This window comes from Neoarius graeffei, chromosome 3 (genome assembly GCF_027579695.1).
Source record: "Neoarius graeffei isolate fNeoGra1 chromosome 3, fNeoGra1.pri, whole genome shotgun sequence".
In the NCBI taxonomy this organism is placed as follows: Eukaryota; Metazoa; Chordata; class Actinopteri; order Siluriformes; family Ariidae; genus Neoarius; species Neoarius graeffei.
Window position 1 is genome coordinate 74,924,938 of NC_083571.1, and position 72,089 is coordinate 74,997,026.

Below are 72,089 nucleotides of genomic sequence, written 5' to 3' on the forward strand. Positions count from 1 at the left end.
TGTATTTGGTTTCACACTTTTGCGGTCTATAAATCTTTAAAATCTTGCCCATTCGCTAACAAACTTCTTGCATTCCAATGTAAAAACATCATAATCAGTAGGACCATCCTACACTATTCACCTCCTGGCTTGGTTGTACACTGAGATCATCCCATATTTCTTCCCATTTTAAACCTATACCATACCCATATGATGAATCGCTGCCTTTGTAATAATTTGGATTCTCTCAGTTTTAGAGTTAACCTCAGCTAGTGCATTTATTACCCCTGCGATAAAAGTGACCAAGTCCCTCTTTTCTTTCCATGCATTCCTTTCCTTTTCCTTGAGTATTTCCTGTGTCTGCTTCCATGTATTCACTGAGGCTACTTCCCTTCTGGAATTTCTTTCATTCACCTGCTTTATTGATCCCATCCATTTAACTGCTTCTGCGTATGACATGTTATTGTTCACTTTTATGTTATGGATCTCAGCCTCCCGTTTCATAACTTCACATCCCCAGTATGCAGCACTATGTCCTCCCCCACAATTACAGCATTTTGGTCTTACCCCCTCCCCACATTCCCCATAATCATGACCTTCACCACATTTGGCACACCTTTTATCCCCTTTGCACAATCTTGCCACAAGTCTAAACTTCTGACATTTAAAACATCTTATTGGCTTCTGTGTGAATTCTCTCACCTTATACCTAATAAGTCCAAAATACAACTCTTTAGGTAAGACTTTTGTTTCAAATTTAATCAGAATTAACTCAGTTTCTTTTTTCTCATATCCCTTAGTCATTCACTTTGCACTTTTAACTGCTTCACGGTTCACCTTTAAATTTGCAACAAGCTCCTTCATGTCAACTGTTAAAGGAACCCCATAGATCATTCCTTTACATCCCACCTTTTTCTCTCCCACTCTCACCATCTTGGTCACTCTAACTTTCCCAACAACTTGCAACTTTTGCACTCTTTCAATCTGCCCTTCAGAACTGCTTCCAATTAACAAATTTCCATCATTCAGAACTCTAGCAAACTTCACCTCCCCAACCTGATTTCTGATAATTTTCATCAATTTAACCGGGTCCATATTTCTTACTCCTCCTTCCCTTAAAACCTTACACCAACATTCAATGACTGCTCCTCTATCTCCCTTTCCTCACTCTCCGAGCCTTCTGTATTCCTTACCCACTTTGTCCCCTATTTTGCCTCCTTAACTCCTAGTTACTACTCCCATCCTCTTCTTCCAAATCCTCCAGACTGCTACTGCTTTCTTCCTCATCCCCTAAAATTCTTGCAAGAAGTAGCCACCAGTTCCGAGCGTGTTGAGAACAAAACAAAACATCCATTCAAATCTGTTGTTTTGATCCCAAACTCCAGGGAGCAGCTCTCACCAAGCCTTGTTCAGATCATGTGACTTTTGTTAGAATTATGTGAGCAGCAAAAGTTGTGGTCACGCAGCAGGCGGATTCTTGACTGTCATGCCTACGCACGCGCAAGTGATCGCACCCGCTCACAGGACCCAGCCGTTATGGGCAACACCTGATGCTGATTTGAGCACATATCAGGACAGAGGCTTTGCAAAGTATTATCAATATTACATTTGTTTCTAGCCATGTTTCTGGCTCTGCTTTCAGTTTCATTTGTGTTTTGTTTTTGTAAATATCATGCCTATTAATAAACACTCTTCATGCACTTAGATACATCTAACACTGCATATCTGACAGAATACTTCACAAAGTCGCTGTGAAAACAGTGTCCTTACATGCACGTGCTGATTGCGCTCAAATCAGCATCAGGTTTTTCCCATAATGACTGGGTCCCAAGTGCGTGCACAACACGCTCAGAAGGATCCCTGAATGTAAATGCACTTTTTTTTGGCTCAGCCTTTGGCTGAAGCTTATAGAGGCACCTGTCTGTATGTGTATGTTTAACCGAGTTTGAGCGTGTTTAAGAATGTAATTAGCATGTCAGCCTCAGGTAGTGATTCCATAGTTGTGGTGTGGCGCTGCTGCGTACTGACTTCATAAGTGTCATGTTACATAACTTCAGCTTATGTTGTAATCTTCTGTGGCTGAGTAGTCTAGATTACTGTCCAGAGAACAGATTTTGCAATGTCAGTCTGAATCCTGGCGTCGATGTATTTCTAAGCAGGCTATTTTTTTTCTATTTATGTGCCATAGCTTTTATCTCCCAATCAGACAAAGGCTGAGCTCAGATCTACACAGGTCTTTAGTTAAGTCTTGGGGAAGGTTAGGCTGTGCTGAGCCTCTGTGTTGACACTCGTGTTCATTTCACTATATAAGAATGAGCATCTTGCTGCACTTCTGAAATTACATTTTTTTTTTTTTATTTTACCTTCATGGAAATGAAGTGAGCATACCATAGGGTCTTTGACTTCTCCACTCGACACTGAGTTCTGCTGAATGTTTGTGAGCCATTTTCCCCTTCTATGTTTAGAAATCTCTCTAGTTTTTTTCCCCCTGATGATGAATTACTTTTGGCAAATTAAAAATTTGATGTCTTTGTTTCATTCAAAATGATTTGCACATACCAAAACGCAGCAAAATCTTCCCATACCAATCAATAACAACTCACTCATCTGAATGAAGAACTACAAGCGTGCTTCCTGTCACGGTGGCGTAGTTACCGTTGCTATGGGGGTCATGTGACAGTGCAAATCCTCTTTTGCTATAGCCTAAAGAAGCAGCTTTAGGACAAAGAGGTCACCAATTTGATTTCCTGGACCAGCAGGAATAGCTTAAGTGCTCTTAAGTGCCCAACTGCTCCCCGGGCACTGCAACACAGCTGCCCACTGCTCTGGGTATGTGTGCTCACATCCCCAGGTGGGTTAAATGCTGAGAAAGAATTTCACTATGCTATGTACATGTGACAATAAAGACTTAAATGAGATCTATGTCGTGCTTTACAAGATTATTATTCATTTGGTGGACAAACAGGTGTTTAATTTCTCTTATATCACTCCCTGCAAGGGGAAGTTTTGCATTTACTAGACTCTTCAGTCTTAACACCTGGCTTGGAAAAACTTGTTTTTCATTTGGTATGAACTTCATAGACAATTTTAACCTTTTCTGGAATCGCAGAGAATTCTTCAGGCCAAATAGCACTGAACTCAGCCGGATTGGGACCAAAGTTTTGGCTGATCACTACAGCCTCTCTCTCCAGCATGCATTATTTTCTCAGCCAACATTGAGCAGAACTGCTGATAAGTGCTCACAGACTGACCCAGTTACAGATATCAACAAAACCTCTCCAAAGCCAAAACAATTACCCATGCAAGCACAGCAGAGATGCTTCAACAAGGACACACAGCCATCTGGGGCAGACTGCCAAGGACATCAACAATCACATGGAGAATGTGAGCATGTTGTTAACAATGGGCAGCCACAGATATCTGCATCGCCCATCCAGATTGAGGACCTGACCAAAGACAATCATGCCAAGGCTGCATCATCCACATCTCGACCCCATGCAAGTATCACAGAGACTGTCAGGGAGACAGTCACCACAGAGACAGTCATGGAGACACTCACAAAGACCTCACCAAAGTCCCAATCTCAGTCTCGCTCTTCTGACTTTATTGTACCATCCCCATCTCCCTCCTGCATGGATTTCCCTAAAAGTATGCAGAGATTGCTGCCAATGGCTGCACTCTCTTTTTCTAGCCCAAATCATTCGCGACAAGCAGTGTACCCAGTTCATTGAAAATCAACCAACAGACTGAACTGTGTTCGTCCAGGACTTTCAGCTGGCTACCAATCTTCTTCACCATCTAAAAAATACATGACATCTCCAATCCTTCCCCCTCCCAACCTCATGGAATATACAGAGAGTCTTGTATGATGTGCTGTGGGTCCCTGCATTGGGTGTAGTTTTGAAAACAAGCTGGGACCCAGTATGCCTATGCCATTCTCTATTCCTGTGTTGATAAGAAATAGAAAACATAGAGCATATTTAACCCAGGGGGTAAACCAGTCTAGTCTCCTTCCTGTTTCAAAACAACATCAGAGTGCCCAAGCGGATATTACTTCTAGACTTTCTGTAAAGCTAGCTCTTCTGAACGTTAGATCACTTTCAAACAAGTCATTTTTAATTAATGATCTTATTTGCAAACACAATCTTGATTTTTTGCTTCTAACTGAAACATGGCTGGATCAAGCAAAGAGTGCTACCACCCTTATTGAAGCAGCTCCCCCAAATTTTAATTTCATGAGTGCTACCCGATATGGGAAAGGTGGAGGGATCGCAAATATATTCAAAGCCTCTTTTCAATGTAAACAGTCCTCACTTAGTGATTTTACATCCTTTGAACACTTATGTGCACTTGTTACATGCTCTCTTAACATATTGTTATTAACTACTATTTACAGGCCTCCGAGACATTCAGCCAAAGTTTTTCTGGAAGAGTTTGGTGAACTGTTGTCAGTCATTTGCTTAGAGTTTGACTGTCTTATTATATCTGGGGATTTTAACTTGCATGTAGATAATCCTGAAAACACTGATGCCAGAGAACTACTTGCACTTATTGACAACTTCAGCCTAGTACAACATGTACAGGGGCCGACCCACTCTCGTGGTCATACCCTTGACCTCGTTATCGCAAAGGGTCTTACTGTTTCTACTACTGTTGTTGACCTGGCCTTATCTGATCATTGTGTTTTCTCTGATGTTTCTATGTCCCCTCATATTCAGAACAGCTCAATGACTATGGGTAGGAGAGTCATAAACGACAACACGTGTTCTCTTTGAGCAAGCTCTCTCACGGATCTCAACTAAAATGTCAGACTCTGTAGACGACTTACTGGAAATTTTTGATTTAAATATGACCCAAATTATGGATGATATTGCTCCATTCAAAATCAAAAGAGTCAATGACAAGCAGAAAGCACCATGGAAGCAATACCCAGCTGTTAAACTGCTAAAGAGAGAATGTAGGAAGACTGAAAGAAAATGGCGCAAATCTAAACTTCACATCCATTATCAAATCCATAAAGAGATGCTTTGTAAATATAATTATGAAATTGGTAAAGCAAGACAGTCTTTATTCTCCAACATCATCAACAGGAATATGAACAATGCCCGTGTGCTATTTTCAACAGTAGAGAAGCTAACTAATCCCCCACCACAATTAGCACCTGAACTTCTCTCAGTTAATAAATGCAATGAGTTTGCATCCTTCTTCAAAGATAAAATTTATAAAATACAGCAGAATATTGCTCATAATATATTTCAGTTGCAAATAGCTGAAAAGCTGCAATCACCAGTGACACAGACAGACAACTTCAACACAATGTCAGAATTTTGTTTGATTGATTACGAGAGCTTTTTTGTTTTATTTTATTTCTTTTTCTATTTTTTTTCTGTGTTTGTGGAGTTTGATGTTTGTTTGAGTGTTTTGTCCACCGGTTGTGGTGTAGCTCTGGACCTAGTTTTGGGCATCGGTTCCCTCCAGGCTTTGGTTCGCCGTGGGCGATGCCTGTGCTCCCAGCTGTGGACTGCAGTGAGCTCGTTGCTCATTTTACATCATGGTTGTCCAGCGCTCTGTGCTTTAACGCTTGGCGTGATGTTCCGAGCGATGTTGCTTGGTGGTGTCGCGGCAGCTGTGCAGGCGGTTTGGGACACACCAGCGCTTTGCGTGGCAGAGCTTCTCTGCTCGCTTTGTGGATCCATGGCGTGGTGTTCTGAGCGATGTTGCTGGTGGCGTCACGGCGGCGGTCCTGGAGATGTGGGACTTGTTTTCGTGCGCCTTTTGGTGGGACTGTGGCCGCTACACCACGGGAATTACTTCCTGACCCCTACTTGGTGGACTTTTTACCTTTTATTTTTTATTTATTTATTTCTTCTTTTTTTTTTTTTTTTCTTTGTCTACTATTGTAAAGCGTCCTTGGGTTTCTTGAAAGGCGCTATATAAGTTTAACTTATTATTATTATTATTATTATTATTATTATTATTATTATTATTATTGAAAAAACTGTACAAAATCTCAGTTCCTCAACATCTGAATTGGACATTCTGCCCACCAACTTTTTTAAGTCTGTTCTTCACCTCATAATTACAGATGTGCTTCAGATCATAAATACATCCCTAGAGACTGGCATTTTTCCTGTGTCCCTAAAAAAAGCTGTTGTAAAGCCCCTACTTAAAAAGAATAATCTGGATGTTTCAGTGTTGAACAACAGGCCAATATCAAATCTACCATTCATCGGGAAAATCCTTGAAAAAATTGTCTTCAATCAATTAACTGCCTTCTTGATATCAAACAGCTGTTTTGATAACTTTCAGTCAGGATTTCGTGCCAATCACAGCACTGAAACAGCGCTGATTAAAGTTATAAATGACATACGTCTTAATACTGATGCAGGCAAAACATCGGTCCTGGTGTTACTGGACCTCAGTGCAGTTTTAGATACTGTTGATCACAACATACTGCTATATCGACTTGAACACTGGGTTGGGTTGACTGGTAAAGTTATCAATTGGTTAAAATCATACTTAAAAGATAGAAGCTTCTTTGTTACCATGGGAAATTGTACCTCAACATCAATGTCCCTGACCTGTGGTGTCCCCCAGGGGTCGATCCTTGGACCATTACTATTCAACCTTTATATGCTCCCACTTGGACAAATTATCAAGAACAACTCAATTTTGTATCACTGCTATGCAGATGACACCCAAATTTATTTTGCTCTATCACCTAATGATTATGCCCCCCTTGAATGTCTCTACCAGTGTATCAACCAAATCAACAACTGGATGTCACAAAATTTTCTTCAGCTGAACACAGATAAAACAGAAGTAATTCTATTTGGGAAAAAAGATGAAAGACTCAGGATTACCACTATTCTTGACACACAGGGGATTAAAACAAAAGATATGGTTAAAAATCTTGGTGTTTTCATTGACAGCGAGCTAAACTTTGACAGTCACATGAACGCAATCACTAAATCAGCATTTTATCACCTAAAAAACATTTCCAAACTAAGAGGACTTACGTCAAAAAATGATCTGGAAAAACTTATACATGCCTTCATCTCTATTAGGGTTGACTACTGCAATGGCCTTTTCACAGGCCTGCCAAAAAAGACCATCAAACGACTTCAGGTGATTCAAAATGCAGCGGCTAGGGTTCTCACACAAACAAAAAGAACAGAGCACATTACTCCAATTCTAAGGTCCCTTCACTGGCTTCCAGTAAGCTACAGAACTGACTTTAAAGCATTGCTGCTGGTGTACAAATCTCTAAATGGTACAGGGCCCAATTACCTCTCTGATATGTTGCAGCGGCCTAGTCAGATCTACCAGATCGCAGCAGCAAAATTTACTGGTAAAACCTGTTGTTAAAACAAAGTGTGGTGAAGCAGCTTTTAGCTACTATGCAGTACAGCTATGGAACCAACTCCCAGAGGACATCAAAAATGCTCATGCTGTTGGCAGCTTCAAATCTAGATTAAAGACCAAGCTGTTTTCAGATGCTTTCTGCTAACTGATAAATATCATCTTTACATGTTTTAAACTTTGCTTAACTTTTACAGTCTTTGCATGTTTTAAACTTTACTTATCTTTTATTCCATTTTATTCTGCTGTTTTTTACTGAACTTTTACTTCATTTTATTATTTTATTTCTATTATTGTTTAATTCTTATATTATTTTTATTTTTCTCTCTTCTTCCCCCTTTATTTTATGTAATTTTATTTTCTATTGTTTACTGTTTTGCCTTTACCTCTGTAAAGCACATTGAACTGCCATTGTGTATGAAATGCGCTATATAAATAAACTTGCCTTGCTTTATATCCAGATGCTCAAGTGCAAATTTATTTTGTGTAACCTAATAGGCACAGATTAGTTATTTAAGTCGGCAGTTAATAGCATAATACCAACTACTATAATAAAACCTTTCTAGTTCGTGGTTAGCACTGTTGCCTCACGGCAAGAAGGTTCTGGGTTCGAGCTCAGTGGCCGACGGGGGCCTTTCTGTGCAGAGTTTGCATGTTCTCCTCGTGGGTTTCCGCCACAGTTCAAAGACACGCAGGTTAGGTTAATTAGTGGCTCTCAACTGACCGTGAGCGTGAATTGTTGTTTATCTCTAAGTGTCAGTCCTGTGACGATCTCGTGACTCGTCCAGGGTGTTCTCGCCCATAGTCAGCTGGGATAGGCTCCAGTTTGCACGGGATAAGCGGTTACGGGTGGGATGGATAGTTCATGACAGTGTGAAAGAACACGCAGAAGATGGCGCTGTGGCACTTCTATTGGTGCGCACAATGTTTATTAAAATACATTGCTGGCCAAAATGGTTATTGGATTTTGGAAATACCGTGATTTTATTTATTTATTAAAAAAAAAAAAAAACTAGCACTCATTCCGAAAGTCCGACTAGTCGCATGCTCGCAGCACACAGGTGTGATTTGTTATAGGGCTCATCTGCAAATTACATCCTACACAACATCATGATGATGATGATGATTAAACGAAATATGGTGCAGTCCTTGGCGTAATCCCCTGTTACCACCCACCATTTGTCCCCATCAGTCCTTCCAGCCTGCCTTCCTCACTTTCTCTCAGCTTGAATAGACTTTCAGTCTTGTACAGCAGGCAGATCTCGCACCTGTTCGTATGGACGACATTAACGTCACTGAACTGTATGCCTGTCGTTTCCATCCGCCGTTTTAATGACTGGACGCAATATATTGGGATGCATGAAACATCTCTGTGACAAACGAAAGCTCTAGAGCCTGACATTCACTGTCACGTGTTTTCACGAAAGATTGGTTTACGGTGCCGAATAAAAGTTTTGTAGCTCTGCAATGGAGGCACTGGGATTTTGGTGCTTGATGTTCCTCGCTTTGTCTTCAGCAGCTTCAAACTCACCTCGAGCACTTCAGGAGGAGAAAAGCGAACAAAACAAAACTCCAGAAGCTGAAATTGATGATCACGGTAATGTTTTGATTGAGGTAAGAAGGAACGTCATTCACGATTAAGTGCATTTTTTTCTAATTAATATATATTAATTGATAATCGACGCTTCTGGGTTTTATGATTTAAAATCCAGTAAACAGTGTTTGTTTGTTTGTTTATTGTGTAATGTGTAGTGCATGCGCTGCAGGCTACTTTAACGAACTTCTTTGAAAGTTTGTTACGTTGTTGTATTGTGCATTGATCATGGCTTGGTGGAAAATGTATCCGTGCATCCTCTTCTCTTTGTAGCTGCTGGCTGATTATGACAAAGAGAGAGACGCTGACTGTGGCTGTAAATGTGTTGTCAGAGTCGTGGGCAGGAGCGCGCGCTCTCCGGAGTCCTACACGGTGCAGACTGTCGCATCTCGCCACGGCTGCAAGTGCGCATGCGCAGCAACTCCACAACCAGCGCAGCAGCCCTGCGAGGAAAACGTGAGAGAAAAGAAGCTGCAACAAGCTGCGAGAGAAAATGACAAGGTGACACCAAAGTGGATTTAAAAGAGTTGCCTAAAACTCCCAGCGTTAAATCAGCTCCTACAGGATTAAAGTGCCATTCCACCATTGGATGTATTCTTTGGCATAAAATACAATATATTTTATGACAACAAGACTAGACAGAGAAATCTTTTAGCTTCAAAATGATATATCAAACATAATTTTTTGACAACGACAAGTATATTAATTTTGCGACCAAAGTCACCTACCCTTTTAATTTCCGCGCGGTAGTGAAACGTGATGTAATCGGCAGGTTCCCCTTCTTGTGTACCACGTGTCGGTCTATTTTTAGACCAGGAAACCCCCAAAGTGAGGGAGTCATTTCTCCTCCTATATGGGGGCCAAAAAAATTGCGAAAAATTTTGAGTCAATCTTTCAGTTAGCTAGATTTATTGGTATTAGCTAGATTTATTGGTATTATTTTTATCGCGTTCTATCCGCCATTGCTGATATGTGCCACGTCACACGTCACGTGGTACACTCTAAAAAATAAAGGTACTTCAGTGGTTCTTCAAATCTCTGGATGGTTCCATGGAGAGTCAAAACTCTGTGATGAACCATTACATTATGCGAAAGGTTCTTCACATTGGAAATGGTTCTTCAGAGCCTGGCATTCTCTTACCGTTTGCTGGTCAATGCACATAGGCTATGTTTACACAAATCTGTCTTCACTACTCAAACAAATGGTTTAAATGGTTCTTTAAAGAACTGTTGCATGAACGGTTCTTTGAAGCCCTGAAAAAGGTTCTTCTATGGCATCGCCCTGAAGAACCGGTACTGGCCCCATTATTTTTTAGAGTGTACACAAGAAGGGGAACCTGCTGATGACATCATGCGCGGAAATTAAAAGGGTAGGTGACTTTGGTCGCAAAATTAATATACTTGTCGTTGTCAAAAAATTATGCTTGATATATTATTTTGAAGCTAAAAGATTTCTCTATCTAGTGATACCATTTATATATGTTGTCAAAATATATTGTATTTTATGCCAAAGAATACATCCAATGGTGGAATGGCACTTTAAGGCTCGCTTATAGGTGCACTTTGTAGGTGTGCAGTTATTGCAAGTTATTACAGTTAACCCACCTATTGTTATGCACAATTTGTCACCCCAGGAAGGGACCACCATAGGGCCATCTTGGCAGAGCAGTATATTAGTATAACTGGTATTAGTATGGCTGGTCTTTTACATACCCGCATTGATCCATGTTGTCAGTGAATATATACCTGTAGCTTATTTTATATACTCAATTTATTTTAATCACTCATTAGCCCTTAAAGGTAGGCTGCCTTTCAGATTTTTCAAGTGCAGGTCAAAAAAATTTTTTCCCTGACACTCAATTATTTTTGTTCAGTTGACCCAAAGCTGCTTCTTCTTCTTTTGGCTGCTCCCGAGTAGGGGTCGCCACAGCGGTTCTTTCGTCTCCATTGCTCCCTGTCTTCAGCATCCTTCTCTACCACACCTGCCACTTTCATGTCCTCTCTCACCACATCCATGTATCTCCTCTTTGGCCTTCCTCGTTTTCGTGTGCCCGGCGGCTCCATCCTCAACATTCTCCTTCCAGCATGCTCTGCATCTCTTCTCAGGAGGTGCCCATACCATCTCAGTCTCATCACTCTTAGCTTAATTCCCAAGCTCTCCACATGTGCTGTCCCTCTGATGTGCTCGTCCCTTATCCTGTCCAACCTCGTCACTCCCATTGCAAACCTTAACATCCTCAACTCCGCCACCTCCAACTTTGCCTCCTGTCTCTTCGTTAAGGGTACGGTCTCCAATCCATACATCACAGCTGGTCTCACTACTGTCTTATACAGCTTACCTTTCACTTTTGCTGGGACTTTCCTATCACAAATGACTCCCGAAATCCTTCTCCAACTGCTCCACCCTGCCTGCACTTTCTTTCTCACCTCACTATTGCAGCCCCCATTTTCCTGCACAGTTGACCCAAAGCTACTGAATTCAAATCACAGACTTCCAATTTTGTTATTAGTAACAGAACAATTAATGAATTTAGGGCCACATGGCCCTAAATTCTCTGCTATTTTTTTTTTGCCTGCTTCAACATGACCCAATTCAAGATACTACATTATGCATCACATGGTGGGCTTTCCCTGTTTGCGCAAGGCATTGTGGGATACAAATGTGAAACAGGAGAGGAAAAAGGAGGACGTGAGTGTGCAAATGAAACTTGGAAGACCGACTACAGTAACGGAAAGCGAGAAGAAAAGACGTTATGTTGCAAAGGAAAGGAAACACAGGACCAAACTAATAAATATCAGCAGTCAGTGAGCACCTCAGTGTGATCAGCTGTTCGTTTAACGACAAAATGATGTAACTGTGTCAGTGCATGGTTAAAGGTAAACCTGCGCATGCGCACACGGACTTCCTCTGTCTGCTTGACTGCGCGAAACGGGCGATTTCATGCACATTATTTGCTGGGGAATCCCTTCAAATTAATTAACTTCCCAGCCACAGAATGGCCTGATATTTTGTGAGATATTACAGAAATAAACATATATCACAATGATCAAATTTCAAAGGGAACTAAATTTCGCCAATTTTATGAACTTGAAAGGCCGTCTCGCTTTAATTAGTGTCATTTTCTGACTGCTGTTGGCTGGATGCTTTTTGTGGGTGCAATCAGTTAATTATTGAAATTAAGTGATCAATCTCATTAAATCAGTCTCATTAAATTTGAAGGTTAATAATTAAAATGAATCAATCCCATTGAATCGTTTACTTTGACTCATTTGAATTGAATCATACCATAGAATCATTTAGTGAATCATTTAGTGAATCATACCATTAATCCTGGATAAATTACCAAACAGCTAGATTATGGTATATTTCCTAATTATTATTGATCACTTACTATATTAGATAACTTATATGCACCTTTTTGAATTCTTTGAGAGATTGGGGACTTCAGAAATATTGTTCACACCAACAAGATGAATACACACAGCTTTGATAAATGGATTTATTATAACAAAGATAAAAATGGATAATCAATATATACAAATATGATATGGTGTGTGTGTGTGTGTGTGTGTGTGTGTGTGTGTGTGTGTGTGTGTATGGCCTAGCTTGTGCTAGCTAAACAAAGGAATGTTATCTAAATAGAACAAAGGATTAGCTCTGTTGCTAATGTGTGCTTGTGTGTGTGTGTGGGAAGAACTTGACCATGTGTTTAGCCTCGTGTAGCTAACTACACGTGGTGGAGGCCTAGATTAGCCTTGTGTTGCTAGTGTGTTTGTGAAAGGCCCTATGGCCTGAACAAAAAGCTAGCTTGTGGATTTCTAGCTGAGGTGTGGTTTATCAGGCCTGATGGCCTGCTGAGCACATGGTAGGCCTTGATTAGCTTTGTGCTGCTAAGCAGACAAAGGGAAGCTGTAGCTAACCCACTAGCTCATAACCATACTGAATCCACTGAAATCTTGATGAGATCAAGATGTATAATAATGAAATTAAAATGTTAGTAAGAATAAGAGAAAGAGAGAAGCATGCACCGCCTATTAAAACAAATAATTGAGATTAAAACAAAAAGAGAACAATTCAACACACTGCGTGTTTAACAGTGTAACAGATAAACCTGGGTTTAAATTCACACTATTTCAATAAAAGCAAATTCCTAAGACTATCTTAATTATGCCCAAATGCCAAAATCTTACTTAATCCTGCCTTTAGCAAGATATGAAGATGTTCGCCGTTGCAGAGCTTCGCTGTTCATGAAGCACGTGAGCCGCCCGTGTAGAAAGTGCAGAGTCTTCTTGGGTCCGGCGGAGCACTTGGGTGGTTCCCGTGGAAAGCAGAGGACTCTTGGTCCAAACTTCAGCGTTCGTGAGGAAAAGTCTCTGATCAGAATAAGATGCACAGCGCTTTTGAGTTAAAAAGGATTCAATCGCTTCTTAACTTTTAACTGCCTGGGCTGCAGTCGTGACGTCACTTCTAATACGAATAAACCGGTTGTAACTCAGGTTGAGTTTAAAGATCGCGCGACTCTAGAGTTTACCTTGGCCAAGGGTAAGAAATCGCGCTGAATGATGGATCTTGCAAGAAAGAGGTGTTTTCGGGTTTGAGAGCATCTCTTTATGCGTCTAGACTCCTCGGAAACCGGACGCGAGAGACAAAGAGCGGAACTTCCGCCTGGACTTATGCCTTCCTGGAGGATGACGTAGATGATCCCGCCCTGGCGTGACGTAGGTCAACGCGGAAGAGGACTGGTAGTTGTAGTTCTTAGAGACAAAATGGCGGCATGATACCTACATTCCCCCTTTTGGTCTCAGGGGTATGACGGAGTCGTAGCACTGAGAACACCGTATCGTATCATCGCCGTGTCCATAGTCCTTGAGGTAGACTTGTTCTGCACAGTTCGTGGTGTCCTTTGAAGACTGTGTAAACTTGTGAGTTCCAGTAAGACAGTTGGAGACAGAGGCATTTTGGGCATATAATCACTATGGGCATTTTGGGCATATAATCACTATCTAACTAACTAGATCAAAACCACATCAAAAAATATTAAACATTGAACATGAAACATGTAGTGTTCAATTTCTTATGCATAAAAAAACAAGAAAAGAGAGGAAATGAAGGAAGGAAAGAAGTATTAGTGTTTGGGTTGGCAAACCTAATCTTCTAGAAATCTTCTGTGTTTGGTAATAGCAGTGGGTGGTCTGGCCAGAGAGCGTGTGCTACTGCGGCTAAAGCTGTCAGGGACACAGACCATCTTATCTAACTTGGCATAGTGTTATGTATGGGTTGCCTGGGCAGACCCAGTGGATGTCTTTAGTGAGGGTGCATATGAGCAATTCCAGCGTTATGGACGTGACACTTGAACTCAAAATGGCAACAAATGACCCAGTGCATGTTTTATTGTCTCCCAGTATTTAAACAGGTGTTGCATATTTTAAGGCTGTACCATACTGGAGAAGTGATAGAACAAGAACAATTCCCATAGTACATCTAGGGCATGCCAGAAAATGCCAATAAAAGATGCGTTATGGATGTGACAGAAAAAGTATCACTTTTCTTGAGTGACTGTACATTTTTATCAAACTCTGTGAAATTGTAAACCTAATGTTGAAATGGAGATATCCATTTGATAGAGGGGTCCAAGGTGAATATTAAAAAATCTTTGTTTAAAATATTTTGTATTTCATGCAGAGTTTCGGAAGGAAAAGTCAGCGTTATGGATGTGACGAAATTCCGTTATGGATGTGACGCGTCTGAAATAGACATGACATATGTTTAGAAAATCAGCAATTTAACCACCATAACCCTTTGAAAAACTCTCTAAATATCAGCTAAAACTATCAAAGTTCTTAAATAATATTTAGGATGGCTATTGTTTTGCGGATTTTAGCATACATTTCTGTGGCTTGTGGCAATAATATAGAATTGTACATGATCAAAGTTGATTTTAGCTTGGGGTTTACATTTTAAGAAAGAAAGACTGACAGTGACATATTAGGTTGGTTACAGATTGGTTCAACTTATTCACATCTGTAAAATACAGGCCTAGGTGATATCTCTGGGAGTGGTTTTGATGTATTACATGTTGCTTTATTTTTGCATGGTGAGGTTGACATTTACATGGAATTGCCCATATCTCTAAGTCTTGTGGATTCACAAAAATGAGGATGGCACTGCCAAGACTATATGCCGGGTGTATTTGCGATGAATACACACTAGTAATAATAGTGGATTTTAGTATTTTATCCACCATGTTATACTGAAGGGTTATTACTTCATTGGGTTGGTGAAGTCTGACCGGGAATGTTAGTGTACGCTTATGGTTGAGTGATGCGTACAAGCTAGGTGGACATGATGGGCCTAGCTGTCGTCCACCCCCTTTTGGAGTGAGGACTGTTCAAAAGGTTTGATTCGATTATCATGGAAATCGATATGAAAGCGTTTGATTAGGCCTAGATGTCCTAATGTGATACGCGACGGGGAACGGTTTTCCCACGATCAAAAGGTCTCGACCAGGGTGGTAGGAACTTCTCTGAGATTCGGGCGTAGTAGGCTTTGTGTCCTACTCTCGAATCGAGATTCTTTTGGGCACCTGTAAAGGTTGACTGTAGGTGGCATCGTAGGTCGGCGACATGTTGATGTGCGGTGTATGCAATCGCGACGCTCATGGCCTCTGGTTTGTATAGGAGATGCAGGGGAAGAACCGACTCTCGCCCAGTCATCATCCCAAAGGGGTGTGACTTCAGTGGCGCAATGAGGGGTGGACCAAATGGCCCTTACCATCAAGGGAAGTTTCACGTCCCAAATTTTACCATGGTTTGTGATATACTTTTGCAGCATGCTCACAATGGTTTGAATGGCTCGTTCAGCCTGACCAGAGAATTGAGGGTGGTGCGCGATATCGAATTTTGCCTCGACGCCTAACATGTTCCACAGCGCAGCCATTACACCAGCAGTGAAATGGGTGCCTGTGTCGAGTCAATGGATAGAGGGAGGTTTTTCAAAGAATTGTGGCCACTAGGAGGAATCGCGATGTCGGGTGTTTCGACACCGGACTCGGTGTGCAAAGACATGAACTGAAGTTCATCAGAAATTTGATCTCGCGTGGTGCTCGGTTGATCGGTGTTTGCACTAATCTCGTCGCAACGGGTTTGTGCATATTTTGTGGGATCCAATGACTGTGGGGTTTTGTTTTGTGTGAAGCTGACTACGTTTATGTTGCAGGGCTTGGTTGGGATTGGGTCGCCTTGTGAGAGCCGTGTGTCTGAGAAATGGTGGTGAAGGCTTTAGCGCACATGAGAGGTGCGTTTTGTGTGTTTGCCTTCGCCACCAGGGGGGGCCCTACATCCTGACCCTCGCCTGCTGTTTCAGAGGGATCTCCTCCCCCTTTCACGAGATATACCCGTGGTTCCTGGCCTAGTCATGCCAGCAAATAGCTTTTTGTCATTTTTCTTGGGCTCTTTTGTTTTATCTGTTGAGGGGTCTGACGTCTCCTGTAACAGTTCTTTAATCTCAGCCAAATGGGCTTTTAAAGAGTCCAGCTCTGAGGGGAACTCACCAGGTTGGTCTGAGTCACTGTGTTGGTCGTCTCTACCCTTACGTTTAGAGCTACGGTCGGAACGCTTCTGCCGTTTCTGGTCAGAGCGGGGATGACAGTTTTGCTGCCAACCGTTTTGTTCCCTACGACCCTTTTCATGTGATGGACGATTGCCATAGTCACTGTGGACTCGCCCTCGGTCCCTCCTGGCCTTACCTTGTAGATTTTTCCACTCACCCTTGTGATGGTTCGGCAAGGGGCGGTTCGGACCGGGATTTCTCCAGGGGGGTCCCCCTTTTGGAGCTTCGCCTCCTTCTAAGGTTAGCGGGGGCCCATTTGCATCCTGGAGCCTAAGGACTCTGGGGTCATCATCGTTTCTGTTTGCGGTTTTGACGATGGTCTCCCAGGTCATTTGGGCTAGTCGCCTAATTTCCCTCATCGAATAGCGACCTCGTCTACACGTCAGTGTGACATGGGTCCGCATGCTTGGGTGGAGGTTATGTAAGAAGAGAGATATGAAACCTCTATCTTCTTCCAACCCTGGTGTGCTACTACCTTGGAAATAGGCAGTACGTAGCCGTCTGTAATATTCACGAGGTGCCTCAGACCGTTTTTGTTTGATTTGTAATGCACACAATGTCGCGGAGGTTTCGTCCGTGTATGGCGCATATTCTTCCCTCATGTAATTGCGAAGTTTCGAATAACTATCACGAATGTTTGGGGGTAGTGTCTCTAAAAAGGCACGAACGCTACTACTGGAGGTCTTCCAGATTAGTTTAAGTTTTTCACGTGTTGTGGCGTTTGGCAGGTCCATCACGCATCGATCAATTTCTCGTAAATAGTTATTTACATTAGTTCTTTGATTGTCGGGATCGAATTGTTCGACATCTTTGGCAAGTAGGTCAATTTGCCGTAAGCGAAGGGTTTGGTGCATGTCCTTGTGCGACCTTCTTGGCTCTTCTGAGCACTCACTATCTAAGCTACTCTGGTGTTGTTCCCGTTTCGCACTAGATTCATAGTCTGATTCATCTGAAGATTGATCAGGGGTACTGTAGCACACTGACCTGGGTGTACTAGGGTCCTGGGCTCTGGATAAGCGCAGGATGGCTCCATCTTGGCTAAATGATGGAGTCGAGTAGCGAGTTGATGGAGTTTGGCGGGGTGTCTGGTCCTCGACCAGATCATTTACGGTGTCCGGTTCGGACGCCTCTTCCCGCTCTGAGCTTTGGCGCATTGTTGGGGGTCTTTCACGCCCCTCGCGCTGCTCTTGGGGGGTCTGCTCCTGGGCAGCCCTCTTAGCAACCATTTCGGCTTTCTCTAGCCGTTCGGTGCAATCATCAAGGGAGGTCTTCAAGAGCTCACGCTCCCTATGTAAATCATTATTATCGGCTGTCAGCTCGGCGTTGCTGGTAGTCAGCCTTTCAACCTCTCCGCGGAGGCGTCTGATTTCTGAATCAGCATCTTGGAAGTATGATAGGAATAGCTTACCTAGTGCCACTTGGACATTAAAAGTTGTTCTTTTTGGATCTCTCATATGTTTGTTTGAGTTATCTAAGTTGTTTTGGCATTCACTCTCACTCGTGTACTTAATGTTTGCCTTTTCGGAGGCAGAGCAGTGAATGAGGTCTGCGATGACCTCAAGGAGAGACACGTCTTGAGCATTGTCTTCCATTTTTGAGACACGAGGGGATGCCATTTTACTTAGGCTGGATACTAGATAATTAATCAATGAGTTAATTATTAATTGAATCATTATTAATTAACATTAACTATGTAATTAATTAATAAGGTTTATTTGGAAATGCTCTCTTATCCTAAGTTGAATAGGTTATGAGTAATTGTGATATGGTTATCACACTACTGTTAACCGTTTTAGCACACCTGGGGATATACCTTAGCAGTTGCTGAATTAAACTGATAGTTTATTTGCTGCTGCAACAATATTTCAAGAAGTCAACAAACCAATCTGCCTCACACGGGGCACCAGTTACTGTGGGTGCAATCAGTTAATTATTGAAATTAAGTGATCAAGCTCATTAAATCAGTCTCATTAAATTTGAAGGTTAATAATTAAAATGAATCAATCCCATTGAATCGTTTATTTTGACTCATTTGAATTGAATCATACCATAGAATCATTTAGTGAATCATTTAGTGAATCCTGGATAAATTACCAAACAGCTAGATTATGGTACATTTCCTAATTATTATTGATCACTTACTATATTAGATAACTTATATGCACCTTTTTGAATTCTTTGAGAGATTGGGGACTTCAGAAATATTGTTCACACCAACAAGATGAATACACACAGCTTTGATAAATGGATTTATTATAACAAAGATAAAAATGGATAATCAATATATGGGCAATTCCATGTAAATGTCAACCTCACCATGCAAAAATAAAGCAACATGTAATACATCATAACCACTCCCAGAGATATCACCTAGGCCTGTATTTTACAGATGTGAATCAGTTGAACCAATTTGTAACCAACCTAATATGTCACTGTCAGTCTTTCTTTCTTATAATGTAAAACCCATGCTAAAATCAACTTTGATCATGTACAATCTATATTATTGCCACAAGCCACAGAAATGTATGCTAAAATCCACAAAACAGCAAAACAATAGCCATCCTAAATATTATTTAAGAACTTTGATAGTTTTAGCTGATATTTAGAGAGTTTTTCAAAGGGTTATGGTGGTTAAATTGCTGATTTTCTAAACATATGCCATGTCTATTTCAGACGCGTCACATCCATAACGGAATTTCGTCACATCCATAACGCTGACTTTTCCTTCCGAAACTCTGCATGAAATACAAAATATTTTAAACAAAGATTTTTTAATATTCACCTTGGACCCCTCTATCAAACGGATATCTCCATTTCGACATTAGGTTTACGATTTCACAGAGTTTGATAAAAATGTACAGTCACCCAAGAAAAGTGATACTTTTTCTGTCACATCCATAACGCATCTTTTATTGGCATTTTCTGGCATGCCCTAGATGTACTATGGGAATTGTTCTTGTTCTATCACTTCTCCAGTATGGTACAGCCTTAAAATATGCAACACCTGTTTAAATACTGGGAGACAATAAAACATGCACTGGGTCATTTGTTGCCATTTTGAGTTCAAGTGTCACGTCCATAACGCTGGAATTGCTCTCATACAAATATGATATGGTGTGTGTGTATGGCCTAGCTTGTGCTAGCTAAACAAAGGAATGTTATCTAAATAGAACAAAGGATTAGCTCTGTTGCTAATGTGTGCTTGTGTGCGTGTGTGTGTGGGAAGGACTTGACCATGTGTTTAGCCTCGTGTAGCTAACTACACGTGGTGGAGGCCTAGATTAGCCTTGTGTTGCTAGTGTGTTTGTGAAAGGCCCTATGGCCTGAACAAAAAGCTAGCTTGTGGATTTCTAGTTGAGGTGTGGTTTATCAGGCCTGATGAGCACATGGTAGGCCTTGATTAGCTTTGTGTTGCTAAGCAGACAAAGGGAAGCTGTAGCTAACCCACTAGCTCATAACCATACTGAATCCACTGAAATCTTGATGAGATCAAGATGTATAATAATGAAATTAAAATGTTAGTAAGAATAAGAGAAAGAGAGAAGCATGCACCGCCTATTAAAACAAATAATTGAGATTAAAACAAAAAGAGAACAATTCAACACACTGCGTGTTTAACAGTGTAACAGATAAACCTGGGTTTAAATTCACACTATTTCAATAAAAGCAAATTCCTAAGACTATCTTAATTATGCCCAAATGCCAAAATCTTACTTAATCCTGCCTTTAGCAAGATATGAAGATGTTCGCCGTTGCAGAGCTTCGCTGTTCATGAAGCACGTGAGCCGCCCGTGTAAAAAGTGCAGAGTCTTCTTGGGTCCGGCGGAGCACTTGGGTGGTTCCCGTGGAAAGCAGAGGACTCTTGGTCTTCAGCGTTCGTGAGGAAAAGTCTCTGATCAGAATAAGATGCACAGCGCTTTTGAGTTAAAAAGGATTCAATCGCTTCTTAACTTTTAACTGCCTGGGCTGCAGTCGTGACGTCACTTCTAATACGAATAAACCGGTTGTAACTCAGGTTGAGTTTAAAGATCGCGCGACTCTAGAGTTTACCTTGGCCAAGGGTAAGAAATCGCGCTGAATGATGGATCTTGCAAGAAAGAGGTGTTTTCGGGTTTGAGAGTATCTCTTTATGCGTCTAGACTCCTCGGAAACCGGACGCGAGAGACAAAGAGCGGAACTTCCGCCTTTACTTATGCCTTCCTGGAGGATGACGTAGATGATCCCGCCCCGGCGTGACGTAGGTCAATGCGGAAGAGGACTGGTAGTTGTAGTTCTTAGAGACAAAATGGCGGCATGATACCTACACTTTTTCTACTGGATTCAGGTCAGGACTTTGACTTGGTCATTCTAAAACATTAATTTTATTATTCTTTAACCACTCTTTGGCAGAACAATTTATGTGCTTAAGGTTGTCATCTTTAGAATTTGCTGGAATAATTCTGAATCCATTGTTCCATCAATGATAGCAAGTCATCCTAGTCCAGATACAGCAAAACAGGCAAAAACCATGATACAACCACCTCCATGTTTCACAGATGGGATAAAATTCTTATGCTCTCTTAACATAATGTTTGTTATTTAAAACAAAATGTTCTAGTATCTGTCCACAAAATTTGTCCAGTAGCCTTCTGGCTTGTCCTTATGATTTTTAGCAAACTGTAGTCAGGCAGCAATGTTCTTTTTGGAGAGGAGTAGCTTTCTCTTTGCAACCCTGCCATGCACACAATTGTTGTTCAGTGTTCTCCTGAAAATTAACATTAGCCACTGTGAACGAGGCCTTTAGTTGCTTTGAAGTTACTCTGGGTTCCTTTGAGACCTCACAGACTATTGCATACAGTACCTTGCTCCACACTTTGGAGCGATCCTTGTTGGTGGACCGTTCCTGGGAAGGGTAATGGTTTTTGAATTTCCTGACTATGGATTAGTCAAGTCCAAACTCCTCAGAGAGTGTTTTTGAACCTTTTTCAGCCTGATTAGCCTCAACAACTCTTTTTCTGAAGTCTCCAGAAATCTCCTTTGTTCATTTGTTCAATGACACACTTCCATAAACGTGTTGATTAGTTCAAGTCAGTTCAGTTTTATTTGAATAGTGCGTTTAACCATAGACATTGTCACAAGGAATCTTTACAGAAATTTATAAATTCCAGATATAAATGTTAAACATTAATAAATGTATCCCTCATGAGCAAGCCTGAGGTGACCGTGACAACAAAACATTCCCTGAGATGACATGAGAAACAAACCTTGAGTGGAATCAGACTCAAAAGGGAACATTCTGAAAATAAGACTTGTTCTTTAAATGAAACAGGGCACCCACTCACACCTGATTATCACCCCATTTATTGAAAACACCTGACTCTAATTTCCACCTTCAAACTAACTGCTAATCCTAGAGGTTTACATACTTTTGCCACTCACAGATATGTAATATTGGATCATTTTTCTCAATAAATAAATGACTAAGTACAATATTTTGTCTCATTTGTTTAATTGGGTTCTCTTTGTCTAATTTTAGGACTTGTGTGAAAATGAGGTTTTAGATCATATTTATGCAGAAATATAGAAAATTCTAAAGGGTTCACAAACTTTCAAGCAACAGTATAAAATGCTGATCAGGTTCAGCTGACTACCATATAGGGTCAAAATGGCAGGGGAAAAAGTGACTTAAAATGAAGGTTCATTATTGAGGCATGGAAGGCCTTTAGGCACAAAGACTGCTAAATTGAAACTGTGAAACTTTAGATCTATGGGAGAGATATCAGTAGGGTTAGAACATGCACATATCCTATGACTCTGGTGCTTGTGTATTTGTGTGATATGTAAAGAACAGAAAAGCAGCTGTTCTGCAAGTGACTATGGTAGACTGTCAGTTCATCCCCAACTATGAGTACATACCTGGTGGGTCTGTTCTGGTGTAGGAAGCATTTTGCAAACATGATTGGGTTCACTTGTCCCCTTAGATAAAAAAGGGCCACTATAAAGTTATTTCGACAGTATTATTCTTTGATGAAACATTTCTATCCTGATGGGAGCATAGGCGGTCTTTCCATTGGGCAAAGTCGGGCAATTGCCCTGAGCCTCGTCCAATCAGGGGCCTCGTCGTTGCGTTATGGTATTCCTGTTTTCCTGCATGCTATACATCATCATTTACTATGTAATAATTCATTGTGATTATACATATTTTCCACTCGACATGAACCACATTGCTACGAAAATACTAAAAGCAATAAAGTATGATTCACGTGTAATCCTACAGCTAGATTCACAAGCAAAACCACCAGTATGTGACGTGATGTCACGCACAGCTATCTGGCTTCGCTCTTTCTCAGAGCCGTAGTATCTGAAGTAACCTAGGCAACGACGCGAGCGGGCTGAAGACATGCACCAGCACCATCTAGCTCTAGCTGCAGAGCCCTCGTAAAATGTTTTGTTAAAGTAAAATCAGAATGAAACGATTTCTAAGTGGCAGTGAGAAAAGGAAGAGGAAAAAGGATAGCGAACAGTTTGTTGAAAAGCTACTGAAATTAACAACCTTCTTCCACACAAGTTCTTCCACCACCCATGAGACTGATAGATGGGCACACCGACAGCAGCGCACATAGACAGACAGGCACACACACACACACACACACACACACACACACACACACACACACACACACACACACTCTCTCGTCTACTGACACACACACACACACACACACACACACACACACACACACACAGCTTATATTCAGATATTCAGTGATCTTTATTGGGGTTTTTTCAATCATTTCCATGTGTTCACAATAAATATTGTTCGTCAGTATGTATGATTCATCATCTCATTATTATTACAGATGTATGGGTTGGGGTTGAGGGGGGCCTCCAAATTGTCCTTTGCCCAGAGCCTCAGATTTCCTAAAACTGCCCCTGGATGGGAGTGGTATCTAATTCTCAGGACACAAGATTTCATTGAATAGTATTATGAGCATGAAAATTATCTAAATGAGAGATTTGTAAAATCTGTGCCAGGGTGCATTGAAGCTGTTCTGGTGGCTCAGCACCTTACTAAAACACTTTAATCTGGATCCACTTGTGTGGTATGTAAGGAATCGCATAGTCCATTGAGACATTGCTCTTCCAGTCATTCTGATGGTTTGAGAGCAATGTTAAAGCATACTCAAGTCTGCTGTGAGCTGTAATGTTTGTTCCAAGCTTTGTTATGCTTTTGTTCGATCCTTACAGCTCCTGGCAATAATAGACTTGCTGGAGAACACTTTCACCAAAACAAATCTGTTGAAGTTGCTGAAGCTGAATGCGCTCACTACCGAGCTTCTGGAGCGGGTGGCCAACATTGAGAGGGTGAGTTTAGAAAATGAATATGGGGAAAAGTTAACAGTGTTTTCTCTTTTGTCGGTTTTGGTTACTTACACATTTGTAAAGATTATCTATGACAACCATGGTTATGTCTGATGGAGAGAAAACGGTATGAAAATTTAATATCACGATTATAATGACCAAAACTATGATGGTTATCAGTATTATCACAGTATTGTTAAAATGTGCTGAAAATGTTCAAAACATACTGTACACAAACTAAAATAATTTCAACAAGTTATCCATTGAAAACCACAAATACAAATAGCAGCACTGTGCACTTTTTGTTTGCATAAACATTAAAATAATAATATTAGGGCTGGCACTAATGATGGATTTTCTATTGATTAATATATTGACTATTTTACAGATTAGTTGATTAATTTAAACTATTGATTTTCCTTAATAAAACCAATTGACCATTTAATTTAAGTTCATCTTATGTTATTTTTACTGAGAGCAAGAGAGAAAGAGGACAAAAACAAATGCATTATAATGAATGTAATAATGAAGACATGGGGTGACACAGTGGTTAACACCATTGCCTCACAGAAGGGGGTTCTGGGTTTGAACCTCATGGCTGCCTTGGGCCTTTCTGTGTGGAGTCTGCATGTTCTCCCCATGCCTGCATGGGTTTCCTCCCACAGTCCAAAGACATGTGGATTAGGTCGACTGGCTACTCTAAATTGCCCATAGGTGTGAATATGAATGTGAATGGTTATCTCCATGTTAGACCTGTGATAGATTAGCAGCTTGCCCAGGGTGAATCCCACCTCTCACCTAAAATCAGCTGGGATTGGCTCTAGCTGTTGGCTCTACCCTGATAGATAGATGGATGAAGACATGTTCCTTAAACTTACACTTTTAATTATCTCATCTCATTTTCTCTAGCCGCTTTATCCTTCTACAGGGTCGCAGGCAAGCTGGAGCCTATCCCAGCTGACTACGGGCGAAAGGCGGGGTACACCCTGGACAAGTCGCCAGGTCATCACAGGGCTGACACATAGACACAGACAACTGTGGGTGGTAGAAAAGGGCAACTGGACTTGCTTGAAGATTCTTGAAAACGTTTCACCTCTCGTCCAAAAGGCTTCCTCAGTTCTGTCTGACTAATAGGGAGTATCAGATATTTATCCTCTCCTGGCTCAGAATCAGAATCAGAATTCTGATGACCAGCTCATCTAAGGTGTCACTGAGGCATCATGTTGGTGTGGGTCGCTGGAGGCTGGGTGTGAATGGCGAGTCATTAGGGTGATCAAAGGATTGCCCGTTAGGGTGATCAATGGCAATCTGACTCTCTCTGTCCTCCTGTGAGTCCCCGAAAACAGCTGGGTCCTGGCGTACACCCAGCCGTCTGGGAAGAGTGTCCAAGACCACCTTGTAGATGGTTGACAAATGATGTCTTAGACCCCCACCTCTGTTCAGTGATGGCCGTTCCAGGTTTACAAAAATGGCTTCTTTGACTCCTCGCTCATACCAACGATCCTCTCTGGCTAAAATGCGTACGTCACAATCCCGAAATGAGTGTCCTTCATTGTTAAGATGAATGTAGACAGCCGAGTCCTGGCCTGAGGAGCTGGCTCTCCTGTGTTGGGCCAAGCGCCTGTATAGCGGTTGCTTTGTCTCCCCAATATACGAATTTGTGCAATTCTCACTGCACTGAATTGCATACACTACGTTGTCCTGTTGTCCAGGACAACGTAGTGTATGCTATTCAGTGCAGTGAGAATTGCACAAATTCGTATATTGGGGAGACAAAGCAACCGCTATACAGGCGCTTGGCCCAACACAGGAGAGCCAGCTCCTCAGGCCAGGACTCGGCTGTCTACATTCATCTTAACAATGAAGGACACTCATTTCGGGATTGTGACGTACGCATTTTAGCCAGAGAGGATCGTTGGTATGAGCGAGGAGTCAAAGAAGCCATTTTTGTAAACCTGGAACGGCCATCACTGAACAGAGGTGGGGGTCTAAGACATCATTTGTCAACCATCTACAAGGTGGTCTTGGACACTCTTCCCAGACGGCTGGGTGTACGCCAGGACCCAGCTGTTTTCGGGGACTCACAGGAGGACAGAGAGAGTCAGATTGCCATTGATCACCCTAACGGGCAATCCTTTGATCACCCTAATGACTCGCCATTCACACCCAGCCTCCAGCGACCCACACCAACATGATGCCTCAGTGACACCTTAGATGAGCTGGTCATCAGAATTCTGATTCTGATTCTGAGCCAGGAGAGGATAAATATCTGATACTCCCTATTAGTCAGACAGAACTGAGGAAGCCTTTTGGACGAGAGGTGAAACGTTTTCAAGAATCTTCAAGCAAGTCCAGTTGCCCTTTTCTACCACCCACAGTTTACTATGACCTGGATGATTGAGAATCTTCACAGACAGACACAGACAACCATTCACACTCACATTCACACCTACGGTCAATTTAGAGCCACCAGTTAACCTAACCTGCATGTCTTTGGACTGTGGGGGAAACCGGAGCACCCGGAGGAAACCCACGCGGACACGGGGAGAACATGCAAACTCCACACAGAAAGGCCCTCGCCGGCCCCGGGGCTCGAACCCAGGACCTTCTTGCTGTGAGGCGACAGCGCTAACCACTACACCACCGTGCCGCCCACTTTTAATTATATTGAACACAATTATTAAAATGTTAACTATTGTATTTATGGCATTCCCTAAACAAAATGTGCTTAAAATAATGGCAGAAGTAAAACATTTAAACAAGGTACATGTTCCAACAAGCGTGTGTGTGTGTGTGTGTGTGTGTGTGTGTGTAAGCGAGAGAGAGAGAGAGAGAGAGAGAGAGAGAGAGAGAGAGATTCTCTGCGATAGACTGAAGTCCCATCCAGAGTATAATCTCGCCTTATACCCTGTGTTCCCATAGACTCTGCATCCACTGCATTCATTCATCCATCTTCAGTAACCCAATAAAGTGGTTACTGAAGATATATGAATGAATGAATGAATGAATGAATGAATGAATGAATGAATGAATGAAAGTTTAAAATGCAGATGTTTTATGTAAGCCAGAAGAGTCACTTTTTTTGGTGATATGCCAATTAAGATCTTCATTTGGGCTGCTTTGATTACATCTAACATTAGAAACACTATATTTAAAGCTCTCTGTCTATATTTTTAAACTGTGGTAGGTTATCTACAGTGCCTTGAAAAAGTATTCATACCCCGTGAACATTTTCACACTTTTCCACCTTACAACCACGAACTTAAAAGTTTTTTTATTGAAATTTTATGTGATAGACCAACACAGAGTAGCACATAATTGTGAAGTTAAACGAAAATGATAAATGGTCTTCAAAATTTTAAACAAATAAAAATCTGAAAAATGTGGTGTGCATTAGTATTCAGCCCCCTGTACTCTGATACCTCTAAATACAATCCAGTGCAATCAATTGCCTTCAGAAGTCATCTAATTAATTAGAGTCCTACTGTGTGTAATTTACTCTCAGCATAAATACACTTGTTCTGTGAAGGCCTCAGTGGTTTGTTAGAGAACACTGAAGAACAAACAGCATCACGAAGACCAAATAACTCACCAGACAGGTCAGGGATAAAGTTCTGGAGAAGTTTAAAGCAGAGTTAGGTTATAAAAAAATATCCCAAGCTCTGAGCATCTCAAGAAGCACTGTTCAATCCGTCATTCAAAAATGGAAAAAGTATGGCACAACTGCAAACCTACCAAGACATGGCCGTCCACCTACACTGACAGAGCGAGCAAGGAGAGCACTGGTCAGAGAAGCAGCCAAGAGGCCCATGATCACTCTGGAGGAGCTGCAGAAATCCACAGCTCAGGTGGGAGAATCTGTGCACAGGACAACTATAAGTCGTGCACTCCACAAATCTGGCCTTTTTGGAAGAGTGGCAAGAAGAAAGCCATTGTTGAAAGACGGGCATAAGAAGTCCCGTTTGCAGTTTGCCAGAAGCCATGTAGGGGACACAGCAAACATGTGGAAGAAGGTGCTTTGGTCAGATGAGACCAAAGTTGAACTTTTTGGCCTAAATGCAAAGCGCTATGTGTGGCAGAAAACTAACACTGCTCATCACCCTGCACACACCATCCCCACTGTGAAACATGGTGGTGGCAGCATCATACTATGGGGATGCTTTTCTTCAGCAAGGACAGGGAAGCTGGTCAGAGTTGATGGGAAGATGGATGGAGCTAAATACAGGGCAATCCTGGAAGAAAACCTGTTGGAGGCTGCAAAAGACTTGAGACTGGGAAGGAGATTCACCTTCCAGCAAGACAATGACCCTATACATATAGCCAGAGCTACAATGGAATGGTTTAGATCAAAGAATATTCATGTGTTAGAATGGCCCAGTCAAAGTCCAGACCTAAATCCCATTGAGCATCTGTGGCAAGACTTGAAAATTGCTGTTCACAGACGCTCTCCATCCAGTCTGGCTGAGCTTGAGCTATTTTGCAAAGAAGAATGGGCAAAAATTTCAGTGTCTAGATGTGCAAAGCTGGTAGAGACATACCACAAAAGACTTGCAGCAGTAATTGCAGCAAAAGGTGGCTCTACAAAGTATTGACGCAGGGGGGCTGAATACTAATGCACATCACATTTTTCAGATTTTTGTTTAAAATTTTGAAGACCATTTATCATTTTTGTTTCACTTCACAATTATGTGCTACTCTATGTTGGTCTGTCACATAAAATCTCAATAAAAAACTTCAGTTCGTGGTTGTAAGGTGGAAAAATGTGAAAAAGTTCAAGGGGTATGAATACTTTTGCAAGGCACTGTAAGTGGTAGTACACAGTAAAGTGGCTCAATATGAGTAAATAACAATGGCAAAATCATGTTCTTTTCTGTGAAGCTCATTATTTTCTGGAATCAGGACTCTGGCAGGCAACTTGCTTGCATTTAAAATGTGTGCATGTTTTCCGTACTCATAATTAAATTACATTTAAATAACAAGCTTGTCATTTTATTTAACTCAGGTTACCCTCTTCTCCATACCAGTACACCACCATTATATGATTGTTGTTTTGTCTTGGGGTGTTATATTTCTGTTTTTCTCTTTTTTTTATTTAAACCTTTCTGTGCATCATCTAGTAAATAATTCCTTTGTTCATACATCCATGTCATTCGTTCCTTATTTTGATTTGTTGCTGCAACAGCAAAGGCAATAGTACAGCATCATGATTTCTAACTTTAATTAACAGCTTGACATTAGTGGTTGTTTTGTGTGCTACGCTTCAGTTATTATTTCAGAACCAGACTACTGAGAAGACTAAGGTAGAGAGTGTGCCAACAGAACCAGAAAAAAGAACAGTCCTACCCACATCCACACCCCCACCATGGCAGGAGAATAAAAAGAAACCGAGTGACAAGAGTAATGAGGCTGCAGCTTATCAGCATACAGAGGTGGGTGGATCCTAACACTATAGCAGCATACATCCAGGGGTGGAAAATACTTGAGCCATTGTACTTCCTTACTAGTGCATTATTTTGGCCTATTTATACTTAACTGAAGTAAGATAGATACTTATACAACACATACAAGAACACCAATACACAACAATGAAGTGATAGTCTACATTATGGGTATTTAGCAGATGCTCTTATTCAGAGTGACATACAACATACCCAGAGCAGCCTGGGGAGCAGTTAGGTGCCATGCTCAATGGCACTTCAGCCATTCCTGCTGGTCTAGGGAATTGAACCACTGACCATTTGGTCCCAAAGCTGCTTCTCTAGCCATTAGGCCATGACTTCTCCTGTCTAGCTACCAGAACCACTACAAAGAGCTGTTGCTATGATAGATATGTGCCAATTACACACACATCACATCACATTATCTCTAGCCGCTTTATCCTTCTACAGGGTCGCAGGCAAGCTGGAGCCTATCCCAGCTGACTACGGGCGAAAGGCGGGGTACACCCTGGACAAGTCGCCAGGTCGTCACAGGGCTGACACATAGACACAGACAACCATTCACACTCACATTCACACCTACGGTCAATTTAGAGTCACCAGTTAACCTAACCTGCATGTCTTTGGACTGTGGGGGAAACCGGAGCACCCGGAGGAAACCCACGCGGACACGGGGAGAACATGCAAACTCCGCACAGAAAGGCCCTCGCCGGCCCCGGGGCTCGAACCCAGGACCTTCTTGCTGTGAGGCGACAGCGCTAACCACTACACCACCGTGCCGCCCATGTGCCAATTAAGGTATTGCAATTATTAAAATGGAATACTTGTAATTTTACTTAATTACAATAACAAAGCTTTTGCTCCTTACATTTTTATTTAGACCTTCAAAGTATTCATTACAAATCACAGCTCTTTTCTTCTCTGTCACATAGCCAATGACAGTAAATTAGCCTGGCAATCAAATGAGGTCATTTTAGCATCCAATCAAGTTTAGCACTTTATCATCCAATCAGTGTAGAAAAAACTATCAAGAATCATAACAATTCATCATCTGCTCTGAACTTCTGATGCTTTACACAATAGTTAACGCTATAGTTCAATAACGCTATAGTATTCAAATGCCATGTGCATTTGAATATGAATAATCCACTACACTGCAAGTTAAAACCACAGATAAACAATATCCAGAAACACCAAACAATGTCAAACTGCATTCTGCATGCATGACAACTATATGGCTCTGTAGTAAAAGAGCCCAGGTGCTAAACTGGCCTGCCTGCAGTTCAGACCTATCTTCCATTGAAAATATTTGGCACATTATGAAGCACAAGATATGACAAAGGAGATCCCAAACTGTTGAGCAGCTGAAATCCTATATCAGGCAAGAATGGGACAACATTTTCAAAACTATAGCAGTTGGTCTCCTCAAATTCCATTCTTCCACTTTTATCTTTTAGTAAGATTATGACACACTATATTTTAAATATACACTATATTTAAGTATAATTTCTCAGTACTTTTTCCACCCTTGCACTTTCTTTTAAAGTTCTATGAATCTCATATTCATAAAATTAACATAGTATAGGGATACAGCTAAATAATTGTCTGTGTTAATAAAATGTGCCAAATAGCATCTGAGACTGAATGGTGTGTGTTAGGTGCAAAGTAGAATAACCATCCTTCCTACCCATTTACAATTCCACATCTGATATGACCTTTGATTTTGACAGAGTAAGTATGAGGAGAAGTTTGTGGGAGGCCAGTTAAAAAGGAGTGGACTTGGACTAGAAGATGTTAAAGCTTTACAGGAACAAGAGCATCATGGGAAGCAACAGCATCCAAATTTGATTGTTAGGGGGATCACGTACTACAAATCTGACCCAGTGGATGAGACAGAGGTAGAGGACAACAGTAAGTAAATACAATCCATTTACATACTCTAAATCAACTCAGAGATGCATCTAGGAAAGATGGCAATCTCAGAACTGAATTACTGCAGACCATTCTATAAGTCTGTTATACACATATGCTAGTTTGCAATCACTATGATTCTTGAGTAAAAAACAAAACAAAAAAAAAACCCACCTATTTCACAATGTGGATACAAAAATAGAATTACAACATGTTACAAATGATTTTGAAAATATATTTTTCCATGGAGCCCTGTGATGACCTGGCGACTTGTCCAGGCTGTACCCCGCCTTTTGCCCGTAATCAGCTGGGATAGGCTCCAGCTTGCCTGCGACCTTGTAGAACAGGATAAAGCAGCTAGAGATAATGAGATGAGATGAGATGAGATGAGATATGAGATGAGATGAGATGAGATTTTTCCATGGCCCTTGCTAAACCTGATTTTAAGAAGTAAGGTGTTGGGCCACCATGAGCCACCAGAACACCTTCAGAATAAGTATCAGAAGACATGTCTCAGAATTTCTCTTGGTGTGAGTGATGCCATCTAACATGCAGCGCATGTCAAAGATTGTCACACATACATTGAATCTCACAAATAAACATTCAGAGTTTATTTGATCAGATCAAATATCAGATTTACAAAGTGCAGAGACAATCACACGTGTATAAAATGCAAAGTATGAGTATAGAACCAAGATGAACATCATGGGTCTTGTTGCTGCGGTTGAAGAAATTGTTGTGGTGACAAGCTTTCTTTCTGCATAAGGTTCAGTTGCACCTGCCTTATGGTAGTTTCTGAAACAGGAGGTTGCCCAGATGAGTGGGGTCAATAGCAATTTTCTGGCCCCATGTCCTTGCTCTGGTGGTGTACAGTTCATTGATGGGGGTGGGTAGGTATCTGATGATCTTCATTATTAGAGCTTACTCACTGTAATAATCTTTTGGACTGAGAAGAGGAGGAGGGGAAGCATCTTCAATCCACCTTCCATCCATATGCCTAACTAAGGCATGTGATGTTCTTCTCCCACTTGAGAGTGTTTCTAATAGTGGAGTCCAGAAATCTGAAAGCTTCAACAATGCTTACAGTGGTGCTGTTGATAAACAGAGGTGGATGTGATGGTTGGAATAAGTTGATTCACATCTAAACAATTCTAAGGATATTGTTTGTACACAAGCCTGCAAGTTGTGTTCTTTCATGTATTCATTTCAGTATTTCACCATGGGGCATACTCCTTTGTGCTGTCCCTCAGAAGCACTATTGCATTACTCCAGCCAGGATTGGCTGGCAGATGTGAACTGTATCACCTTGGTGGGGCTGAAATCTGCCTTATTATCCTTGGTGCTACATCACCTAGACAGCCTAAACTGTCCAAGGAGCGAATTACGTCAAGTCAAGTTTATTTGTATAGTGCTTTTAACAATAAACATTGTCGCAAAGCAGCTTTACAGAATTTGAACGACTTAAAATATGAGCTAATTTTATCCCTAATCTATCCCCAACGAGCACGCCTGTGGCGACGGTGGCAAGGAAAAACTCCCTCAGACGACATGAGGAAGAAACCTCGAGAGGAACCAGACTCAAAAGGGAACCCATCCCCATCCGGGCAACAACAGACAACATGACTATAACATTAACAGTCCTAACAAAGTCAGCTTTGTTGATGCTATAAACCCCCCACCAACGGAAACCCGAGTGCAAAACTGTTCACAACAACCACAGTCCCAGTCAGCAAGTCAACTGCAGTCCTAAAGTCAGCAAGTCAACTGCAGTCCCCAGCCACAAAAACATCACTGCAAGAGTCCAGAGCATCCTCCAGGCACGACCCCCAACTGTCCACATGGGGCCGCCCTCCACAGGAGTGATGCGATGAGACTCCAACCAGACACAGGGCACCAGGATGGACCAGGCAGGTCCAAGGAGCAGAAGAGGTCAGCATCTCGATCCCAGGACCAACATGTAACTCAGACGGACAGATTTGGGGGGGGGGAGAAGAGAGAAAAAATACAGGTTGTTAGGTATGCCCAATGTCACCTGAATAAGTAGGAACAGTATACATATTGCACTGAGTACAAGCAGGGACTCCGGCAACTAACTATGACAGCATAACTAAAAGGGGAGAACCAGAAGGTAACACAGGCATGAGGGAGCCCTGGGACATAAAGCAGCCAGCCACTACACCGTCAACAAACTCGAGTGAGCAAGCGAGTGGGGACTGACAGCATCCATACATCCCAGTTTACCAAAACACTCTATGTCTGAGGACCTTCCAGATCTACACCTTTACCTCAAACACCATTAACAAAAGGCTTGACTAAACAGATATGTTTTCAGCCTAGACTTAAACACTGAGACTGTGTCTGATTCCCGAACACTACTTGGAAGGCTGTTCCATAACTGTGGGGCTTTGTAAGAAAAGGCTCTGGCCCCTGATGTAGCCTTCACTATACGAGGTACCAGCAGATAGCCTGCACCTTTTGATCTAAGTAGGCGTGGCAGGTCATAGAGGACCAGAAGTTCACTCAGGTACTGTGGCACGAGACCATTCAGTGCTTTAAAGGTCAATAGTAGTATTTTATAATCAATACGAAATTTGATTGGGAGCCAATGCAGTGTGGATAAGACAGGGGTGATGTGGTCATATTTTCTAGTTCTAGTAAGGACTCTTGCGGCTGCATTTTGAACTAACTGGAGCTTATTTATGCATTTATTGGAACATCCAGACAGTAAGGCATTACAATAATCCAACCTGGAGGTAACGAAAGCATGAACTAGTTTTTCCGTGTCATGTAGTGACATTAAATTTCTTATCTTAGCAATATTTCTGAGATGAAAGAAAGCTATCCGGGTAAAATTATCAATGTGAGTTTTGAATGAAAGACTGGGGTCAATAATCACTCCAAGGTCTTTTACTGCTGCACGCGAAGAAACAGAAAGGCCATCCAGAGTTACTATGTAATCAGAAAACTTACTTCTAGCTGCATGTGGTCCTAGTACAAGTACTTCAGTCTTGTCAGAGTTAAGCAGAAGGAAGTTAATAAGCATCCAGTGTCTAATGTCCTTTACACATTCCTCAATTCTATTAAGTTGGTGTCTCTCATTAGGTTTTGGAGAAACATACAACTGTGTGTCATCAGCATAACAGTGGAAACTAATACAATGTTTACAAATAATATCACCCAGAGGTAACTTATATAAAGAAAAAAGCAGTGGACCCAAGACAGAACCTTGTGGAACACGGACTTTACCTCAGTACGTCTAGAAATATCACCATTTATATCAACATACTGATAGCGATCAGTTAAATAAGAGCTGAGCCAGAAGCGGGCCGTTTCCTTAACTCCCACAACATTTTCTAGTCTATCCAGAAGAATGGAATGATCAATGGAATCAAATGCTGCACTCAGGTCAAGCAACACAAACAGCGAGACACAGCCCTGATCAGATGCCAACAGTAGGTCATTTACTACTTTAACCAAAGCTGTCTCTGTGCTATGATTAGGTCTAAATCCTGACTGATACATTTCATGGACGTAATTCCTATGTAAATAGGAGCATAACTGCTGTGCCACAGCTTTTTCAAGGATCTTGGAGATAAAGGGGAGGTTTGATATTGGCCAGCTGACAGGGATCAAGGTCAAGTTTTTTAATCAGGGGTTTGATAACTGCTAGTTTAAAGGATTTGGGTACATAGCCAATCGTAAGAGAAATTTTTTTTATTTTTAGAAGCGGTTCAATTACTTCAGGCATTACCTGTTTGAATAGACGTGTAGGTAAGGGATCTAGTACACAAGTTGAGGCTTTTGATGCCGAGATTAATTAAAGTAATTCAGTTTCTTTTAGGGGAGTAAAACATTCTAATTGATGATCTGATACAGTTATATTGTTAACTACAGGGTCACTTACATTGTCTGACCTTAAATTAGTAGTTTGAATTTTTTGTCGGCTATTCTCAATTTTGTCATTAAAAAAAGTCATGAAATCGTTGCTACTCCATACTACAGGTATGCATGTGTCTATAGTGGACTTATTCCTGGTTAATTTTGTTACAGTATTAAATAGGAATCTAGGATTATTTTTGTTATCTTCTATTAGGGAGGAGAGATATGTTGATGTAGCAGCACTAAGAGCTTTTCTATACTTCAGGAAGCTCTCCTTCCACGTTAATTTGAACTTTGTTTGACGCCATTTACGTTCCAATTTTCGAGTGGTCTGTTTTAATGTGCGAGTGTCATCATTATACCAGGGTGCTAATTTTTTGTCTCTGACTATTTTCCTTTTAAGAGGAGCTGCATTATCTAAGGTATGGCGGAATGTTGACTCTAAGCATTCAGTTGCCTGATCAAGTTCTGCAGGGGCTGACAGTGACCCAATCAAAGTTGATAACTCTGGGAGATCATTTATAAAACTCTGTGCAGTAGTTGACGTGAATGTACGTTTAATACAGTAGCGTGGTGAGGTGCATATATTATTACTCAGACATAGTTTGAATGATATGTAGTAAAAGTTCATTATGTCTACCTATTGAAACTATTCTTTAAATTCGTTTTTTAAGACAAGGATTTTTTCAGATGTTACCTTGACAGTTTCGGCGATAAACTTCCGCCTTCTTCAAACAGTCACCAGATGTCGAGTGGTGACGTGCCTTATCAGCTGATGTTACGCTACGGAGGCGTGAACGTCCCGCCCAATTTGACAGGTAGTTCACGCCTCCTGCTGTCAGGTCGCTCCTCCAGGACGGCGCTCCAGGTGTGCGACAGTAACCTAATCAATATAAAATAATAAAAGACTCACAAGATCCGAAAAAGAAAAAGCACACCAAGAAAACTTAAAATCAGCCATTTCAGACCACTGTAAACGACATAATCATATAATGAATTGGGAGGAGGCCAGAGTCATTCACGCTGAAGAAAATAGATTCCAGCGTTGGATTCTAGAGGCAGTGGAGATACGTAAGCGGGCGCAGAGGACGATGAACCGGGATGAGGGAGCGTACGCGCTGTCGCACACCTGGAGCGCCGTCCTGGAGGAGCGACCTGACAGCAGGAGGCGTGAACTACCTGTCAAATTGGGCGGGACGTTCACGCCTCCGTAGCGTAACATCAGCTGATAAGGCACGTCACCACTCGACATCTGGTGACTGTTTGAAGAAGGCGGAAGTTAAAGAATAGTTTGAATGAGATGAGATAATGATCTGAGATAACTTCAGACTGTGGAAGTGTGACTATATTTTCTACGTTTAACCCGAATGTTAGTATTAGATCGAGGGTGTGACCACCATTGTGGGTCGGTCTTATGACATTCTGATTAATCCCTACTGAATCTAAAATGGACACAAACGCTGTTTTCAAAGGGTCTTCTGGGTTATCGAAGTGAATATTAAAATCTCCGACAACTAAAGCTTTGTCTCAGGAAATAACCAGATCTTAGATAAAATCTGCAAATTCAGAAAGAAACTCAGAATATGGCCCCGGGGGCCTGTAAATAATAAGTAACGGAATTAACTGGGTAGACTTATTTTTCGAGGCTACATACATTATATGAGTATGAAGAACTTCAAATGTATTAAATTTATAACCAGGTTTTTGTGTTACACCTAGATAATCATTATAAATAACCACAACGCCTCCTCCTCTGCCAGTTAGACGAGGCTGGTGTATATAACTGTATCCAGGAGGACTCGCTTCATTTAATGCTATATATTCATTTGGCTTAATCCATGTTTCAGTTAAACAAAGTACATTAAACTCCTGATCAGTAGTGAGTTCATTAACCATTAGCACTTTAGATGTAAGAGATCTAATATTTAATAGCCCCACCTTTAGATCAAAGGTGCTGGCAGCAGCTGTACAGTCAGTATGATCTAATTTTATATTGATTAGGTTACTGGAACAAACTCTCTGAATATTTCTACCTTTTTGTTTAGCTTGGGGAACAGACACAGTCTCGATGTAGTGGACCCTGAGTGACGACTCTGTGCAGCTAACAGACAGTTGGTTTAGCCTGTTTGTCTGCTCCCTGGCCTTGGCTCTGGATTGTCAGAAATCAGGCCCGTTTCAAGCTATTTGGGGGCCCTAGGCAAAGGGGGATCTGGGGCCCATAATTATCCCCCCCTCGACGAAAGGCCTTATGGCTGCCTACCCACTGAAGACTTAATAAATAAACATCACACATAATGTAATCATTCTTACGATTTTTACTTAATAAATGAACTCTTTACATTATTATAAATAATTATCAAACCCAATTAAACACAAGAATAGACAAAACACACACACACACACACTTTATATATATATATATATATATATATATATATATATATATATATATATATATATATATATATATATAAAATATGAAAATAAGACAATATAAAATGTGCAAATAACACAACACTAAATATTTACAGTATATACACAAGTAGAAATAACTTCAAATGGTGATTAAATGATTACAAACATGAATAAGAATCTTAATAAGAACCAGCACACACAGAAAAGTGCAAAAGGTATAGAAAAACACATAAAAATTTAAGAATACACAACTAGAATCATGGGCAAAATGTCTAAAACTGCTGCTTGCGGGCTTTGGCTTCAGCAAAGGCAGCCACAATACCCTCCATGTCCAAAGACCTGCGGACATCACATTCAATTGACATCAGTGCCAGTCCGGAGAGCCTCTCTTGGCCCATGGCGGACCTCATATAGTTCTTAATAAGCTTCAGAGCTAAAAAGCTCCTCTCACTTGAGGCAACTGACACAGGAAGTGTAAGAAGTAAACGTAGTAAGCTAGCTACCAAATTTGCTTGTCGACCCGCTTGGTATTAATGAGTGTGTACATTCTCACTTACCAGTGTCTTGTTTTTTTCTGTCTTCCTCTTCCCTTTTCTTCTTTCTCTTCTGGCTCCCTGAGGGGTAATTTCGCTTCATATTTGATTTTGTTATGTTTTTTTGCCGCGGAGCTCTGCAACCACTTGACTGGACGGAGATGGGCATTGAGGGGTTGACAACAGACTGTCATTGCACTTTTCGGCCAAAGCATGTAGGGAGGCGCTGTTGTGCATTAGGGGGCGCCCCTTGGAACTAGGGTATTTCAACAAGTGTCATTAGGCGCTGCGCTGCTGCGCTCAAAAAGATGTCATTGCTATTGAATACATAACCAGTCGTTCGGCAGCGGGGGCCCTTCGAGGGCTGGGGCCCTAAGCAATTGCCAAGTCTGCCTACCTTGTTGCAACGGGTCTGTCAGAAATTAACTAGGCCTGTTCTGAGACTATGACCTATGCTGCAGGAAATGAGAGCAGCACCTTCCTGAGTGGGATGGATACCATCCCGCCCTAACAGGCCAGCAGTGCCCTCAAAATTAGCCCAATTATCTATAAAGCCCACACTGTTTTCAGAGCACCACCTGGACAACCAGCAGTTCAGCGACCATAACCTGCTGTAAGTTATATCGCCACGCCACATTGGGATGGGTCCAGAGCATACTACAGCATCGGACATCGCCTTCACTAATTTAAACACCTCTACAAAGTTAATCTTAGTAACCTCAGACTGACAAAGGCATAGTATATTATTAGCTCCTGCATGGATAACTATCTTTGAGAACCTGTGCTTGCCTAGGACCCTAAGATTACCTGCTATGTCCGGCGCCCTGGCTACACTTGAGTATACACTAGTCAAGTATACTGTACACTTGACTAAAGCTGCTGGCGCCCCTAAAGGCTGAGCTAATTTCACGTGCCATATGATAGAGTCCCCTATAACCAGAGCTCTTTCAGGTTTCTCAGCGGGTGCATCACTAAGGAGAGCAAACCTGTTCGACACGTGACGCGGAGGGGAGTGGTGCTCCCGTGGGCAAGCCTCAGCGGTAGCTTTGGCTCTATGCTTATGCCGCCAAGCTGTCACCCATTCGCCCTGCTGTAAGGGCTCTAATGCCGGAGTTGGGGGATTACTAACTCCACCTTGGGCATCCAGACTTTCCTCTACAGAAACTACACTGTTCTCACGTTCACTGACCTTCTCTATAGCCTGGACACACGCTTCTAGCACTATAATCTTCTCTGTCAGAGAGCTAACTAATCTGCACTTATCACAAATAAAGCTATCGCTAGCAACGGAGGAAGAATGACTAAACATCCTGCACTCAGCACACTGAACAGGCTGAAGGTGTGACATGATGAAAAGATTCATGTACCTTAATCGAAGATTTGTTGATATTAAAGCAGATCCGATGTAGATGGCCTCCGCTTGTGGTCTTTACACAGGAGGAGAAAAAAAGAAAAAGAAAGCTTCCGGTCTCGGCGTTCTTCCAAAAAAAGAGAGAGAGAAAGAAAAAGGAAAGCAAAAGTGGAAAGTACAAAAAGGAAAGCAACAGTACAATAAAAATGAAGAGGATACTGGAAAATTATTTGTAGAAAAAAGTTAAAAAAGATTAGTAATTAACACCAACACTTGCAGGAAAAAAGGACTCGTCGCAAACAACTCAGGAACCAGGAAGTGCGTAGCACAGAATGCGCATGCGCAGCCCAATCACCAATCCAGCTCAGCCACCAGCTACCAGCTCAGCCACCAAATGCTACCTATTCTAAACCCTAGCCTGTCTCCAAACAGTAGCTAGTCACCTTACTATGCTGTGTTTCAAAGAGGACATGTCAATAGCAGACTCTCCCACCACTGGAAAGGGCAAAGCCTTTTTCTAAGCTAAGATATGCATCTGTGGGAACAAGGTTTTGAGTATGCACATTCACCCATTTCTTCCTCATGTCGTCTGAGGGAGGTTTTTTCTTGCCATTGTCACCACAGGCTTGCTTATCAAGGATAAATATTTTTTAACAATCATATGTTTAAAGTCTTTATTTTTCTATGAAGCTGCTTTGCGACAATGTCTATTGTTAAAAGCACTATACAAATAAACTGACTTGACCTGGTGTGTGCTTCGTGCCTCAGGTTGCAGCATGCCCAGGCTGTGCTAGCATCCCAAGCTAGTCTGACAGGTTAAGACCTTATAGTGGGAACTACAATGTTCCCACCACAAAGCCTAGCCAGCCACTCTCAAGAACTCGGCGTTCCCAAGGAACCTAGCTAAGGCTACGCCGTTCCTCTGTTACTGCGCAGGATAGATTATGCCCTCGGGGTATCAGCCTCAGGCTGATAAACATTGTTTGGGCGTGATGCATGCGTTCCAACCACATAAACTGTTTATAAAATACTAGTGGTGTTCCTGGCACTGAAACACTTGTTCTGAGGATATTGATTTCAGGAAGGTAAGAGAGTAACCATATCCCATACCAAACTAATGCTTGAAAAAGAAATTTAGGTTATGATCCTAACCCCGGTTCTCTGATAGCATGAGTCTTCTTCTTCTTCTTTTGGCTGCTCCCGATTAGGGGTCGCCACAGCGGATCTTTCATTTCCATTGCTCCGTCTTCAGCATCCTTCTCTACTACACCTGCCACTCTCATGTCCTCTCTCACCACATCCATGTATCTCCTCTTTGGCCTTCCTTGTTTTCATGTGCCTAGCAGCTCCATCCTCAACATTCTCCTTCCAACATGCTCTGCATCTCTTCTCAGGATGTGCCCATACCATCTCAGTCTCATCTCTCTTAGCTTAATTCCCAAGCCCTCCACATGTGCTGTCCCTCTGATGTGCTCGTTCCTTATCCTGTCCAACCTCGTCACTCCCATCGCAAACCTTAACATTCTCAACTCCGCCACCTCCAACTTTGCCTCCTGTCTCTTCGTTAAGGGTACGGTCTCTAATCCATACATCATAGCTGGTCTCACTACTGTCTTATACATCTTACCTTTCACTTTTGCTGGGACTTTCCTATCACAAATGACTCCTGAAATCCTTCTCCAACTGCTCCACCCTGCCTGCACTCTCTTTCTCACCTCACTATCGCAGCCCCCACTTTCCTGCACAGTTGACCCCAGGTACTTGAATTCACCAACTTTCTTTACATCTACTCCTTGCATCTTCACTACACTCTCATCCCCATTCTCATTGATGCACATGTATTCTGTTTTGCTACTGCTCACCTTCATTCCTCTTCGTTCTCCAAATCCAACTCAACCTCCTTTCTACTTTCACCACATATCACAATATCATCCGCAAACATCATGTTCCATGGTGACTCTTGCCTCACTTCGTCCGTCAAGCTATCCATCACTATGGCAAACAAGAAAGGACTCAAAGCAGATCCTTGATGGAGTCCCACCTTCACCTTGAACCATTCAGTCGTTCCAACTGCACACCTCACTGCTGTTTCACTGTTCTCATACATGTCTTGCACCACTCTAATATACTTCTCATTCACTCCACACTTTTTCATACAATACCATAACTCATCTCTCGGCACTATCATATGCCTTCTCCAGGTCTACAAACAAACAATGTAGCTTTCTCTCGCCTTCCCTGTACTTCTCCATTAACATTCTTAAAGCAAAAATTGCATCCAACATGCTCTTCCTTGGCATAAACCCATACTGCTGTTCACAGATTGCTACCTCTCTTCTCAATCTCACCTCCAATACCCTTTCCCATAACTTCATGGTGTGGCTCATCAGTTTTATTCCTCTGTAATTACTGCAGCTCTGTACATCTCCCTTATTCTTGTATATTGGGACTAGCACACTCTTTCTCCATTCATTTGGTATTTTCTCATTATCTAGGATTGTATTAAACAATCTTGTTAGGAACTCCACAGCCGTCTCACCCAAACATCTCCAAGCCTCAATCGGGATGCCATCTGGTCTGACTGCTTTCCCAGTCTTCATTCTTTTCATGGCTGCCCTCACCTCATCCTTACTAACCAACTCTGCTTCCTGATTTGCTGTCTCCAATGAATCTGACCTTTTCTTTCTTGGATTCTCCTCATTTAATAAATCCTCAAAGTACTCTTTCCACCTTCTTAATACACTCTCTTTGTTTGTCAGCACATTTCCATTTACATCTTTCATCACTCTTACCTGCTGTACATCCCTCGCTTCCCTGTTTCTCTGCCTAGCTAGTCTGTACAGGTCTTTCTCTCCTTCTTTGGTCTCCAGTCTTTCGTACAACTCCTGGTATGCATCTGCTTTCACCTTCGCTACTGCTCTTTTTGCCTTCTTTCTCGTCTCGCTGTATAACCGCCTGCTTTCCTCATCTCTCTGATCATCCCAATTCTTCTTTGCTAGCCTCTTCTCTTTTATAATTTCCTGCACTTCTTTGTTCCACCACCATGTCTCCTTGTCTTCCTTCCTCCTTCTCAATGACCACCCTAGCACCTTCCTTACTGCCTCTCTTACTAGTATAGCAGTAGCATCCCAATCTTCTGGCAGACTTCCATTACCACTCAATGCTCTTCTCCTTCTGATGTTCAACCTCTTTTAGTTTCCACCACTTAATCTTCGGCTCCACTATTTCACGCTTCCTCTTTTTCACTTTCAAGCTCATCCTGCACACGACCACTCGATGTTGTCTAGCTACACTCTCCCCTGCCATCACCTTACAGTCTCCAATCTCCTTCAGGTTACCCCTTCTGCAGAGTATGTAGTCCACCTGTGTAGATCTTCCTCCACTCTTAAACATCACCCTGTACTGCTCTTTCTTCTCGAAGTATGTATTGACTATTGCCAAATTCCTCCTCTTTGAAAAATCAACCACCATTTGCCCTTCCACATTTCTTTCTCTTACACCATATCTGCCCATCACATCCTCATCTCCTCTGTTTCCCTTGCGAACATGTCCGTTGAAATCTGCTCCTATCAGCACGCACTCCTCCCTCGGTATACATTCTACCACTTCATCCATCTTTTCCCAGAAAGACTCTTTCTCTTCATTCTCACATCCAACCTGTGGGGCGTACGCACACACAACATTGATTACCACTCCTTGAATCTTCAACTTCATGCCTATCACTCTATCTGACACCCTCTTCACATCAATCACACTGTTGACCAACTCTCCCCTCAAAACAATACCAACACCATTTATCTTTCCATCGACTCCATAATAAAACAACTTGCATCCACCTCCAATGCTCTTGGCCTTGCTTCCTTTCCACCTCGTCTCCTATGCACACAAAATGTCCAACTTCCTTCTTTCCATCATACCTGCTAACTCTCTTGCTCTGCCAGTCAATGTTCCCACATTCAGTGTTCCTACCCTCAATTCTAAGCTCCTTCCCTTCCATCTTTCACGCTCTCTCCTAACATGCCTCCCCCCTTTTTCCTTCTACGTTTTGATGCAACAGTAGCATACTTTCCACCGGCACCCTGTTGACCAACAGTACCGGGGGCGGTCATTGTTAACCCAGGCTCCGACCAATCCGGTATGGTATTTCTCTTTTCGATCCGCATGTTAGATTTGGCACAGTTTTATGCCGGATGACATTCCTGATGCAATCCTCTCCAATTTATCCGGGCTTGGAACCGGCACCAAGAGTATGCTTATGCACCCCCAGTGGCTGGATTTCTCTGATAGCATGAGTCAGGTATCTTAATGGACCACTCTTCTTGCATAGAACGAGGAAGAGGTATGTTTGTGTAGACTGTCTAGGTGATGTAGTGCCAAGGATTTTAAGGCAAATGTAAGCCCTGACACACACACCAAAAACACATACATCACTTCTGCCAGACAATCCTGTTATAGGCAGAAGTAGGTTAGTGACTGTGTATGAGTCCTGAACACGACTTGGAAGGCTGTTTCATAACTGTGGGGCTTTATAGCCTTCACTTTTTGAGGTACCAACAAATAGCCTGCACCTTTTAATCTAAGTAGGTGTGGCAGGTCATAAAAGACCATTCAGTACTATAGTAGTATTTTATAATCAGTGTGAAATTTGATTGGGAGCCAATGCAGTGTGATTAGATAGAGCTGATGTGGATGATGAGGACTCTCATTCTGGGCCAACTGGAGCTTGTTTATATACTTATTGGAACAGCTAACCAGACACTAAGGTATTACAATAATCTAACCCAGAGCTAACAAAAGCCTGAACTAATCTTCCTTTATCATATAGTGACATATTTGTTCGCAATATTTCAGAGATGAAAGAAGGCTATTCTAATAATCTTACCTATACGAGCTTCAGATGAAACACTGGAGTCAATAATCATGCCTTGTCTTTTACTGCTTGCACATGATGAAACAGAAAGGCCATCCAGAGTTACTATGTAATCAGAAAGCTTACTTCTAACAGCATGTATTCTAGTACAAGTATTTCTGTCTTGTCAGAATTAAGTAGAAGGAAGTTAATAAGCTTCCAGTATCTGTCCTTTATACATTATTCAATTTTAATAAACTGATGTCTCTCATCTGGCTTTGCTGAAACATACGTACTCCCATGGTGGTTGATAGACTGTAAAAGGTTTGATTTACACATACTGTCTTCTATCTGCCAGTTAGTTAGGAAACCATTGACAGATTTCAGATCGGACATCCAGCTGAAGCATGGCATGCATTAGTTTAGGGATTAAAGTATTGGGAGTGGAGCTAAGGTCCACAAAAAGGATTCTGGATTCACCTGTATTGTCCAGATGGTCCAGGACATAGTGGAGGCTGACTGCATGCTTCATGGTTGGTCATATAGGCAAATTGTAATAGATCCAGATGGGGGCTTGTATTCCTTTTTAATAAAAATCAGTACCACCAGATTACATGATTTCATTTTCAGTGATTTCAGGGCCGGTCACTGGAACAGTATTGAAAGGATGGAACACCATTCTTTCAGAAGATGTTTCCCCAATTAATTTTGATGATTATGGTGGAAAGTGTTGTCTATCATGTCTTTCAAAGTCTGCAACTAGTGTTCAATTGGCTTGGTAGCTGGTAACTATGTTCAAAGCATATAATTTCTATCATTTTCATAATCATCAAACCTTTCAGTGAGTCCTCAATATTGAACCCAAAAGATGTTTGGAAGGTACAAAAAAGGCTGGAAGCAGTTTCACATGACATTATGAGTCCTCAGTGTTTGTTTAAAGATGTATGGTCTTGTAAGGGCTTCACATCATATTCAACCTTAAATGGGAATGTTAAGCCTTGCAGTGACCTGGTGACTTGTCCAGGGTGTACCCTGCCTCTTGCCCATAGTCAGCTGGGATAGGCTCCAGCTTGCCTGTGACACTGTATATAGGATAAGCGGCTACAGATAATGGATGGATGGATGGGAATGTTATGATTATAAATCTTAAACAGATAAGACAGTGATTTGTTGTTTCATTCTTTCCTGCAGTGGGTGAAGATGAAAGCCACAGTGGTGATGGCTCTGTAGATATCTTTACAGAGGAGGAACTTCTTCCTCTCAGTTCTCCTTCATTCACAACTTTCACCAGATCATGGCCAGTTTCAGCTAATCTCAAGACTCCAACTCGGGATAGTACAACACCACAAAGTGTGTCCAAGCCTCAGCTAGAAGAATCTGACTCTTCTTTGCCTATCAAGAGGAATTTTTTTAATAATTCAGGGTTTGCACTGGCAAAAACATTCAAGTCCAGCACAGAAAGCTTCACCAAGCTCGGAGTCTCACAGTCCTCAGCTACCACAGATAACTTTAGAGCCATTTGGCCCACAACACACACCACACCTCAAACACTCCCTGGAATAGAGGAAGAAAAAGAGAAGACCACTTCTCAGATGATGCTGAACATGGAGTCAAATTCAACTCACTTAAACATGAAGTCTAATTTAGCTTCTTCAGAAATTACTAGAAACATTATACCAAACACAGTAGCTGCTGTCATCAGTCAATCAGAGGCCACTATGAAAACTTTAACTGGCCAAACCCACAACACTGAAACCATTTCCAGAGAGAACGTCAGTCAAGCCAATTACCAAACCCCGTTGTCAAGTGCAACACCATCACCAATGACTCAGATTCAAACTACTCTTATTCCAGAAACTTATTCCACCACAATTACAGATGAGGGAAAATACATGAAAACCAGTGCTGGGACAACCGCTACTAACACAGACTCTGGCAATACAGGAACAACTATCATTCTGACTACATCACATGTAACTGAGGGTGAAAGTGATTCCAGCACAACTGCATCAGTGACCACAAATGGGCTAGCCAGTAGTACCACTACAACTGTTACTACTGGCAAACTCAACAAACGCAACACACACCGCATTAGTTTGGCTAAAAAACTGCAAGAACCAAAACGAAAGATCACTGTGGAGGATAAGGAGGAGAAACCTCAAAAGCAGCCAGGTAAAAAAGTCTCTAATGAGTTACAATTCCTTGATATTTAACTACAACAATACCACAAGCAAAAATGACTGTGACCAATTATTTTTTAATATTTTATGGGTGGATTTGTAATATTCTGTATTTCGTTGCCTTGTACCTGTGACATGTGCAATGACAAACTTGAATCTAATCTAATCTAATATTGCATATTTAACTTCTTAATTTTGGGTGGGTAGTGGGAAACTTAAAAGTATAAAAGCATATTTCTTTTTCTCATTGGCGATTCTTTCTAACTCACTAACAGCCCCACTTACACTGTCACAAGTGCTTTTGAATTCCTGTCCTGTTTTGATCATATGAAATTGCTTTATGAAAAATCCTTTAGTTATGCAAAATATTCAACATTTGAAAACTGATGCACCACTGAGTCTACAGGATATTTAAAAAATGTGTGAGTATTTTTGACTACAGTGTAATACAATGTCCAATATTAATAGCAAGCTAGTCCTGGTGTCTGGAAAGTGTCTGGTGCACACGAGAAAGTTTGTGGGGCACAGAAGAATGTATCCAGTGTGTATGAGAAAAGTATCTGATGTCATTTGTTAGTTGATTTGTGATATCTTCTAATACATTTTGCATTCTCAGCTATCTCTCTCAGGACAGCCATTCTCCTGTCAGAAACAGTTAGTCATCATATTTATGGAATTGAGGCTTCTCTCAGGTAGTTTCTTGTGTGCATCAGAAACTTTCTCTTTTTTTTCTTTTTCCTTTTTTTTTAACATTTAGGGGCTCTGTACAAATAAACTTAACATGAACAATTTTCTTTTACCGTCCAAATGGTTTGATTTCTTTTGAGCTAATTTATTTGTACTGGATGATGTAATTGGTTTGCAGGATAACTGTCCTGTACATACTAGGTACAAGGCATCAATACTTTATACTAAGACCCTTAAAGGGGACTGTACACAAGACTGTTTTTTTGTTTGTAGAAGAATGCAAGGACACACTGGCCACAATTGCAGAACCCATTGCACACAACAAATATGGCCGTAATGAAGGTGCCTGGATGAAAGACCCAATGGCTCATGACAACAAGATTTATGTTGCTAATTATTTTTATGGCCACAAGCTGCTGGAGTTTCAGAACATGGATGTTTTTAAACAAGGTATCATTTCCAGTGAATATCCAGTGAGCAGAATTAGACTGAATTTTATTCAGTAGAGAAAGCTCTGCATGGACAGCATTGCATGTACCTATTTTGTATGAAGGCAAGTCCATATTTCTGTTAAGGACATAATGACAGTTCACCGTATCATGTTTTTCAGCTATTTAGTTGAGGAATAATTTTAGTAACCATTTAAACATGCAATGTTTAACATAATAAGCAGCAACAGAAGGCTGAACATTTTTATATCATGAAAATTTAATGGGTATCTTCTTGCTCTTGTTTATTTACTAATATTTGTCACTGCTATGAATATTGAATCACTGTTAAATTCCAGGTCGTTTCACCAACTTGTATAAGCTGCCCTATAGCTGGCTGGGCACAGGCCATGCAGTCTATGATGGTGCCTTCTTCTTCAACCGAGCTTTCTCACGTGACATCATCAAGTTTGACCTCCGGCAGCAACGTGTGGCTGCTTGGACCATGTTGCATGATGCTGCACTGAGTGGTGATGTTTCATCATGGCGATGGAGAGGACGCTCAGATGTGGAACTGGCTGTGGATGAAAGTGGCCTCTGGGTGATCTACGCTGCACTGGATGATGAGGGCTACCTACAGGAAGTGATGGTGCTGAGCCGTCTGAACCCAGATGACCTGAGCACACAGCGAGAAACCACATGGAGGACAGGGCTGAGGCGTGAACGCTATGGCAACTGTTTTATTGTGTGTGGTGTCCTCTATGCTACCGAGCACCATGGAGAACAACAGGAGAACAATCTGAGCTATGCCTTTGATACACATACCAATACACAAATGACCCCACGGCTCCCTTTTGGCAATAACTCCACTTACATTGCGCAGATTGACTATAACCCCAAAGAAAGGGCACTGTACACCTGGAACAATGGCCACCAGATCACTTATGATGTTGAATTTGCATATGTAGACCCATTTTAGAAAGGAACAGCAGACCATTCTAAAGTGTATTATACAAAATTTGGGGAAATAGATGATACAATATGTGTATGAAATGTGGACTGTAGAGCAGTCCACTTAGTATTTTTGTGATATATTGTCCCTCATATTTCTCATAATGCTGATGTTTGTACTAGTTATCTGCAGTCAACTCAAATTATTGCCAGCTTTATAAGTAAAATTGAGTACTGTATTCCCCCCAACACACACACACACACACACACACACACACACACACACACACTTTTTCCATTGCAAAAACCTGATTTTAATATCATCATCACGTTTCAAATAATATTTTATGAAATGTAGAGGAGAGGATCTTGCATCACTCCTCCATAAAGAACATTTCAAATTATACGTGCATGTGGATTTCCCTCTTCAGACACTGGTTTTCTACAGGAGTTTAAAACTTGGATTTATGTATTGGTGTATTTGGCTCATCATCTTGTTAGAAACTCTGTCTATGGCTCTGTCTTGGCTTTCTGGCAGAGGCAATCTGGTTTAAGCTGAATATATAGTGGCATCAATGTTCACAAGAACTACCAGCCACAACACAGCCTCAAAGCATCACTTATCCACCCCATGTTTGTAATTCCCAATGGGGTTCATGACCCAAGTTTGACCACACACACTTCCATTTGTAGTTCCTGAGGGCTTATGAGTTGAATGCAACTTTTTCAAACTGCAGTATTGTTGAGAAAGTCTTTGAAACGACCACAGAAATCTGTGCTAAACTGTGCAGTTCCATGCAATACTGAACTATTGGGTGCTTTACTTTCCTCACTTCACTGTGGGGAGGGGGAAAATAAATAAATAAATAAATCCCAAACATTTTTTGTCTTTATTTAAAATGTTAAATGTAAATATTAAAATTATTTTTGGCAGTAATTCTGGAGTTATAGTACTACAGATGGTTTTCAAAATGCTAATGTCACTTTATTTTGCTTCTTTGGAAAAAACCTGTGGAGCACCTTTACAAACACAAAAGATCAGCCCAGCTAAATATTTTTTTTACAGTGATGGGAAATATGTCACTTATGTTTCAAACACTTTTTTTTAATCCCCTGCTGGCCAAAAGGTCCGAAGGGGGATTATGTCATAGTGATGTCTGTCCGTCCATCCGTCCGTTTCGGGAAGGGTACTCACATTCTGAAATCAACTCCTCTCACAATTTTTGGAGGAATTTCACGAAACTTGACAAGATTCTTTGTTATATGTTGGTAATACAGTATGCATATTGCAATTTCATTCAATTCAATCGCATTTTACCAGAGTTATGGCATAGTTGCCAGCGGGGAATATTGTGCTCTCAGAGCACTCTTGTTGTTTTTGTTTTAGTTATATGGTTTAGTTATAGTTATTTAATTCCAGTGCTTCAGATATCCAATTCAAATTTACACACGATGTCTTTTGCACATGTAATGCCCCAGTACTGTTTGCAGAGAAACAGCAACACATCATGATGTGGTGGCTCACTGTGGACATGCTGTTTTTTGGATCCTACACACAACCCTTCTTTCTGCAATCATGAGTCACTGTATAGTTGTCATAGTGCCAAAGTTCCTTCACCTGCACTATGACTACTATGTGTACCATGATGTGTGCATATCTGAATACTTTTTTCCTTTCTCATTTTGTTTTGTAAACATGCCTTGATTGCTTATGAATACATACTTTTTGTCCACACACACACACACACACACACATTATATATATATATATATATATATATATATATATATATATATATATATATATATATGTGTGTGTGTATATATATATATATACACACATACACACACACACACAAATTTATATATATATATATATATATATATATATATATATATATATATATATATATATATGTATGTATGTATGTGTGTGTGTGTGTGTGTGTGTGTGTGTGTGTGTGTGTATGTATATATATGTGTGTGTGTGTGTGTGTGTGTGTGTGTGTGTGTATATATATATTATTAAACTTTATTACAGGCTCGAGGCCCACAAAGAATACATTACAATACATACATCAATAAAACAATACACCACACATTCATATATATAAAAAAGCTAATAAAGGCACTCATACCAGTGTTCCCAAATCACAGACATGTACCTAACAGAGCTATGACTTGGATCTACTAATTGTGCAATAAGTTGATTTGTAGAGCGGTCCAGCCTGCTCATAAACTTAAAGGTGAGATTTCTCACCAGTGCCATGAATGTAGTTAGACCTAGTTTGCAGAACAACCCACTTGCTCTAGTACTTCTTGGTTTCTTCAAAAGAATCCTAAGACAGTCATTGTAAGCTACTTTCAGCTTGAGCAAGCTCTCCTTCTTGTATCTAACCCAGAGTGGAGCTGTGTAAAGAGGGGAGCAGTACGTTCGAAACAAGTTGACTTTAACATCTGTAGTGCAGTGATGGAATTTTCTAGCCAGCATGTTAGCTTGGACATATAACACTGTCCTCTGTCTGCTAATGTCGGCATCATCCTCCAGCGTATCAGTTAAGATATGCCCCAGATATTTTGTTACATTAGCTACTCCCAGCTCTTCTCCAGATAGGTAAAAAGGAGGGAACTTGATTTTGAAATCATCCTTGGTCCTACAAAACATTACCACACTCTTCTTAGCATTATATTTAATGTCAAACTCTACCCCATAATCAGAACAGATATTGAGGAGCTGTTGGAACCCACTGCTACTTGGGGATAGAATGGTAAGGTCATCTGCATATAAGAAGTGACTAATCAATGCGTCACCAACCATACAACCTGTTTGGCATGCTCCCAACTGCCTAGACAGGTCATCCATATAAGCATTGAATAAGGCTGGAGATAAAATTCCCCCCTGCCGTACCCCGTTACTGACATTAAAAGGTGTAGATAGGATGTTCCCCCATTTAACCCGCACACTTTGGTTAGAATACCAATAAGCTAAAATTCGTACCAGACTACTGGGGACTCCCCTTTGCTTGAGTTTATTAAACAATTTAAAATGATTGACATGATCAAAAGCTCTCGAAGCATCAATAAAACCTACAAGGACAGTAGAACCCTGTCTCCTATATGCCTCTACAACCTCTTTCAGTGCATAGATACCGGGGCGATTTCTCAGAGACAACAAGGGAAGCCGAGCTTCCCCTAAAATTCTCTCCCCAAACTGTGGCATCTACGACGTTGAATTCTCATTAAAACAATAACTTGCATAACATAATATATGCCCAAGATTGTATTTACGTTCATAACTATCCTGTAACTTATTTGAGTGATGTCTGATGAACTTGCAGTTCGCTATGAGAATCACCTTTGCTGCCAGGCTGTAACCAGCGTTGCCAGATACTGCTGCTGTTTTCCAGCCAAAATATGTTCAAAACCCGCCAAAATCCACTTAAAACCGCCCAATCTGGCAACACTGGCTGTAACCTTTCTTATTTCAATGGGCTCTATGGCTGGCAGCCAGGTATCCGTTGCAGTCTATGAGAGGGCTCTGAACAGCCAATTTCGGCTAGTTGTTATTGGTTAAAATCGACAAAATCGTCACTTCCAGGGAAGCCGGGCTTCTCTGGGACTAAACGAGACAGTGGGAGGGGCAAGAAGCCGGGCTGATGAAGGATTATTGGAGGTAGTGTTTGAAAGACATGAGGATGGCGAGCTCTGTACTTCGGCGTCGGCGAGGAACACGGAAGCATGATCAGTCAGTCCCTAGCGGATGTCGAGAAAGTGTAGTCGTGTGCCAAAGTACTGTCCGAATTTCTTTTCATATAAACGTTTCTTCTCATTGATGTCTCTGTACATTACTCTGTAAATAAATGTAAATATTACTCGTTGTGCTCCGTTAACTTTCATCCATTCTATCAGTTTGATCATTCGTGAATTCACTCGTTTATTTCATTTGTAGTTCAATCTGGTTGTAGGCTAGCTTGAGCCTTATTGGGATCTGCAGTGCTAGCTGCTAACAGAAATTGGTGAAGTCTCTGGAAAGCACAACCAGCTAGTATGACAGGGTCACAGACCATTTTCTGGAAAAGGAGCGGAGGGCAGAATTTGTGTATAAATAGTGTGCATCATATAATGTTCATGAATCTGAAGTGTGTATATTGTTCAGTAATGTTAAGAGAATGGTGGGCTCTGTGTTATAGGTTATACCTGGGTATAATATTCAAGGTTCTGTGTGTTGCATAGCCTACCTGGTTATGGATTTCCAGACTGTGTTGCAGAAGATGTTCAAGGATGTGTTGCACAGCTGGGTGTTGTGTTAAAGACTCTGTGTTGCATATCAGGGTATGATGTTCAAGGCTCTTCGTTGAATAGCCAGTGATTTTTGGATGTTTGATATTTTTGATCAGGGCTTTGAACCAGAATTTTTTTCCTATTGGTTCGTTCCGAACAGAAACGGAATTTTAACGTTTCCGGTTTTGGGTTCCACCATTAAATAGACGTTCCCGAACCGGTTAGAACAAAAAAATTTCGTTCCTGGAACGGTTAATTACGTTCCCTGTCAGCTGTTTAACAAATGGCTATAAAATTATGTCTCTGTCTCATCCAGCTTAAGCCAAATGTAGGCTAATTCTATTACAACCTTCATTAAATAAGACAAGAAATAATTCAAAACAATTATTATTTCAAATGTTGGCGATTTGGATTCTCAGTACGTCTTCCCATCTACACAAACAGAAAAAGTGCCAAAAATGAAAAGATAATTAGTTTAGTGTGTTACCAAAGGCTAGTCAGGCCCTATAGAGGGCTACCGCATGACGTCACCGTGCCGCGAGATTTTGTTAGGCGCCATATTGGAAGACCAAGTACACATCTATGCAAGTACATACATACATAAAACAAACTACACCTGAAATGTAGCCAGGGCCGGTTCTGCCCTAATCTGGACCCGGGTGCAAAATCGCGCAACCCCCCAAAAAAAAAAAACAGTCTAAATCAGGACAACCATCACATAACTATAACTATAAACATTTTATATCAACTATTTTAACTAAATGGGCTATAATAAATAAGCCTGCAGGCAGCCACGGCGGGCTGCCTCAGAAAAGTAACCATTCAATGACACAACTGGAAGCCTGCAGCCACGGCGGGCTGCCTTAAAAAGTAACCATTTGTCCTACCTTAAAACTCGTTTTGCATTTTCTGCCTCCTTTTTTGTATTTTCGACCCTCCGTTTATTTTCTTTCCTTTTCTGAAAACCCGATTTGTGTCCAGACATTTTGTTCTGCTACCAACGAACTAACTCGTCAGGTCTCGTCTCTCGAGTCCGCAATGATTCCCGTGGGAAGGGCAACAATTGATACATTTTTACAAACAGCCAATAGGGAAGTTGCAACGTTCGGGCTCTTCTTTGCTCAGACACTTAGTAATGCACTTACTCACTTATTATCACATGGAGACATGATAGTAGTCCACCTTCCCGCTCTCTCCATTCAGTCAGCGAACGTCACACAGGAAGTGAACCCCAGCGGGTCATAGAAACTTGTGCAGGAGAAGAATGACTTATTTGTAGGCTACAGAAACTTTGAGGAACGAAATAAAAACCGGTATTAACCGGTTACCATTATTTTTAATAAGCGTTTCTGTTCCGGAACATAAAAAATAATAAAGTTTCTGGTTTCGTTTCTGTTCCATGTGAAATAGAAAAAGTTCCCGGTTTTCGTTCCTTGAACCGGTTCAAAGCCCTGTTTTTGATTAAGGATATGAGGCACTAGCCTGGCAAGCCAGACTGTAACATGAAATGTACAAGCAAAAATACTTTCTGCCACTAGGTAGGGTTGTCTAGTTCACTATGCTAATGGGGCACACCTTTCTATGCTTTGATATCCGGCCTATAGGTTTTACGATGAATGCGTAAAATGGGCTTCCCCGTTTTAAAAACCAGCAGCCGCCACTGATAGATACATTGGTCAGTGCTATGCTTAGGCTTGAAGCCAAACTGATTGTCAGTGGTAGTTACTTACTCTTTCAAGAATTAGACTTTCAAGAACTTTAGAGATAATGCTGGCAAGGGCTATGGGTCTGTAGTTATCAATACTACCAACCTTACCAGCCTTGTCTTTAATAACTGGAACAAGAATTACTGACATCATGGAATCAGGCAGTATGCCATGACACACCAAACCAGAGATATTATTCCATATTTTTTTTCCTCAGAATTGAGTGATTCCATTTTTTTCCCTGTGCTTGGTCTATAAAAGTAACATTTACTGACTTCCACAATGCTTTTTCTTCATTTCTTTTAGTGTTTCTGAAGATAACTGAAACAAGAATATATACACAGAGTGTATATATATATATATATATATATATATATATATATATATATATATATATATATATAGTGTGTTAGTGTGTGTGTATATATATATATATATATATATATATATATATATATATATATATATATATATAGTGTGTTAGTGTATATATATATATATATATATATATATATATATATATATATATATATATATATATATATATACGGTGTATATATACACACACACACGTATACAACCCCTGGCAAAAAGTATGGAATCACCAGTCTTGAATGAGCACTCATTCACACGTTTTATTCTGTAGAACAAAACATGATACAATAATAAAGTCATTCTAAAGTGCACCTTCTTGGCCTTCAGAAACACTAAAAGAAATGAAGAAAAAGCATTGTGGAAGTCAGTAAATGTTACTTTTATAGACCAAGCACAGGGAAAAAAATATGGAATCACTCAATTCTGAGGAAAAAAAATATGGAATCATGAAAAACAGACAAACAAAAGAACATTCAAAACACATCACTAGTACTTAGTTGCACCACCTCTGGCTTTTATAACGGCTTGCAGTCTCTTAGGCATGGACTTGATGAGTGACAAACAGTATTCTTCATCAATCTGGTGCCAACTCTCTTTGATTGCAGTTGCCAGGTCAGCTTTGCAGGCCGGAGCCTTGTCGTGGACCATTTTTTTCAATTTTCACCACAAGTTTTCTATTGGGTTGAGATCTGGACTATTTGCAGGCCATGACATTGACTGGATGTGTCTTTCACCAAGGAATGCTTTCACAGTTTTTGCTCTATGGCACGATGCATTTTCATCTTGGAAAATTATTTCATCATCCCCAAACATTTTTTCAATTGAAGGGATAAGAAAACTGTCCAAAATGTCAATGTAAACCTGTGCATTTATTGAAGAAGTAACCACAGCCATCTCCCCAGTGCCTTTGCCTGACATGCAGCCCCGTATCATCAAGGATTGTGGAAATTTGGATGTTTTCTTCAGGCAGTCCTCTTCATAAATCTCACTGGAACGGCACCAAACAAAAGTTCCAGCATCATCACCTTGTCCAATGCAGATTCGTGATTCATCACTGAAGATAACTTTCATCTAGTCATCCACAGTCCATGATTGCTTCTCCTTAGCCCATTGTAGTCTTGTTCTTTTCTGTTTAGGTCTCAATGATGGTTTTCTTTTAGCTTTCCTATATGAAAATCCCATTTCCTTTAGGCGATTTCTCACGGTTCGGTCACATACTTGTACATTGACTCCAGCTTCCTCCCATTTATGCTTCATTTGTTTTGTTGTACTTTTTCGGTTTTCAAGACATATGGCCTTAAGTTTTTTGTCTTGACGCTTTGATGTCTTCCTTGGTCTACCAGTACGCTTGGCTTTAAAAACCTTCCCATGCTGTTTGTACTTGGTCCATATCTTAGATACAGCTGACTGTGAACAGCCCACATCTTTGGCAACCATGCGTGAAGAGTTACCTTCTTTAAGAAGTTTGACAATCCTCTCTTTTGTTTCAAGAGACATCTCTCTTGTTGGAGCCATGATTCTTGCCAATCCACTTGGTCCAGCAGCCCTCCAAGGTGTGATAACTGCGCTGTTTCTAACTGCAGACTAACGAGCAGATCTAATCTGAGGCAGGTGTCAATTTAGGGAAAGGAAATTGACTGGGCAAGTCCTTATTTTCTACCTGAAAATTGAGTGATTCCATATTTTTTTCCTCAGAATTGAGTGATTCCATATTTTTTTCCCTGTGCTTGGTCTATAAAAGTAACATTTGCTGACTATCACAATGTATTTTCTTCGTTTATTTTAGTGTTTCTGAAGGCCAAGAAGTTGCACTTTGGAATGACTTTATTATTGTATCATGTTTGTGATCTCAGTTTGTTCTACAGAATAAAACGTCTGAATGAGTGCTCATCCAAGACTGGTGATTCCATACTTTTTGCCAGGGGTACACACACACACACACATATATATATATATATATATATATATATATATATATATATATATATATATATATATATATATATATTACACACGTATAATTGTGGTCAGAAGTTTCCATACACTCATGGACATGACTGTCATGGTAATATTGGGCTTTCAATGATTTCTTTAAACTGTTCTTTTTCTGGGGCAGAATGATCACACAACATCTTTAATAGAAAAACAAGAATATGGTGCACAAGTTTTAATTTAATTTTGGTTTTCTAAAATCAAAATAGTTTCAAAATTATACATACAGGGTCAAAAATATAAAAAACATGCACTTGGACATAATGGGGTTCATTGTCCTGTTGGAATACCCAAAACACACATCAAAGCTGGTTTTGGAATGGATAACATTAATCTTTTGGAAAGTGCCAGGAAACCAACACATTTAATTAAAGTCTTCCAATTATGCCAAGAAGAGTGGTCAAATACCCAGTGCAGAATTCTGCCAGAAGTGTTTGATGGCTACCAAAAGCATCTGGTTATGTTGCTTTACATTTTTTTTTTTGGGGGGGGGACAAGAAGACATTGAAATCTATTTTGTTGTTGCCTGAGGTTATCTGTTTGTGTATAGAAGCTGGTGAGGACAACACAATTGTTATTCAGGCCATAATAAATAAAATTGAATTAAAGGAGGGTGCAATTATTTTTTCCATGACTCTGTACACAGTACATACACTCACTGAGCACTTTATGAGGAACACTGTACCAATACTGGGTAGGGCCTCACTTTTCTCTCAAAACAGCCTCAATTCTTCATGGCATGGATTTCACGAGATGTTGGAAACATTCTGGATTTTGGTCTATGTTGTCATGATTGCATCACACATTTCCTGCAGATTTTTCAGGTGCACTTTGTAGCATCAGCCACATAAAGTTTTATTAATCAGTAGCGTAAAATAGTATCTATGTCTAAGGCACTTATTTATATTTCGTATTAAAACGTCTATGTAAATTAATACATAGAAAGCCTTCACTTTAAGAGAAATTCAGGGCGAGCATGAGCCTAGGAGTCTATTGAGGTATTTCACCTGACGTCACAGGGTCACGTGACGCCCCGGTGTCCGCCATTTTGAACGTCAAGCTAGCTAATGTCAACAACAGTAGCTGGTATGTTACTGTAGCAATGTTTACGTTCAGTCATTTGGATGACTGTTAAAACCTTTCAGTCTCAAGTTTTTCCTTTACTGGATTTACTAGTTTACTGAGCTAGCGCGCCGGCCGCCGGCAGGCTAGCACGCGCTAGCTCCCAGCTTGCCCGAGCGCGCTAGCTCAGTAAACTAGTAAATCCAGTAAAGGAAAAACTTGAGACTGAAAGGTTTTAACAGTCATCCAAATGACTGAACGTAAACATTGCTACAGTAACATACCAGCTATGATGTCATTGACATTAGCTAGTGCTAACAGCTAGTTGCTAATACACTGCTACTACTACACCGACCCTAATAATACAGTTCTTGGTCATTGCCTGGTAACAGCAAATTTATAACGGGCCATGTCTCAACAGACTAAGAAGTTATTTCAATGACATTTAATAACATTTTGTTTATCCTGAGGACCGAAAGTAAATGAAAATGTGAACAAACCTTAGCTGTAATAAGATGGCGACCACCGGCTCCAGGGACAACCCGCTGATGTAGGCATGTTACCCAGCCTGACACAAAATATTTGTAGGTATCCAAACTCGTATACACTTTCAGATCAATACCTGTGTATGGCGATGGGTTTTTAACGACATAGGTATACAGATCATGTGGGCCGAAGTCAGGTAAAGACGAGGGCTTCGTGTACTTCCGTACGTCAGTGAACAATCCTGGTGGAAGCAGGTAAACGTCGTTCTCTAAGCCTGCTAACCTCAATTTTTGCAAATACCTCTCCCTCTGCTCACCCTGTAAATGCCCTACGTTGCTGGATAGTGAAGGTGTTTTCTGCATCTCGCTCCTTTTTCTTTTATGTTTTTCGTTTGTCGCCTTCCTCGCATTCAAACTGATTCGAGCCGTGCCGTCCAAAATGGCAGCATCACATGACTTGGTCACGTGGGTGAAATACCTCAATAGGGTTCTTCCCTGTCACTCACCCTGTCACTGTCACATGCACACACCTTCTCGCTCCCTGTCCTATGGATATAGACTCTTTAAATCACGTGCTTGTTTTTTGAATGGGGAAGCAGAAAGAGGAATGAATGGAGGTAGATGGAAGCCGGCGTGCGAACATTCTGACATCCTTCAGAATTCTTCAAAGACCCGAAATAGATTGACTGCTACACGCTTATGGATTACTTTTGTTCTTCTTCGCCCTTTTTGAGGAATGTACAATCGAACTTAAACCCACATCTGAAGAGGTGAGATCGCTCCTTTTTTTCCTATTTTTGCTGGCGGGATTGTTTTGTTTTTGGAAAGCGCACAGGCGGTGCGCGGTTTTTGTTATACTGCTTACGCAGTGGTTGGACTAAAGACTCTGCCCTAAAGGCTATTCTCTCACTCTACACCATCATACAATAAAATATTCACATTGAAAATATGTTGTAAGCGCGTTTTCATGCACTAAGTTATAAGATTTGTTGACAACTCGTAGCGAGTTCGTTACAACTTTCATGCTGCAAGTCTCCCATTCTACCACATCCTAAAGGTGTTCTACTGGATTCAGATCTGTTGACTGGAATTGTGCTGGAAGTAGCCATTAGAAGATGGTAAATTATAGCCATGAAGGGATGCATATAGTCAGCAACAATAATCAAATAGACTGTGACATTCAAGCCACGACTGATTGGTATTAATGGCCCAAAGTGTGCCAATAAAACATTCCCCACACCACTACGCCACCTCTACCAGCCTGGACTGTTGACAAAAGGCAGATTCGTTCCATGCTTTTGGTGTCAAATTCTGACCTCACCATCTGTGTGCCTCAGCAGAAATCAAGGGTCTTCAGACCAGACAATGCTGTTCTAGCCTTCAGCTGTCCAGTTTTGGTGAGCCTGTGCCCACTGCAGCCTCAGCTTTCTGTTCTTGGCTGACAGAAGTGGAAACCCAACATGGTCTTCTGCTGTTGTAGCCCATCCACGTCACTGCATCCATGTGTTGTGCATTCTGAGGTGTTTCTCTGCTCACCACAATTGTTCAGAGTGGTTATCTGAGTTACTGTAGGCTTTCTGTCAGCTTCAACCAGTCTGGCCATTCTCCAGTGACATCTCTCAGACAAGGCATTTCCATCCACAGAACAGATACTTTTTGATTATTTCACCATTCTGAGTAAACTGTTGTGCATGTAAATCCCAGGAGATCAGCAGTTATAGAAATACTCAAACCAGCCCAAACCAAAAATCATGCCATGATCAAAATCACTGAGACTCATCATGGGCGTGAATGTCATGGCAGGAAGAAGTTGTTGATGCTGAGGTAGTTAGTTATTAACAACAAACTAATCTCATCTCATCTCATCTCATTATCTCTAGCCACTTTATCCTGTTTTATAGGGTCGCAGGCAAGCTGGAGCCTATCCCAGCTGACTACGGGCGAAAGGCGGGGTACACCCTGGACAAGTCGCCAGGTCATCACAGGGCTGATACATAGACACAGACAACCATTCACACCTACGGTCAATTTAGAGTCACCAGTTAACCTAACATGCATGTCTTTGGACTGTGGGGGAAACCGGAGCACCCGGAGGAAACCCACACGGACACGGGGAGAACATGCAAACTCCACACAGAAAGGCCCTCGCCAGCCACGGGGCTCGAACCCGGACCTTCTTGCTATGAGGCAACAGCGCTAACCACTACACCACCATGCCGTCCAACAAACTAACTGTAAATGAAATACACACACATACACTCATGGATATGAATGTCATGGCAATATTGGGCTGTCACTGATTTCTTTGAACTGTTATTTTTCTGTGGCAGATTGTACAACATGTACCTTTACGCTGCAAAAATTATCTTAGCAAGTGAAAATATCTTGAACATAGTTGAAATGATCTAGCATTTCCTATTAGAAGAATACAAGACACCAATTCTGAGATTATTAAACCTAGTTCTAGATTGCAACCAACTTATTCTAAGATGTTTTATCAAGTAGAAATATCTGTCCATGCAGCAAGATAATTTCACTTGTATTAAGTAATTTTCTCCTCAAATTCAGTTTTCAATTTTTTTTTGCAATGTAATAGAAAATAAGAATTTGGTGCACAAGTTTTAATTTATTTTGGGTTTTATGAATGAATGAATGAATGAATGAACCCTTTATTGTCACTAGTCACAAGTACCAGTGAAATTGACCATCAACCTGTCCTTACATACACACATACACACAATTGACAGAGGGGGAGTAGACAGGACAGGAAAACAGGGATGAAAAGAAAAAAATACAGAGTAACATGAGGAGAGGGAGGAGAAAAAAAGCAACCCCCACACTATGCTCCTGTGAGGAGTACAGTGTGGGAACATTAAAAAAAAAAACACCTCAGCACATAAGCACAAAATAACACAAGTACACTTTACAACATGAAAACTCGGGACTTGAGGGACTTGAAATCAACACAGGGTCCAAATTATACATACTGGGTCAAGAATATAAAAACACACCCACTTAGATTATTAATACGCTGGTGCTGAAAGTTCCAAAATGTCTTTTTAACTTGCCATGGCCTTTAAAATTCCTGTAAGTGATCATGATTGACTACAGCTGGTAGCTTCTCTGTGCCAACATAAAAATGGTTTGACATTAATTGGACTGACCAACACACAGTACAATGGGAAAGTCCAAGAAGCTCAGTGCAGATCTGGGAAAGAGTATCAGAGACTGACACAACTCAAGAATGTCTCCTGGAGGCACTTCTAAGCTTCTGGAATGGCCTTCCCAAAGTCCTGACCTCAACCATATCGAAAACATCTGAACTGTGCTTAAAAATCAGGTCTGTGCCAATTTAACTGAGCTCTGTCAAGAAGAGTGGTAAGATATGTGAGAAGAATAGAATTCTACCAGAAGCTTGTTGAAGGCTACCAAAACCATCTGGTCAAGGTGAAACTTGCTAAGGAACATTTAACCAAATATTATGCGCACTGTATTTATGACCCTGTTTTTATTTAAGAAAACCTAAAATACATTAAAACTTGTTCTTTTTTCCCTATTAAAGATATATATTGTAAAATCATTCTGCCACAGAAAAAATAACAGTTCATAGAAATCACTGAAAGCCCACTATTGCCATGACATAATGAGTGTATGTAAACATCTGACAACTGTGTGTGTGTGTGTGGTGTTTGGTGATACTCTGCAACTCTGAGAACTGTGTGTATAAACTTTTTGAATCACTCCCCTCTGGTAGAAGGCTGTGGTCCATTAGAACCCAAACCTTATGCCATAAAGCCAACTTGTTCCCCACTGCAGCTGGCCTCATCAACAAGGACATAGGCTCCCATTGACTCTGAACTCACACTTTTAATATGTAACATTAATGCACTTCATCTTTGAACTGTGATTTTGCATGTTTGTAGATTTTAGTACCACCTTCAACACAATCATCCCGGCTCTTCTGCAGGACAAGCTTTCCCAGCTGAGTGTGCCTGACTCCACCTGCAGGTGGATCACTGACTTCCTGTCTGACAGGAAGCAGCATGTGAAGCTGGGGAAACATGTCTCTGACTTCCGAACCATCAACATTGGCTCCCCCCCAAGACTGCATCCTTTCTCCACTACTTTTCTCCCTGTACACCAACAGCTGCACCTCCAGTCATCAGTTTGTCAAGCTCCTAAAGTTTGCAGAGGACACCACCCTCATTTGACTCATCTCTGATGAGGATGAGTCTGCCTACAGGTGGGAGAATGACCATCTGGTGTCCTGGTGCAGACACAACAACTTAGAGCTTAATGCTCTTAAGACAGTGGAGATGATTGTAGACTTCAGGAGGAGCTCTGTCACACCCTCCCCATCACCTGTTTGACTCCCCAGTAACCTCTGTGGAGTATTTCTGCTTCCTGGGCACTATAATCACCCAGGACCTTAAGTGGGGAATGAATACCTGCTCTCTCACCAAGAAAGCACAGAAGAGGATGCACTTCCTGCTGCAGTTGAAGAAGTTTGATCTGCCAAAGACAATGATGGTGCACTTTTACACCACCATCATTTAGTCCATCATCGCCTTCTCCATCACCATCTGGTATGCTGCCACTGCCAGGGACAAGGGCAGACTGCAGCACATCATTTGCTCTGCTGAGAGGACAATCAGCTGCAACCTTCCATCTTATAGGATCTGTACGAGTCCAGGACCCTGAGGAGAGCAGAAAGGATTGTGGCCGACCCCTCTCACCCTGGACACAAGCTTTTTGAATCACTCCCTTCTGGTAGGAGGCTGTGGTCCATTAGAACCAAAACCTCATGCCATAAGGCCAGCTGGGATATGACACCCCATCCCGGCCGAGCTGAGGAGGAAACCCAGGGGCTGCAAGGCTGGAGCTAAGCTAAAGGCTAGGCTAGCGGACAACCGGCAGCGCTACAAACCATCCATTCCCTCAGTTATCATGGGGAATGTGAACTTGCTGCCGAATAAAGTTGACGAGCTTTCCGCTCTGAACAACCAGCGGATTTACCGGGAGAGCAGCTTATTTATCTTTACGGAGACATGGCTAATGCACTTTGTACCGGATGCTAACGTGGACCTGCGGGGATTCACTGCTGTGAGAGCCGACAGAGACACAAACACATGCGGGAGAAGCAAAGGTGGGGGACTCATCATTTATGTTAACAACCACTGGTGTAACCTGGGACATATCTCCGTAAAGACAGTTTTATGTTGCCCGGACTTGGAGCTGCTAGCCATTAGCCTGTGGCCATATTATCTGCTGAGGGAGTTCAGTCACGTGATCACCATCTGTGTTTACATCCCTCTGAGGGCAGACGCAGCTGCTGCATGTGAGAGGATTCACTCTGTCACAGCAAGGCTGCAGACACAGCACCCTGAGGCATTTATCATCATTTCTGGGGACTTTAATCATGCTACTTTGGACTCTACTTTGGCTGCTTTTTACCAGGCTATGGATTGTCCAACAAGGAACAACAGAACAATTGACTTGCTGTATGCTAATGTGACGGATGCATACAGAGTCACACCCCTCCCCCCACTAGGGAAGTCTGACCACAACCTGGTTCTTCTACAGCCAAAGTACACCCCCCTGGTTCAAAGGCAGCCTGCAACAACTAGCTCCATCAGGAGGTGGTCCCCTGAAATGGAAGATGCCCTCAGGGACTGTTATGACATCACAGACTGGGATGTGCTGCTTAGCCCACACTGTGAGGACATAGAGGGTCTAACACACTGTCTGATGGATTACCTTAACTTCTGTGCAGACGTGGTCTCCCCCGCTAAGACTGTACGGTGTTACCCTAATAACAAGCCATGGGTAACACAGGAAGTCAAAGCTGTCCTCAACAGGAAGAAGGCTGCCTTCAGGAGCAGGGATAGGGAGGCAATGAAAGCAGCACAGCAGGAGGTAAAATGCTGTGTGAGGGAAGCTAAGGACAGCTACAGGAGAAAGGTGGAGTAGAAGCTGAAGGAGAACAGCATGAGGGAGGTCTGGGAAGGTGTGAAAACAATCACAGGCCACAATACAAAGACCAGAGTCATTGAGGGGACAGTGGAGAGGGCGAATGAGTTGAATGACTTTTTCAATCGGTTCAACCAGCCCACGCCCCCCCCACCCTCTCCCTCACTGCAGCCATCTCTCCTTCTTCCCTCAACACACCTCCCCCCAGTCATCACAGCAGCCCCCTCCTCCCCCACCTCAACACAGACTCCTCCATGCATTACTGCAGACCAGGTCAGAGGTCAACTGAGGAAGCTTCACCCCAGGAAAGCAGCAGGCCCGGACAAGGTGTGTCCCCGACTACTGAAGACCTGTGCTGCTGAACTGGGTGAACCACTCCAATGCATCTTCAACCTTAGCCTGCAGCTGGGGAGAGTGCCCACCTTCTGGAAGACATCATATATCATTCCAGTTCCCAAAAAGAATTGGCCCAGTGAGCTGAACGACTTCCGACCGGTGGCACTCACTTCACATGTGATGAAGACGTTGGAGCGGCTCTTCCTCAGCCTCCTCAGACCCCAAGTACAACATGCCCAGGACTGTCTGCAGTTTGCGTACTGGGCAGGTGTCGGTGTGGAAGACACCATCCTCTACCTGCTACACCGAGCCCACTCGCATCTGGATAAGGGAAATGGCACAGTGAGGATCCTCTTCTTGGACTTCTCGAGTGCCTTCAACACCATCCAGCCCCTATTGCTTCAGGACAAACTGAACAGGATGCGAGTGGACCCCTGCCTGGTCACCTGGATCTCCAGCTACCTCACTGACAGGCTGCAGTACATCAGGCTAAAGGACATCATGTCTGACACTGTGATTAGCAGCACCGGAGCACCCCAGGGCACGGTGCTGGCCCCTCTTCTCTTCACCCTGTACACCGCGGACTTCTGCTACAACTCGGAGCTGTGTCACATTCAGAAGTTTGCCGATGACACAGCCATCATTGGGTGTATCAATGACGATGGAGAGGAGGAGTATAGGAGCCTGGTGAGGGACTTTGCTGTGTGGTGCAACAGGAACCATCTGCAGCTCAACACCTCGAAGACCAAGGAGCTGGTCATTGATTTTGGGAGGTCCAGACCAAGGTCACGACCAGTTCTGATCGAGGGAGACAAGGTGGAGGCTGTGGATTCCTACAAGTACCTCGGGCTGTGGCTGGACAGCAAGCTGGACTGGACTTGCAACACCAAACACTTATACAGGAAGGGACAGAGCAGGCTATACTTCCTTAGGAGGCTGTGGTCCTTTAACATCTGCAGGAAACTCCTGTGGATGTTCTATAAGTCTGTGGTTGCCAGTGTCCTGTTTTACACCATGGTGTGCTGGGGGGGGCAGCACATCCAAGAAGGACACATCCAGGCTGGACAAACTGATCAGGCGGGCTGGCTCTGTGGTCGGCATGAAGCTGGACTCTCTGGTGACGGTGGCAGAGAAGAGGTCTATAGACAAACTATTGAACATCATGGACGATGCCAGTCACCCTCTGCACACCGTCATCAGCAACCAGAGGAGCCTGTTCAGTTGCAGAATGCTCCTTCGCAAGTGCAGGATGAACAGACTCAAAAACTCCTTTGTCCCTCACGCCATCAGACTGTACAACTCCTCTCTGGGGGGGAGGAAGGGTAACAGGAGGACAGAGCATGGGAAGGAGCAGTAGCCTAGCCTAACAATAAGCAATACCGGACAATGTGCAATATAATGTGCAATATAAAGTGCAATATCTCTCCTGCCGCCGCCACCCCCCCTTCTCCCCACTTTCCCCCCTCCTTCCCCCCTCCCCCCTTCCTCTCTTCCCCATATCTTATTCCTTTTATATTTGTATATGTAAATACTTAATTTATTTTAATTTATCTAGAAGTTTTCTCTATTTCTTTTCTCTGTTTATCTGTAATGATACTGCTGGAATCTTAATTTCCCTGAGGGAACCCGCCCAAAGGGATCAATAAAGTTTTATCTAATCTAATCTAATCTAATCTAATCTAATCTCCCCCCCACCACTCCAGCTGGCCTCATCAATAAGGACAGAGACCCCCACTGACCCTGAACTCACACTTTTAATCTGTAACATTAATGCACTTAATCTCTGAACTGCAATTTTGCACATTTCAAAGTCATGTCATACATTTTCATTCTGTGAACTTTTATTGCATATTCCAGCACACACTGTACAGCTTGGTTATTGACTTAGCCCATTACACATATTAGATTAGATTAGATAAAACTTTATTGATCCCTTTGGGAGGGTTCCCTCAGGGAAATTAAGATTCCAGCAGCATCATTACGTCGTGGGGGTGATGGTATTAAGTGTATTGTACTGCTGTGATTATTTATGTGTTTGTTACCATTTAATGGGGGCTGAGCAAAGTGAGAATGACACTGGACTTAATACTAATGTTATTTGTGGCAGTTGGACTGACGAATGGGACAATGTGGGGGGAGGTTGAGAAACTGTGCTAATGTTACAGGTGCCACTGTGATTGGAGTCTCTGCCGAGACGCTGCACAGCATAATAAGCCACAGCTGTGAGCACTTATGGACACTTTCGGTGCAGGGCTATGGATTGGCTGAAGCCATAATCAGCGCATGGACAAAATGGCTCATTAAACTGCAACGCAGGTTCCCTTTTTTTTTGGCCCGGACCGCCACGACACAGAGGGTGGTACCGGATCTCCGCTCGCCAGAACTGCTAATGCTGAAATCTTCTGCTCTGCTGCAACCAGGAAGGGACTGCTCCATGCTGGCTTGCCGAGGAGGAGAGGCTACGTGTAGACGACGAAAGGAACGATTATCCTGCGCACTCTAATTAAATTAAAGGAACAGTGATTTCCAGCTGTTTACTGAGCGAGTGTGTTTAACCCTTGTGCTGCGAAGTACTTAGACCAGACCTGGGCATTTTCCGGCCCGCGGGCCGCATCCGGCCCTTTGGTTCATTCTGACCGGCCCGCGTAAGGTTAATTAGAAATTAGAAAATAAACGTATTTTCTAATTTTACCTCATGCATGGACTGAATATACATTGCTTTTATTTTGAAGTTGTGTTCAACAAAAACGCAATGCGCGTGACATGAACATGACATGAAATCCCACAAAACCTAATCCCGCGATAACTACTTCCGTAATTTGTTCAGACCAACCACAAACTTGGACGTCATCCTTCAAACAGTCCAGCCAATCACATAGTGTGACGTCACCAGCAGGCGCCGGAGTCCGAGCCAATCTGTAGATCTGATTCCTACACCGAATGGACTGATGATCATCTGTCAGCTGTGCTTCGCATCTCCATCTCAGACATTCAACCTGACTTTGATGCACTCGTTAAAGACCAACAGAGACTAGATTTCTCTCATTGAACAAATAAAAAACACCAAATGAGGTGATTAGACTACAAATGTGGGCATCATTATTATAATATGATGTATCTTGTTTGATATTTGGAGTAGAAAGACAATATTGTGATGTCTTTATTGTGTTTTGGGGTGAATGTGACTGAAAAAAAAGGTACAAACATTCACATTTTGTTAACCATTGTTTTGGGAAATTTGATTGAATAAATGACATTTTTTGTAAGGCAACCTCGTTTTTTCCATACTCTTACCAGTCTTAGCAGCTTGTAAAAACAATGATATTTCTTGCTTTATATAAAGAAATACAATTAATATTATGCAGAATTTAGTTCAGCCTTATGGTCCGGCCCTCCACAAAATTTTCTGTTTCTCATGTGGCCCTATGGAAAAAAATAATTGCTCACCCCTGACTTAGACGGAACAGTGAATTCCAGCTGTTTACTGAGCGAGTGTGTTTAACCCTTGTGCTGCGAATTACTTAGACGGAACGGTGAATTCCAGCTGTTTACTGAGCGAGTGTGTTTAACCCTTGTGCTGCGAAGTACTTAGACGATTGTTTATTACTGACAGATACTGTGGTGGCAGTGGCGACTGGATTGGGAGTTCTGGGTCTCGGGAGCAGTGTCATTGCGCTGAGCAGCCGTACATGCGACGGGTGGTACAACGCGGCCGTCAACTTAAGAGTCAGCTTTGCCATTGAACTGAACGCCGGTTCTTGGCTTGCATTACCAACAACTCTGGGCAGAAAGGCTGAGTATTGCTTTCTGGGACCGGGTGGGTCTTTGTGGGGGATTATCGAGGTGTCTTTCCCTTAGTGTGATTTTTTTTTCTTTTTTTTTCGGTCAGAAGGGGCTCCGACCGAATGGACATTTTTGTTCTTTTACATTTTTTCCCCTTCTATTCGTATTTTTTTTTATTAGATTTTTATGGTCCTGCATTTACTTGCCGGGGCCTGCGTTCGGGGGTAGTGCAACCAGTCTGTTGGCAGGCGTGAGTGGGTTACTGAACACGTGTGGAGTGCTACTGGTTTGACCTTTTTTTTTTTTCTGATTGGCCTTTTATATGTGGGGGGATTTTCTGTGTATTTGCCTGCATTTCCTAACTAAGATTGCTGTGTATTGATGTGTGCATCTACTTGTTTTGGTTGTTGTGTATTTGGTGTGCATTGCTCCATTGCTTGAAGTGCTGCATATTTACCTGTGTGTATTTGGTGTGCATTGCTCCACTGCTTGAAGTGCTGTGTATTTGCCAGTGTATTTCCCCACTGTATTGGATTGCTGTGCATCTGTTGACTAATTGGGACTGCTGTGCATTTGTCACTGTTTTTTAAGGGTTTTGCTGTGCCAAACAACTGCTGTAGTCTACTACCTCTTTTCTCAGCCCGTATGGTGGCAAGACTGAATTTTATAAATAAACCATTGTAATTTTTATTTGAATGATTGCTTCTGTGTAGTGGTGTGTGTCTTGGGATTTCTAGCCTGGTGTGTGCCTGCGTTCAGGTGACACTTCTTTTTGGCATAGCCAGCAGGATCCCAAGACCTCCCACAAATAACAGTATGGGCACAGCGGCTATGCAAACCTCTAGACCAGAGGCAAGTACAGTGAATACAGTAATGATGCCATGGTTCATGGGGGGACCCTGGATCCCTAAGTTTAGTGGGAAAGGAGGGTCAACTGCATTTGAGGAATGGCGTGGACAGATGGAAGTATTCCTGAGAGCACAAGGCCTGAGCGGACAACAACGGGTGGACTTTATCCTGAGTGCCTTAGAAGGTGAGGCGAAGCAAGAAATTCAACTAGTGGCACCCACTGATAGAGACACTGATGTTAAGGTATTTGATGTTTTAAAGGGCTTGTATGGGCGTACTGTGTCTGTTGCTGAATTAAGAGCCCAGTTTTTCCAGTGCCGGCAGGGCACCGAAGAGGGAGTGGGGGCCTTCACTCTTCGCCTCCGTGAACTACATCATCAGTGGCGAGCAGTAGATCCAGGCCCAGCAGAGGGGGACGACGAGATGTTGTGGGCCCAGTTCGCTATGGGGCTTCGACCTAGCCCAGCTCAACAGGAGCTACAGCGTCAGCTGCGAAGGAGGCCGGACATGACATTTGCCGACACTTGCAAGGAGGCCAAAGCCCTGGAGAAAGAGATGGGCCCAGGGGACGTTCGGGTCTGCCGAGCCCACGTCTTGGGGCCAGCACCTCCGGCTGCAGCACAGAACCCAAGCTGGCAGCAGTGGAGAGACTCCTTGAAGGCGGAACTTCAGAAAGAGCTCAAAGACCAAGTGGCTGCTCTAGGCAAAACCCTATCCGACGACCTACGAAACCTTAGCCGGAGGGCTGACCCACCTATAAGGGAACGTCATAACCCAGCTGCCACTGCACCTCCATCTAGACTACGCTCCAGCAGAGGTGCTCAGGGGGAGTCTCAGCCCTACCGGTGGGATGCTCAGGGGAGGCCAATCTGCCGGGACTGCGGGGAGTCTGGCCATATCCAGCGGTTCTGCCCCCGACGCCAACGCCTAGAGTCTTCGGATTTTTAGCACCCTCGGTCGCTGTGGGGCGAGCCACCGAGGAGGCCACAATGACCACCACAGTGAAGAAGCCCTCCATGGTAGGAGAATGCCCTGAAGTTTGGGTTAGTGTTCGAGGTAAAAGAATTCCCTGTATTTTAGATACGGGATCTCAAGTTACTTTATTTAGTCACAGTTTTTTCCGGAAGCATTTCTGTACAGATGAACTGTGTGATGCAGGGGAGGTTCCATGACTGACTTTGAAGGCCGCAAATGGGTTAAGCATCCCGTATGTGGGGTATACTGTGCTAGATTTTGAAGTGGGGGGAGTACAGATTTTAGATAAAGGGGTGGTGATTGTGAAAGATTCATGTCTGGGGGCAGACTGTAGGATATTGGGAATGAACATTATTGCTGATTGTTGGGCACAGGTCTTCCAGGGGACCCATCCAGGGGAGGCAGCGTTTAGATCCACCACCAGCCTGAGGGCAGGGGCCACCTGGACCGAAGCTTTTGCAGCCTGCAGACGGGCGTTGACAATTGCACCGGGGCTTTTACTCCAAGGTGTTGCAAAGCTGGAGCCCCAGCCACCGGTGATACTTCCCCCTGAAATGGAGGTGATGTTGTGGATGCAAGTTCCCCAAGGTAAAGATCTGGCTGACTGTTTAGTGATAGTGGAGGATTTAGACAATGGGGACAATGAGTGGCAGGTGGCCCGAACTCTCAGTTGGCTGCGCCAGGGAAGACTGGCTATTCGTCTGTGCAACCCTAACCCTTTTCCTGTTCAGCTACCCCAGGGCCGTCCGTTGGCAACTGTGGTCCAGGTGGCAGCTGATGAAGTGCGTGGGCAGAGTGAGCTGGTGCTGACTAGCCCTGAGCCGGCGGTAGTGGAAGTGGCGGTGCAACCCATCCAGGTTGAGGAAGCAGAACACCATCCAGCGTTGGCACTACAAGGGGAAGACCTCACTGGAGACCAACAAGACAGGTTGACTGCTATGCTGCAAAGGTGGGCCCCTGTGTTTTCTGCAAATGAGGATGACTTTGGGCATACCAAGGCAGTCCTACACCAAATCCCCACTGGGAGTGCACCACCAGTACGGGAGCGCCATCGGCCCGTTCCACTGAGCTTGTACCCGGAGCTGCGTGCGCTGTTACAGGGGATGTTGGAGAAGGGTGTTGTGAAGGAGAGTGCAAGTCCGTGGGCTGCTCCTGTTGTGCTGGTACGGAAGAAGGATGGCTCCTGGCGCTTCTGCTTGGACTACCATAAATTGAACGCTGTAACACACAAGGATGCCTACCCTCTCCCCCGTATAGAGGAGTTGCTCACTACTTTGAAGAAGGCGACATGGTACTCTACCCTGGATCTGGCATGTGGGTATTGGCAGGTCGAGGTGGACCCTCAGGATCAAGAAAAGACAGCATTTGCCACCCCACTAGGGTTGTACCAGTTTGAGAGAATGCCCTTCAGCCTATGCAATGCCCCTGCCACATTCCAGCACCTCATGCACCATTGCCTAGGTAACCAAGTAAATGGTTTACCTTGGTTTACCTTGATGATGTAATTGTATTCTCTCCCTGTTTCGACAGCCACTTGTCTCACCTGGAACAGGTCTTTGAACGTCTTAAGTCCCATGGCCTCAAGCTTCAGCCACAGAAGTGTTGCCTGTTCCGGCAGGAGGTGCGCTACCTTGGGCATATAGTCAGCAGGCATGGGGTGGCTACGGATCTGGAGAAGACCACAGCAGTACAGGACTGGCCGGCCCCCAAGACTGTGAAGCAAGTGCGGTCATTTTTGGGCTTCACCGGCTACTACAGGTGGTTCATC

The 72,089-nt window shown here is 42.3% G+C and overlaps 1 protein-coding gene across 1 annotated transcript; it reads left to right on the forward strand.

Annotated features, from left to right (window-relative positions):
- The first annotated feature begins 8,558 nt into the window (after positions 1–8,558).
- Positions 8,559–49,378, forward strand: olfml2ba (olfactomedin-like 2Ba). Its single transcript, XM_060917324.1, has 8 exons — positions 8,559–8,955; positions 9,209–9,436; positions 23,772–23,888; positions 29,150–29,314; positions 31,054–31,234; positions 45,453–46,433; positions 47,402–47,578; positions 47,916–49,378. The coding sequence occupies exons 1-8, from the start codon at positions 8,809–8,811 to the stop codon at positions 48,533–48,535; spliced, it is 2,616 nt and encodes an 871-aa protein (XP_060773307.1). The 5' UTR covers positions 8,559–8,808; the 3' UTR covers positions 48,536–49,378.
- The last annotated feature ends 22,711 nt before the right edge of the window (positions 49,379–72,089 follow it).

Coding starts and splice junctions, on each gene's coding strand:
- olfml2ba (XM_060917324.1), top strand. CDS start 8,809: ATGGAGGCACTGGGATTTTGGTGCTTGATGTTCCTCGCTTTGTCTTCA. Junction 29,315..31,053: donor CAGCTTATCAGCATACAGAG/GTGGGTGGATCC, acceptor TGATTTTGACAG/AGTAAGTATGAGGAGAAGTT. Junction 31,235..45,452: donor GACAGAGGTAGAGGACAACA/GTAAGTAAATAC, acceptor TCTTTCCTGCAG/TGGGTGAAGATGAAAGCCAC.